We start from the raw sequence: 72,089 nt of genomic DNA, 5'->3' as shown, positions 1-72,089 counted from the left end.
TTCTTGAAACAGCATTATGATAAGACTCACACAGATTAGGTTAATGGAAGCTGCACTAACTGAATAGGTGTATAACTTATAGAGTGTTAAGGGAAATGATACGTGGCTTTCTGAAAACAAATTTCCCTAAGAATAATCAGAGCCCTGCTCCGCCTTTTTTTATTACTCCACTGTATGTGTGGTATGTAAGATGAAAGTGTACCAAAGACTTTATTCCTTCCTTCCTTCCTTCCTTCCTTCCTTCCTTCCTTCCTTCCTTCCTTCCTTCCTTCCTTCCCTTCTTCCTTCCTTCCTTCCAACAAATAACTGTTATCTTTGGTTGGTCTAGTCTCCTCCCCTGGTCTCCTAGAGGCAGAGCAAGCTGCTGAGAAACAAACAAATCTTGTTCCAGGCCTACCCTGTTGTGCTCTCTTGGGAAATTATCCATAACTTTTTTTGCTCTTCTGTATGTAATATTTCCTAAGCAATGGAGAGCTTTGCCATTGTTCAGCCTATCTATAACTCAACAAGGCCTTGAGGCTAATTCTGGGGTTTGGCTAATTGACCCACTTGGCTAAAGATCTATAGCCTCACCCTGCAGCCAACTCTCCACCAATACTTAAACTAGTTAGTTTCACCTCAAAATTCCTCTTATTCGTATTACTTCCAAAAACGTTAAGAATATGGTATGGTAGGAAAGGAAGACTAACATTTATCATACATTCCTGAAACCACAATGAAATTGGCAAGAGAAATCAGAGATCTATAATCTGGTACTTCTGTTTTTATTATGGAAAAAATTTAGGAATTTTTTTCTTTAATTTTGGTCTAATCTATTCTTTTCATTTCATGATCATGGAGCACCTAGTCTTTGTTATTTTATATGTATTAATAGTGCTACCTTGTTTGTCAATATGTTTTTTGCATATTTCAATTCTTTCTCTAGGTTTTATTATAAGTGAATTTAATAGGATTATTATGTGCTAATTTTCTCTTGAATATATCCATATTAAAAGATTGCTTGTATGTCAGCAGATTTTACTTCTAGGACAATGTATATGTGAAAATGTCTATTCACTTTTTTTTGTTCCTATATACTTGCCTCTGTTTCATTCCTATGAAGAATAGATAAAATATTTCAGTTTTTATTATAATAATTTTATTGGAAGTGATTTTATTCACTATCTTTAATTTGACATCTCTTTTTCATGCTTCCTTTGCATATTTTGGAATATTAATTTCAGTATGAGTAGAAAGTGATTTTCTCCTTTGCCCTGCACTCACTGTTCACTGACTACCCATTTCTTGGTGACCCTATAGAGAATCAAGTGCAGTCATTAGTCTATAACAGGAAGTTGTTTACGTCTTACACTGAGGCATGATATAACACAGGAAGGACATTTACCAGTGTGTTAAAATGTCATCTCTATAAGTTTTCTCTTCACCTTTAATAAAAATCATATTGGCACATTGTATTTATTGTGTGCTCTTTTTTTTTTTTAAAGAGAGAGTGAGAGAGGAGAGAGAGAGAGAGAGAGAGAGAGAGAGAGAGAGAGAGAGAGAGAGAGAATTTTTTAATATTTATTTATTTATTTTTAGTTCTCGGGGGACACAACATCTTTGTTGGTATGTGGTGCTGAGGATCGAACCCGGGCCGCACGCATGCCAGGCGAGCGCGCTACCGCTTGAGCCACATCCCCAGCCCTTATTGTGTGCTCTTCTACCTTGAATTTGGAAAAAAACTTTTTCATTGATTTTCTTCATGGTATTATTTTACATGGTTAACTTTTATTTTTATCAGACATTAATTATTCCATAGATTTTAATATTGTTTTTTTCTTTTATTTTATATATTCTCCTTAGACAATCCCATATAAACTTAATGCCATTATGAATATAAAATCATCAATTAAAATAAAATAGGACTGTAGAATTTAGATTTCGAAGTACCTTCTGATTATCCTCCCTTTCTAAATCTTTTATAGAGTTATTGACATCATAAACCTGAAAACTACTTTGATATTTCTTTCTCCTTTGCTCCTATATTGGGAAAAAGAAGTAACTTTTTGGTGGGGGAAAATTATATTTAATAAGTGGGAAGGTGAATTTTTTCAAGATATTTTATTCACTTCACGTTACTACAATGAAATGACTGAGATAATTAACTGATGATGAGAAGAGTTTTGTTTTGACTCAAGGTTCTGGGGATGGCATTCAACATTTTTGTGGTCCTATATGATTGTGCCTGTGATCAGGGCAGCACATCATGGTAGAAGTGTATGGTAGGGTAAACTACTTATGTCCCAATCCAGGGAACAAAGAAAGAAAAAAAAAAGATGCTTGGGCCCCACAGTCCTTGTCAAGGACACATCCCAAATGAACAGAAGACATCCCACCAGGCCTCACCATCTACCACCTCCCTACAGTGCCATCCTGTGGACCAAGTCTTCAAGACACTCAACATGCAAATTATAGGAAATATGAAATCTCCAGTTGTAAATTTAAATGTCAAGGAGTAGCACACTGTTGTTTAAGAATCATGCCTGATTATATTTACCATAGAATGACAAGAGAAGAAAAAGAAGAGAAATGACTGCCCCTTTTTTTTCATATTATCACATAGGTAACCATATGAAATTTATTTTACTCTCATGACTGTTCTCTAAGATGTGTAGAAGGAAAGATATATCTGGAGTCTGATAGTTCATCTTACTCAAATTAATAAGCATAATTGTTTCCTTGTTGGGTGTTCTTTGAAAACTTCCACTGGAAACTGTTCGAGATTTCTATCATAAATACTAATGATTATGTCAAAAGATGTCTGAAATTTATATTGTGGCTTTTATAAAAATATATATATTTCCCTACATTGAAGTTATTTAAAATTATTATTATTATTTATATTACTGAATCTTGTGTATTTCTTGGCCAGTCTGTTTTCTGTGTTCTACATATGATTTAAATGTCATTGTCTACAGCTTTTGGGGGGGAGATCATTAATATTATGAAGCTTAAGGATAAATATTACAAAAAAATAACTCCAGTCTGTGACTCAATTCCATCATGTATTTCAATGTTCTTATTCACGTTTTTAAATCCCCTAGAGTAAAATGTGCTTTGTGACTCGAGGTGAATTCTTCCTATACCTCCTTCTCACTTTCCACCTCACAAGAGTTTAATTGGACACTTTGTCAAAGAGGCCCACTGGGTAAAGTACTTACATTTGAAGAGATTGCTTTAAAGGCATCCAGAGGGAATAATTATTATAATAAATCTGGACTATTCAAAAAGAGTGAGTAGGAAGATATAAAATAGACAAATACAGCTTGCTCTTAAAGGGTATATGTATAGAAAGAACAGATGTATTCAACTTCCACTTCGCTTCCTGCAAAATTATTACTTGTTTCCTTGTATTTTTCAACTGGTGCATACAAGGTACTTGAACAACAACAACAAACTCAGATAAAAAAGCAGCAAAATAAGGCAAACCATACTTATTTTCTACTTCACTCGCTCTGTAGTCTTCATTCAGATTTGTTTCATACTGATTTATTATATGAATTGGCAGGGTACTTGCCAGTGTGACCTGTGGCTCTGAATACAAACAGTGTCTGAAGCAACTGTATTTCCTAATCACACTGGCAGTGTCGACTAACAGCTTTATAATGGAAAAGAAATTTAAGGCAAGGAACACCAGACACAAAGAAAAAATTGGAAGGCATCAGTAAAAACAATAAAGCCAAGATAAAACAGATAGGTATGGGATAATAAATCCCACAGATGCTGCTGTTTTACTGTAGATCATCCCAATTATTATAAGAATAACAAGAAACTGTGTCTCTGGATTCTAACTTTGTGGCTTCCCTCTGATAATTAGCTCTGGAAGAAACAGATTCAATTATTTTAATTAGACAAGTTGCTCTTGCCTGCTGGACTTGGAAACATATCAAAATCTAGTATAACTGATATAAGTTTTATGATCATGATAATAAAAGTTTTCAAAATTGCTTATACCCCAGAATATATAACAGACTATCTTAGACTGTTGCATGTCATAAAACAATGTAAAATAATTTCATTAAACTTCTGTATTATTCAGATATTTTCACTATCATGACTTGGTAAATTTTAAATTACCTAGAATGCTTTAATTAAAAATATTGTAGGGTTGAGGATATATAACTTAGTTGGTAGCGTGCTTCCCTCGCATGCACAAGGTCCTGGGTTTAATCCCAGCATCACACACACACACACACACACACACACACACACACATAATTGTAGCTGGGCATGGTTGCACACATGTAATACCAGAGGTTCAGGATACTTAGGGAGGGAGGATTGTAAGTTCAAAAGCCAGCTCAGCAACTTAGTGAGGCCCTAATTAACTTACACGACCCCATCTCTAAGTAAAATACAAAAAAAAAAAAAAAGAGCTAGGATGTGACTCAGTGGTTAAGTGCCCCTGAGTTCAATCCCAAGATATATGCATATATATATATATATATATATATATATATATATATATATATATATAACAAAATATATTAACATTGTTCATATTATCAATAAAACAATATAGTATTTATGATCTCTGAGTATACTATTATTGAACAACAACATAAGGTATATATCTCATGGTGCTGAGAATCACTCTCCTGTATCTCTTTAGATAATTGTTTCTGCTATCTTGCAAATGCAGAGAGATCTGCTGTCACTATTACCATGTTGTGGATACGTGACCTAAGTGTGAAATATTACACCTAAGCATAATAATTGTGCTATATTCCCTAATAATGATGCATTTGTCACTTATGAAGCTAATCCACACTTTTTAAACTATAATTTTAAGTATTCTACCTTTTCTGATTATCATGCCATGTTGATTTTATTTGTTTCAAAACCATAATTTTAAGTATTCTACCTCTTATGATCATCATGCCATATTGATTTTATTTGTTTCTGAGTCATTTAGACAGTTTGAATTCTATTTTTAATTAATTATAAAATATATAGAAAGGTAAAACTATGCCCATTTTTAAAGAATTGGTTTTTTTTATGTTCTGTTGGGTTGAGAAAAAAGTTAAAGTCACCTAAATGTTAATATTTGACAGAAGCTTATGCAAGAGAAAAATCCAATTTAGAAATGTGTAGTTGGGTCAGAATATTTCTATGACTTGTTTGTTTAATTTTGAGGAATAGAATCACTGAATGAAAACTAATTCCAGGTACACAGAATTTCATCTTTACATATAAGCAGATGAATCATCTGTATATTTGGAAAACTACTGCATCAAATAATAAGCTGTATACAACATTAATAATACCAAGTCTGTTTTGTCCAGCTTTTTTGTCAGTGAGACCACAATACCTGACAAGAACATTTTAAAGGAGGAAATATTTATTTTATACTCATGGTTTCAAGATATCAGTTCATAGGTGGTTGACTCTTCTCCTCAGAGTACAAGGTAAGGCAGGATTGATTGGCAGAAGAGTGGTAGAAAAAAGGGGCTCATGACATATTCACAAAGAAGCAAGATGTGAGAGTTTCCCCTACCACTGACAAAATATAAATCCTAAGGCAAACTCCCTTGGATTCACTTCCTGTAGTGACACGGTACCCTCTTTCAGTTACAGCCCAGTTAACCCCTGTCAGGGAATTAATGCACTGATTAGATTAAGGCTCTCATAACCCAATCATTTCACCTCTAAACTTCTTTCCATTGTCTCATACATGATCTTATAAATCATGACAATGTCATATTAGTGAATTCAAGAAGTTTTTAATTATTTGTTGTATTAACTTATCTTTAACTAAAAAATACCTAAATCTACTAGGATACTGAATAAGTAAATAATAAGCATACATTTAGATTTAAGAAGAGATTCATTTTTCCAAGATGAATGATTAGTTTTTATTTAAAAGTAACCATTTACCATTGCAGGATGAATGAGTAGTTTTTATTTAAAAGTAACCATTTACCATTGGAAAACTCAGTTTTCATCATTATTTGAAAAGCCAATTAAAGAGAAATGTGCTCAGAACTTCCAGTCTTTATGGTTTTTTTCCTATTGGAGAAGGGGAAGAAGTTATTATTAAAAAATCCTTCAGATACAGTGCCATATGTGAATAAGGACTGCTGGTGAGTTTTTCTGCTCACATGTACAGAGGTAGTCATCCTTTTTAGATTCCTCTTGCATCTAATGTGATTAATACAGAGAACAAGAGCATTGTGAATATTCATATGTCTCTTTTCTTATAGATGATTTAATTTCATTACAGCTATCTGGATATATTGTCAGTATATCTCTTAAATCTAAAATATATGTTTCAAAAATAACTGGAAAATTTGTTTAAACATTTTCAAATCAAACATAGTGATTTGAACCAGAGCATGTTAGAGTATTACCCACTCTCTGTAGTAAAGAATAAAAGTTTGCTGGAGTAAAGTACGTAAATCCTGACAAGGTGTTCTCACTCTCCTCCTGGGTCTTTCACATTTAATTGCCTTTTCCTAGAACATTTCACATACCCAACTCTTTCTGACCTGTAGTTAAACTAATTTAATTGTAGTTCCAATATCATTTTCTCCAAAAGTATGGTAGCATGTGAGATGACCTTTCTATTTATATTCAGTTCATATCCAACAACAAATGAATAATTTGCATCTTGTTCCTAATCATACAATATTGTTCTCTTAGCTATATCACCAATCTCTCAGGAGAAGCCTCTACTGCTGCTTCCTGAAACAAGACACAACTCTTTTCACCACCTGCCTATCCCCCACTATTGTATCACCCCTGCCACAAGAAAGGGAAGATAGTCCATGTATCTCTGGGGAAAAAAATTGACTTTACTGAAGATTATGAAGAAAGGGCAAAGAAGGTGATACTTATAACTTGGTTGCCATCATTTTACTTCAATATATTTTAGACCTTTTTTTCAAGCTTATGCTCTGGGCCATAGGCCCAGATTCTCTCCTCCCTGGGAAACATTTTCTACTTAGAATCTTCTTCTGTGAATTATGGCAACTATGAAACATGGAAACAAAGGAAGTGATCTGAATTTCAAATTTCACCTTATTAGACAATAAATGTTAAAACAAGTATAAAAAATAATTCAGTGGAAATTCTCCTCCTTTTTTTAAAAAAATTGTGGATATAAAGAAAATGTCTAGAATAGTTAAAGGAATAGCAGGTTTTCAGAATACCTGATGAATTTATTTATTTATTTATTTATTTATCTATCTATCTATTTATTTATTTATTTTTGCAGTGCTGCTGTCAAACTCAGAGTCTTGAAAATGCTAGGCGAGCACTCTACTGCTGAGCTATATACCCAGCTCTGAATTCACATATTAAAAATAAAATGAAGTGGACTTTATAATTAAAGAAGGAATCTAGATTTAAACAATGAGATGATTTAAATAGTTCAACTATGAAAATACTCAGTCTACATCATCATTTAAATGAATAATTTCCATCTTGAGTGCCTTTCACTTTGCCTTGATATTGAAATCAATAGATGTTTCTCAAAAGTGCACTATGAATGATTGTCTAAGTGGTTACAGATTAATATAGTTCTCTTTTTTTTTGCACAGAGTTCATTTAATTTAGCATGATAACATAATATATGAAGGAACAAGAACATTGGCTCAATGTGTCATCTTAAAATAGACACCAAATTTAAGGTACTACTTGCCTTAGATCTTTTGACACCTGACCCACACCCATGATAAGAGCAGAAGTCCATAATGAAAGCCCACTATTCTAACACAAGAACTTTGGAGGGAACATTTAGACCATAGAACTATTGCATATAAATTTTAGTTAGAAAACCTGATAATATAATTAAAAAACAAAATGATTTGTGCATAGGTTTCACCATGTCATCAAAGCCTAGACTGGCATATTGCAAACTCCAACAAAACATTCATATCTGGAAGGTTGACAGGCATCTTAATACTTAATACTTCATTTATCCAAAACAAATTACTAGCTCTTCCATGACTATCCTTCTTTAAGTCTTGGCCATCTGAGTTGGAAGCAAAATCAACCTTCTAGATATTCAGTCTGGAAGCTTTGTTGTCGTCCTTGACTCCTTTCTTCTTGACATATCACATCCAGTTCATCAACAAATTGCATCAGTTCTACCTCCAAAATGTATTTAGACTTGAGCTGCTTCTTACTGCCTCTATTAGTTGTACCTTGATCCAAGCCATTATTTTTGAACTTGCCTCCCTCTCAGCCTAAAGTCATTTCTTAACATACCAGTTGAAGATAATTTTTTGAAAAGTAGGTTCTAATTATTCTACATAGCTCAAAATTCTAAAGGACATTATTTCTTTCTCAGAGCAAAAATAAAATGCTTATAAATATGAAGCAAGCTCACAATAAGCCACCTAGCTCTACCACTTCTTGCTTTCCAACTATGCCCCTAACCAGCTTTTTACTGTCTCCTGTCTGGGTTTTAGTCACACATGTTAGCCACCCTGCAATCCAGGCTCATGGATGGAGTAGGCTGCAAGAATTTTCATCAGATAGGCACAGGAATCATGATCTCTCACTCCATTCAGGTCTTTACCTAAATACTTTCTCAGTGATACTTTCCAGAGTTACTGTAGTTTATATAAGAACGTTTTAAATGTTTTATCTTCCTTGTTGTCTTTTTTTCCCCAGAGTGTTAATCATCATTTGAAATACACTATTTATTTTATTTTTTTAAAAAAATATATTTCCCAACCACTAGAATTTATATTTCATAAAAGAATAGGTTTTGAATATTTATTCAATGCTTCATCCCCATTTCCAGGAGCACACAGAGTGAATACATTATGGAAGCAAACTACTGAAACTACAGAATACATAATGAACTAGTTCAATCATTGATGTTATTTCTACAAACGGTTATTAAGGTTTGCCCTAACATATCCTCTCGGCAGTTGAGGAAATTTAATATTAAAAAGATTTATAGTATTTCCTAAATTACAATCAAGACTTCATCAGTTCTTTAAACTTGTCACATACAGAAGATTCCTATTGTTGCTGGAGCAAATTACCCCAACTATACTGGCTTGAAACAACACACATTATTATCTTATACTTCTGGAGGAAGAAGAAATCTAAAATGGGCCTGAAGGAGCTAAGATCAAGTGTCAGCAGGGCTGACAGATGTCAATAGGCACATTAAATCTCTATATGTGACTTTACAGCTTCTGGAGGGGACTGTGTTCTTTGGTTTATGGACCCCCAAGGCCAGGAGTCTCTCTCGGATTCCCGGGTTATTTGTTGCCCATGCTCTCTGTGTTCTGTCTCTGTTCTCTCTACATATAGAACACAATAGTGATTACACTGGGTCAACATGAATAATCCAGGATAATCTCTTTAATTAAAGAGATTTAATTGTATCTAAAAAATTTCTTTGGCCAGAAAAATAACATATTCACAATTTGGGAATTAAGAAGAGCACACTTTTGAAAAGCTGGTATTGCATACTACCTACAACAGCGTAAAATATTCTATATCATATTGTGATTGAAATTTTAATGTGAACTACATGTGAATATTTCTTAAAAATTTAAAATTCTGCAACTTACTTCATTTAATAGATTTATTTTTTTAAAAATATAAACTTTTAATTAATACTATAAAATTATTTTGTTACTTTTAAATTTGTGATTTGTTCAATTTCTTATTTCTTTTCCTCCTGTTTTAATTATTTTAAGCCATTATACAAATTAATCATTGTTTGACGTAACAGTTTGAGTCAGATTCCTTTTTCACAGTATTTTCCTCATATGCATTTACATAGCCTTTTTATACTTTTTATATAAAGCTTATGAACATTTTAGGATCTATTATTTTCTTTAGTTACTGAATTTGAGGCAATTATTGTGCCTCAAATTGACCTTATTGAAATCTGGTCAGTAATAGACAAATGCTTATTATATATCCAAAGCCAATCACTCCTCAAATATGTGACCTGATCAAAAGAATTTGTGAATTATCTGACTCGTGTTCCATGTTATAATTTTTTTCCTCAAAATAGTCATAAATAAAATTATAGAAAATATATTAACATGCTTGGTATATACTGAAGTGGAAGAATAAATAAATCCACTATTCTTCTGACATTTATAAACAGAAATGCTGTGTGACCAATTTAGACAGCTAGACATCAGAGTTTGTGATGTAATCTATTAGTGATGTGTTGCCCTGATCCTACTAATAAAGGTGACTGTTAAAAAGTTAGAATATAAATCTTGAACATGCAATTATTCAATCGAAAATTTGATACTGTGGTTAACAAATATGTAAGGCAAAATGAAAGGCACATTAAGTGATATAGAAGTAAAATAGCTTTTACTCCTTGAATTGACTAAACAAATATTTTCTGTAAGGCAAACAATAAACTACTAACGTATATATTGATTTTTAAAACAACCCAGTGCCCAAAAGCACAAAATAGAGATGAATATTGTGGGGTTTTTTTAGTTGTAGATGAACACAATATCTTTATTTTATTTTTTTATGTGTTGCTGAGGATCAAACCCAGGGCCTCCCACATGCCAGGCAAGCACTCTACAGATGAGCTACAATCCCAGCCCGAATATTGTTTTTTTATAGAGCATGGTATGTGAAGAATTCTGAATATAGTCCATATTCCAGAGCAACATATGACTAAGATCCATGGAAAGGCTGACACCACTGAATGTCTTGTGCTACCTTAAATCTTCTTTCTTTGTTAAGTCATTTAATTTATTTATGATGCATCAAGAGTGAAAACAAAAGTTTCAATTCACAATTATGATTAATCATCAAGTATCAAAAAAAGGATTGTTCAAAATTATCACGGAAATTAATCACACTGTCTACTCCAGTGTTTTTTCACCTCTACTCCATTCCTGCCTCATGCTATTGCCATCACCAAATATTTAAAAGGAATCCTTGGCAACTAGATATTTCTTTTTTAGACAAATTAAAAACAACCTGTAGTCTTTCTTAAAATGTATTAGCTGATTTGTTAATAGTACTCAATAAAAATAATAACTTTTGGAATTTAATAAATGTGGACATCAGAAATTATTTCACTTTCATCAAGAAATTGAAGCATCCCTTTGGATATAAAGATGTATTTTTTTATCCTGAATATTTTAATGTTTTCTTAAACTAACATTCAACTATTGCAGATGATGTTTTATTGCTAGCTAGTATGTTAAATATGATTGTGTTGATAAATTTCCTTGTCATAATTCTGATCATTCATAACAACAGCTTTAATGTTATGGGACACTAATCAGATAATCACTCTCAGGTAGGTCATGGTGGAAGAAATGTGCAAAAAGATTGTTTACAGATACTCATTTATAGCCACAAAACCTGACATTTAAATTTAAGTCTTAGCAAAATATTTTGTTGAATATTCCGTACTTTACTTTGATCCATTTTTTTAAAAGTTAAATTGAGTTTTAAACTGATACATGAAAAAAAAAATCATAAATATTGATAACATACCATGGGACATTTTGATATATTGTTTATGCACATACAATCTTATATGCTCAATGAAGGCTGGGTTTTATTCTATGAATTTTATTTAAAAATAACTTTGAAGTATGAAATGTCATTAGTACTTTGTTATGTGCTTTATTATAATATAACCTAGTAGTATATTCTATTTACAAAGTAACTTAAAAGTGAACTGCTATTTAGCCTCTTCATCATACTTCCATATTCAAAATACACAATCCATAGAGAGAGGATGTCCATGGTTCTAACATCTATCTGCCTTTATTATGAGTAAGGGTAATTTCAACAGGAAGCACATATACATTACAGACTATAATATATATCTCAGTATATCCTATTATATATTACTTTATTAAATATCATATATATATTATATGTGAATATAAGGTATAACATGTATTATATAATACATATTATATAATATAGGCTAGCCTTCTTGCAAAACCAAACAGAGGGGATATGCCCAACTTCTGGCAAGGGGCTTTAAGAGGCAAAGGCATATCTTCTCATTCTGCATTGCAGGTATCATAATATGTCACCCTCACTAAGTGGGCCTGCAACCCAGCTACAGATGATCTGCTTCCCCAACATCACCAACTGCCATGCTTGCATTTTTCCACTTCACACAGCTGTGATGTAAAAGAGAAAGAAATTTATAACCTATTGCTCTTTTTCTGTGGTTTGTATTTGCTTACATAAGCAGCCTAATCTGTAGTATAACCAATAAAGAATTTGTTACAAAGATGCAGGAAAATTCTGACTTTGCCTTCTTGGAACAGGGAAAGGGCTGAGCACAGGCATAGCTATTGCTGCTGATGTTGTTGACCTTTGTTAAGTAGTGGTGGAAATGTCCCCAGGGATCCTTTGAAAGGCAGAACAAGAGAGCTTGATCTTCAAGCAAAACTTATTGGAAAAAAATGTGAGATATTTTCTGCTTGGTAAATTCTACCAGAACAGAACTTAGATTATTTAAGAGGTGGCTCTACTCTAAAGGGGCAGCAAGATCAAGAGCTAACTCTGTGTCCTCAAAGTCTTCTCATTCCCCTCAGCTAGACTTTGAAAGCCAGTTTGTCTGTGGATAATAAATTAAGGCTTATTGTTTATGATTTCCTTAATGCAAGTCCAGTTTGTACAGCTGAACTCTGCAACTGTGAAAGGCGAGCAGTGAAGAGGGCGAGGGAGGATGAAATCCAGCTTCAGCTCCATTTCACCTGCAGCAACATTGGCTGCACCTAGAGACAGGAGTATCATTAACTTCAAAGACACTCTCCAATAGTGAGATTAGAACTTCAGAGATTAAAACAGGCATACAATAAAATAAAACAAATCAATTGTTAATATTTGTTGTAGTTACTTGCACATTAACCTCATTAGAAGCTAGTAAACTGAATGCCTATTATGTTTTATTGGAATCCATATTACATAAAGAAATGGATTGACAACCCCTAATTACCTGAACTGCAAAAACCTATAAATATGTGACTCTTAGCAACTCTGGGTCACTGATAGATTTCATGGGAAACAAACAAACAAACAAAAACAACAACAACAACAACAAAAAACCCACCAAAATTGTTGATTAGGTCTCCAAGTTCTTTCCTATCTCTGGTGTGGACACAATAAGATAATGAGCAAAGAAGAACCTCCAAGAGAGTAGAACCCAGAATCCAGAACTCAGAACACAAAACTGATGTAGAAATGTGTCTGTGGGAATTCCTGTGATGTCAGTGCAGAGAATTTTCCCATTTATTTATCTGAAGTTGTGAAACAGTTTGTTTCCTTGTTTCCCCCCCTTTTTTTCCAGTTGGAGAATTATGGTAGTTATCATTCCCTATTCTCTATTATATTTTATATGAGAAAGAGTTTCGTTTAATATATGGCTTTAAAAACTACTAGAAATGATTGGTAACCACAAGACATTGTGAAATTTTACCTTGGTGTGGCAAATGGATGAATCTTTGTTTTCCACGGTCAGTTTAAATAGGTAAGTGTTAGAAGTATGGGAAAAATGACCAGACAGCAAATACCATGTCCTCCTCCTTTTTAAGGTGGGACCTAATTTCCTGTTTTGTTAACGGAATGTAAACAGAAATGTTGTCAAATTCTAGGTCATTTCTTCTGTCTTTCTTTTTCTCACTGGCAAGAACTCTTTTTTTTGCATTGTGGATCAAGGCTTGTAGGGTTGGAAGAGTGGAACATGAAAAGAATGATAATTCCTAACACAAACCACTGAAATACTCACCTAGAGTGTACAGTAGGAAGTAAAGTAAGCGACTGTATGTTGGTGGTCTTATTATTCAGAAAATTAATTAGATCTGTAAATAAAATATGACTCACTGAGTTTTAAACCTGGTGTGGAGGGGAAAAAGATATGTTGAATAAAAATTGTTCTATGGTGTTAATTACTTTGCACTCCAGCTCACGGAGTGCATCAAAAGATAATTTACACATAGCATGTGTCTGGAATGTTTGTTCAAGTGAATTCTTCAAGCATTTTCATCATTTATTAATTTTCATTCATTTTTTCCAAAGAAAAGAATTGTACCTAGTCAAAGTTTTATAATCTTCATAGAGTTTCTAAAATTTTAATAATATTCTTATACCTTCAACAAAACACAAACATGGGAGGAATATTAGTCTCACTGAACTGAAGTGAAATTAGCTTACAACAGTATGAATTCCAAAATAAAATTCCCCAAGCTCATGTTTTTCCCCTTTGTAAATACAAAACTCTGTTTCTGACCAAACATGGTTTGTACTTCAACTTGGCCTCACCATTAACCATCACTACCACTAAGCTCAGAGGTAGGTTTGGGGCTGTGTTGTAGGTGCATCTCATTAACTCCACTTGTCCTGCAGCTTACTTTCTGCAGTACTGGAGAGTGCCTCTCAGAAAGTGTGCTGGTCTATCATAGAGATCAGATACAGGATGCTTAGCAGCCTCGGGAGGAACAATCTTCATTGCGTAATTGACAAGCACCAGTATTTGACTTGTGTCATTTTATGCTATTTTGTATTAGGTGATTTTATAGCAAGTATAGATTAATATAAATCAATATACAATGATGTATTAATATATAAAATGTAAATATTAGTTATATTAAGTATTTAATATATATTAAATTAATAGCAAATATACATTAATATTAATAATATTAAATATTAATTACATTTAAGCCATTTCAAAGATGCTAAGAGTTGGTGGAAAGTAAACACAATAAATAATTATTCTCATTTCCTTTACTATGTCCTTTTTGTTGTTGTTGTTTTTTTTGATGGTGCTGATACTAGGGCCACATGCATACTAGGCGAGCATGCTACAATGAGTTACATTCCCAGCTGCCGATCTTATTTTTAGGTTTAATTTGATTAGCTTTAAGGTTAATATTTAAGATTAAATATTAAGCATAAAGACAGATAAATGTTATACATCCTTAAATATAGATGTCCCTACATAGGTACACTCTCATTACACTATGGTTGGTCTTTTGACTATGCCCTATATGCACCATATGTTCGGATCTTTTCTTTCCATTCATTTTTCTTTCAGTGTTACAAGCATCTGTCCATTATCTATTTATAGATAGAAGATATGAGAGGTCGTCACCTCAATGTCATATTAAAATGACTGCTTCAGTATAGGGTTACAGCTACTCAGTTTTGGAGGGGTGATTTTGGTGGGTATATGTTGCATTTTGGGACAGAGCGCTTGCCAAGCATGCATGAAGCCTTAGGCTGAGCATCACCACCAAAGAACAGAAAGGTATAAAAGAGGAAATGGCTATACCATAGCGAATCCCACCTTTATTTATGCCTATAAAGCACCAATTAAAAATAAACACAATAAATAAATAGAAGGAAGAAGAGTAGAGTATAGGAGGAGGAAGGAGGGTGGGAGGAGGGAGAAAGGGAAGGAAAGTGGAAACTCTCAGGTCTAGACCAGAGCAAATTGTATTCCTTGTATGTATGATTATGTCAAAATGAGCCCCACTATTGTATATATAATTATAATGCACTAATAAAAACAATTTAATTTTTTAAAATCTCTTGAAAATATAAAAAAGAGAATATGAGAATTATCATTATTTAAGTACTTAAAATTTCCACCAACTCTATAATATTTTTGAAATGGCTTAAACTACAATGAATGCTTATATTACAATTTTATTTAAAATTATTTATATTACTTGGAAGTTTTAGTTTTTATCATGTATAAATGCATGTTTTTCAAATTTAAAATAAAATCCAAGGTTTATTAAAAGGATATGTTCTTGAGGCTGGGGTTGTAGCTCAGCGGTAGAGCCCTTGCCTCACACGTGTGAGGCACTGGGTTTGAAGCTCAGCACCATCTAAAAATAAACACACAAAATAAAGGTATTGTGTTTGTGTACAACAACAAAAAAATTAAAAAGAGTATGTTCTTACCTTCATTTGTTTATTTTGCTTTTGTATTTCAATTTACAAGGTGTCTTGTCTGTCTCCTGCACATACCTTATAGAGATGATATAAAGCCAGACACAGGCAAATAGCATGAAGTATTAAGCATTCTTTAACAAGCTAGTATGGTTGTGTTATTTCAGAAACACAGAAAAATTATATAAGAGGGCACTGGGAATGGGAAGCTTTGGGTGTTTTTCAAGAATTGTAAAACAAGTGCTTTTGTAAGTGAAAGAAAGAAAGCAAAAGAATGACCAAAGACAGGATCATAAAATTGCACTATGTTCAGTTTATGCTAGTGATTTATTCCTTAATATGTATTTTGATATTTTTTCTATGTTCTGGACATTATTAAAGAAATGTGATAGAATGAAGAATGAGAAAATGAGAAATTTATTTTACATTGTGTTCAAAATTATTAATAAACTTTCCTTGTTAGCTATACCCCTTGCATGTGATAAGCATTTATGGACAGAGATACTGCTGCCACCACTACCCTTTCCTTCACTCCAGCAAAAGATGTCCATGTCCTAATCCACAGAATCTATGAAGATGTTACCATAGATAGCAAAGAACATCTTATATATGACTAAACTAATGACGTGGGGGTGAATTTTCCAGATAGGACCAATGCAATCACAAGGTTCCTTGTAAGAAAGTGGCAAAATCTCCAAAGTTAGAATATGCATGAGGAAGGTAGCAATGTTAAAGTGATGCACATTGAATGGAGGAAAGAAGGAAAATGAGCCCAAGAATGTAGATAGCCTTTACAAGTTGTAAAAGAAACAGGAAAACAGATTTTCATTTGCAGCTTCCAGAATGAGTCCACATCCCTTAATATCTTGATTTTGGCTCAGGGAGACTCATTTTGGATTTCTGACCTCCACAACTATAATAAAAAAATATTTTTGTTGTTTTAAGCTGCAAAGAATGTGGCAATTTGTCTCTGCTTATTTATTTATTTTTCCTGAGGACATATTACTTTGCTTAATCGTATAGATTCAGAGAGATACTACCCTGCATAGGGAAAGGAGAGATACAGTAGCATGAAGTAGCTTGGGACCCTCTTCATTGGAGGGCAATGGCTACATAACAGATACTTAAATGCTGATTCCTTAGAGAGTGGAATGCGGAAGGTACATCTAGATGCTGATCTCTGTCCCATTTTGTGATCACTGATCAATTTTCCAGGTTTGCTATACTGAAATTTTCCTTCTCTTTTGGGTGTTCTTTCTCTTTGATTAGAAAGATAAATAATGTGCAGTCTCAGCACACACATGGAAACAAATATAAAATTGTAAAATAACAATAACTTTCAAAAAGAAAACAATAATAAATAATAAGAAAATTCTGAACATAGTACACATTCCCAGTATTTTATAATTGATTCTATGGTATACAGTAAACAGAAGAGCAAAATGGAAAACTCATTTCAAAATGAAGGTCTGATTTAATTATATCTCATCCTAGTTTTCCATCTTCGTACTCCAAAAGCTGATAAAGATATTGAGATTTGATCCTAGGTCTCTGACCCAGAGACGAAGTAGACAATGGAGTCCTGAAGGCAGATTGATTCATAGTACAGTCAACTCTCTTCTCTCAATTTTCACATGCAGCTGAATTATGTTCAGGGCCAAGTGATGTATTTGGAAACAAACTAGGACAATGAACAATCTTCTTTGTGTCTTTTTGTGTAGGAAAACAAGCTTAAAGCCTTTTCTTTTTGCCTTCTTTCTTTGCCTTTTCTGCAGGCATTCATCAAAACCGAAATACGTAGCGTGGTGTTGTAAATGTGGTTTAAGTTATAAACATTATAAGTGGACTTAATTGCAGTTATACTTATGTATGGAACTATAAATGCATTTGGTTATTGTTAAAATTTCATCTCCTGCTTCAACTCCACTTAAACTTTTATTTATAGCTGGTCTACCTATCACAACCTCTTTTCATACCAAAGAAGAAAACCTTAGAAAGCAAAATACATTTTGTTAAAGTTATCATTTCTATTGAATGGCAATCAAATAACAGACTCTTACTTATATGACATTATATAGCATCACATGAGAAATTGCTATTTGTATTCAAATGCTATAAAATACATACATCTGTATAAAATTGCCTAGAATGAAGGTGGCACAAAAAAATCACATATATTCTTCTATTTCAAACCATGGAGTATAGATGTTAATATCTAAGGACAGCTATTCGAAGCGGTAGATGGCAGTATTGCAGCAGATTTTATGAATGTCATAGAACTACTGCTGGTCTGTATCCTACACCAAACAGCCTTCATTTCTTTCTACAGTTTTATAGGTCAATGCAGGAAGATATTGAAATGTTAATTTGAAGACTTTTTTATTGTAACTAGACAACTTTGATTTGCATTTTCTCTCTGTATAAAGAACTTTACCTGGAGAACTACAAGAGTGGGGAATGAAAGGTTTCTCTTCTTTTACATCTGGTTTGTATTGCTAAAGAGCAAGGTCAGGGAGTTGTGGAATAGGCACAGTGAATTGCTGTGGACTCATCCATTCTATTCTTTAGTTTATTGAGTTCTCAGTGGGCTTCCAAATGTGTGATTTATAATACCTATTCACTTTAAAATCTCTTGGATTTTCTACATATCCTTTGATGCTAGGGCTAAATGCAACTTATCTATTTTTATGTAACTTGTTCTCTGCCATCCCATAGGCATTTTAAAGAAGCATTTAAAAAATAACTAGATCTTGTGGGGAGAAGAAAGTAAAGTGTTCATGTTTTAAATAGCACCAAGGAGATGACTATAGGAGTTTCCAGAGGACAGTTGTAATTGTGAAGTTATAATGGAACAGACAAAAATATGCATTTGGAGAAAAGTAACAAAAAGGGGAACAAGTAATGAGTCATCCAGTTAAACTATTGTCTAATGTTTTGGAATGTAAGTGAAACTACAGAGCCAACCACACTAAATTTATGCTGTAGGTGCATCAGGAGTAGTGTTTGATACCAAAGCAGGAAGAGTTCTTACTCTATCCTCCAGTGGGTTTATTGCATTAGATTTTTCTTCCATGTGTATAAGGTCTCTAAAAAAAATAATAACAATAACAAAAACTTCTTAAGAAACAACTTAAAATTTGTACTTTGCTTTCTTTTTTGCATAAAAAGACCAAATTCAATTGAAGTTAAAAGCTGAAGAGGCACCAATTTAATCTCATCAAATTTTTGTAAACACTTTAGCTGTAAGCAGATGTCACACTGATGTATTATCAATGCTCCTTTTTGTATTTTCAAAATAGTATGTCAAAATTATGTAGCATACTATAAATAGCTACTAATGTGGGTACAAGCTGAGATGCTCTGTGAGACTGATAATGTGAGCAGGACAACATACAACATTTTTCTTTTAAAATGCCTAAATTGCACCAGATAAAACAAATTGATCAAGATCAAATTTCTCTTTGTGATTAGACATTTGCTTTTATTTCTTTTTGTCTTCAATTTTAATACTCAATCCTGAGCAAATAACAATGAAAGTTCATCTTTTATTGTTAATTTTAAAACTTTGTGATTTTTCAATACACTTTTATATGTGTTACATAGTTTTATCCTATAGACTATCCTTTACGAGTTTGTCACAGCTGTTGCAATTTCAATTGCTGTCTGTGAACACCTGAACCAGGTTTAATCAATTCAAAGAGCTGAAAGTCAAATAACAAGTAAATGGTATATACTATAAATGATAAATTGTGAAAATTAAACTTCAGAACTTGCTGCTACCTTGGACAACTTACAAATATGAAAATTAGTTATATGAAATTATTTCTTTTAAAGACACAATAATTATTTAAAATCTTTAATTTATTTTTAAAAGCTCAGATAAATGTGTAAAGTAGTTATTTTACTGTTTTCCTGAATGATGTCATATGAAGTAGAAATAATGCTTACTAAACAGGAGAATTTACTAACTAATTTGCTATTACTCATAAAGTGTTTCATGTCTAGTACTTGAAAATAGACTAGTTTTCAGTAATAATTTGTAAAAACTACATTTTCAAAAAATTCATAATATTATTTAAAAATTATAAAATAATTATAAAAATTAACAAAATGTCTTAAGGAACTTATTTTTAACAATATAAATATTTCTGAATCTGGATATAATATGTTAATAAATTACAACATGAAAAGAGCCCCTATTTAATAAAGTTCCTTTTACAGTATCAGAAACATGATATAAGATGCATGAGTGTACATGTGGTTAAATCTTTCCATAATCATTTGCAAGGTCAGATCATGAAGCCTGCTACAGGTTAAAAGATCAAAGAGAATAGAGGCTGAGCAGGTAGTTGAAGATTTGTTTCTCTCTGATGTAGAACCATGCCAGAAAAAGAACAGTGCAAAAAAGGACACACCGTGGTTAGATGTTAGGTGAGTTTTCCTGTCCGTGTTTGTTTCTTGCAGAAGTATAACCCTTTTTGAGAATGGTTGCTTTTGCAAGCATGGCATAAACAATCTGCCTTGAGCTTATTTCAGTAGTTGAACCATTCGACAGCCGAGAAAGCTAAGTTTGCACATAAGGGTCTGCCTGCCATCTTTCAAGGGAGTTTTTTGATACATTCTAAATAGTTAATCCTGCATTCCATTTTTCCTATGTTATCAGGCCAACAGCATTTCTAGCTATGGGGTACTATAGTTGATATCTTACATTGTATCTAGATGAACTCTATCAATATGCTTCAATATGCTTGCTTAAGTGTGGTGCTATATACCAAGAAGATATATTTGAGGGATCTGGTTAAAATATTTAATATATGAAAAATTGTTTGAAAGATATCATAAAGTTCATTAGGAAAAATAAAACTGTCCCTTCTTAAAAAAAAATCAGCATAAGAACCAGACTTTAAAAAGCACATTGTCGCTCTCCCTAATGGCTTTCTCGATCTTCCCCTTAGCTAAAAACTCGGGGCTGGTGCTGCAGCTCAGTGGTAGAACGCCTGCTTCATATGTGTGAGGTACTTGATTTTATCCTTGGCACCACATAAAAATGAATAAGTAAAGATATTGTGTCCATCTATATCTAGAAAAAATATATATAAAAATAAAATTAGCTAAAAACTCCATACTTTGATTTTTCTATTCATCAGTTTTCTTTCTTCCTATATGTTATTTTTATTTTTAATTCATGTATGATTAAACTATGTATGATGTTTTATTTTATCTTTCTTTTAACATTTTCTATTCATTACTATACAGGTGTTATTCAACAAATTATTATATTTATCACTCAGCATTATGTTTTTATGTTTCATACGTAAGATATTTTTCTATATCTTATAATACGTTATTATATAAATATACTCACTATACTTATTTTCTATCAATGGACATGTGAGCCATTCCTAGGTTTGTTTGTTTGTTTGTTTGTTTATTTATTTATTTATTTATTTATTTATTTATTTATTGTACCAGGGATTGAACCCAGGGCTCTTAACCATTGAGCAACAACATAGCCAGATTTTTTTTTTTTTTAAACAGGGTTTTGCTAAGTTGTTTAGGGCTTCACTAAATTGCTGACAATCTTGCCATTCCCTGCCTCAGCCTCCCAAGCCATTGGGATTACAAGTTGATGCCACTTGGCCCAGTTCATTCCTAACTCTAAACAATGCTGTCATGAAGATTTGTGTATGGGATGCCTGGTACAGGATTCCAGAACTTTCTAGAACTATATTTAGAAATGTAATTGCTAACTCATTTCATATATGCCTATTTAATTTTGGTAAATTGTTTCAATTGCTTTTCAACATGTTTGTAAAAGTTTTTATTTTGAGTAGTGTGTGGGTCTGATTGCCTTAATTATTCCCCAAATTCTTTCAGACATCATACTTTGCTAAGCCTGTGGGTGAAAAATTGAATCTCAATTTTGTTGTTTCTTTGTATTATGTTGTATACTGATGAATTTCAGTATCTATTTTTGAAATGCATCTTTTTTTGTATTTACTTTGTGAAGTGCTTATTTATATTCTGCATTCATTTTATTTTTGTGTTGTTTCTATTTATATTATGGCTTTATAAATGTTTTTTATATATTTTCATTTGCATGTAGATTTATAGACTGCTCAATAGTTCATAGATTAATATTTTCTATCTTGTTTAGCCAATTACTCTCATGTAGGGATCAAAATGATATTCTGTATTTTTCTAAATTATGACTTTACTTTTAACACAATCTGAGTGGAATAACTTTTTGATGGTAAGGAGTTAGATATAAAATTAGTAAGCTATTAAAAATTGTTAGTTTCCTGATGATTAAAAACAAACAAAAAAACACCTTCACTGCAGACATATGTAGAATTTCCATATACCAAGAATCTGTTTTCTGAGATTGCTGTTATATATCACTGCACTATTTTTCAACAATCTCAGTGCATTTTTTTCCTGTCATTTAATGGTATTTGCCAATGTTGATTCAATTATCTTTTGTCTAATAAAACAGTGGGTTGCACTTCCCTCCCCTTCTTCATAAGAGCTAAAAAAAATTGTGCATTTTGTTATCCTGTTTTAAAGTGTTTGGAAGTATTTACTAAAAAATCAACTGGACAAATTTTCTCGGTTGGCAAGTTCTGCTTTTCATTTTTAATTTGAGCTAAGTGTGTTTCTGATAAAATTTACAGTGTTTTAATAGAAACTAATATCCTTAATCAAGCGTTTTCCTTTCTACAATTTCAGTTACCTGCTGTCAACCACAAATCAAATATATTAAAGGTACAAATCCAGAAGAAAATAAGTTAAATATTTTCTATTGTGCACCTTTCTGAATAGTGTTATGAAATCATGTGCCATCCCACTTTGCCTCATCTGCCCATGAATTACTTAGTGGACATCTTGGTTATCAGAGTCACTGTTGCTATACTGCAGTAGTTGTGTGAAGGTAAACCTTATTTTACTCAATAATGGATCCCATGTGCAATCGTGGTGATACTGGCAATTTGGATTTGTCAAAGAGAATCTGTAAAGTGAGTCCTTGAATTGAAAAGTTGGAAGTACAGTAAGATATTTTAAGGGACAGAGACAATATTCATACAACTTTTAACATATTGTTATAGTTGTTGTTTTATTATTGGTTCTTATTGCTAATCTTTTACTATAGCTAATGTACAAATTAAAACTCATCATAAATAAGTATGTATAGGAAAAACAATGCCTGTACCCATGGCTTTAATTATTCACTGGGGTATTCAAACATAGTATGGGTAAGAGAGGACCATTCTATCAAGCCGAGAAAGTTCTTTCTAGTTTTGGATTATTGAGAATTTTTAATAATGAATGAATGAATGAATGTTAACTTTTGACAAGTTCTTTATTAATTGCCATGATTGTTTCTTTTCTAGTTTTGTTTCACTCTTTTAAAATGGAACTCTGCATTGACTGTTGAAAGATGAAGTAACCTTGCATTTCTGGAATAAACTAGAGCTGGAAATGATGTTCACAGTTCCTACATATTCCTTGATTTTGTGTGCTAATATTTTGTTCCATCCTTTTGCATTTGTGTTCATAGCAGATATTAATATCTGGGGTTTTCTTTAGTTGCTTATTGTAACATCTTTGCTGTTTTGGCCAATAATTTAAGCTTCATAAAATGATTTTAGAGGTGGCCTGTTTCTTATTTCCTGTTTCTTATTTCCAGATTGTTTGATAGAATTTACCAATTATTGAACCAAGCCATTAGTTTTGGAAAGCTTTTATATTATGAATTCAAATTCAAATACAAATATATGATTATTTAAATTATCCATTTCCTGACTGACCCTTTGCAGGTTTCCTCCCATGGAATTTTCATGTTTTGTATCTATGTTGTGGGAAGACAAAGGCTTTTAGAGTGTGGAATTATTTATTTCTAGATGAGATATTTGAGTCCTTTATGTTTTTTACAATTATAAAAGTTCATGTCCATGAATTTTCCCATTTCATTTATTATTTTGTATTTATTACTATTAAAACAATCATCAGTGCTTTATGTTTTCAATAACTGCACAATGCAATCTTGGGGTTTCATTTTTTTTCCCTTGAAAAGCATTTCTAGTTAAAAAATATATTAGCCTTCATTGGGCTGGGTTTGTGGTTAAAATGTCGAGCCCATACTTAGCACTGGTTAGGCCCTGGGTTCAATCCTCAGCACTACAAAAAAATAAATACATAAAATAAAGGTTTTGTGTCAACTACAACAAAAAAATATATTAAAAAAGATATTAGCCTTCATAAGGAAGTAATTTATATTTTTGGTGGTTCTACAGTACATTTGTTTTAATGTTTTATTTTGTCTTATTTCATTGCTGTCTATTCTCTAATATTTTATAACTCTAAAGTTCCTGGGTTTAGGTTGCCTCTAATTATTTTCATATTTAATAATATGAGTTGTTGAATCATTTTCTTAGCATCCTTTTTTTTTCTAACATAATAAGTAAGGCTATAACTATTCCTAATTGACTGCTAAGATGCATTCAGCAAATTTTGATTTATTGTATTTTATTTTAATTGAATGAAAGTATTTTATAAACTTCTTTATAGTTTATTTTTTTACTCACTGATTATTAATAGCTATTGCTTACTTGTAAACACATGCAAGTGTATTCTGCTCTGATGAGAGAAAATGAGTAACTAATTATAGTCCTTTGAATTTCATTGATCCTATCCCATTTTGTCAAAAGTTTTGGTAAATATTTTATGTCAGCATGTAATAATGAATAAGCATGAATAAGCAGTTGTGTTTTTTTTTTTTAAGGGATGCAGTTTTCCAAAAAATTCAACTAAATCGAATTTAGTAACTAAGTTAATTATACTTATGGTATCTTTCCTGAAGTTTTTTTCTGGACAGACAACACAAAACATTACATTACACAAAAATTATTTTATTTATTTATAAATAAATCCATTCATAAATCAACTGCCTAGAAGAGGTTGTGTTGACAATATTCCATTTCTCCTTCAATGTCACTTTTATGCTTAATGATTTTATTTCACATATATTCTATTATGAAAACATATATAAAATTTTGTTATAGGATATTTAAAATTAATAGTATTATCAAACCTACATCATAATTAGATAAGTTTATGAGAAAAGACAATGAAAGAAAGTAGCCATAATTAAAAATGTATCTGTAAAATAATATATATGTTTTAATGTCTTCTATGATTTTAGTTTAAACTATATAACAATAATAACACAATGCTAATATGTTATTTTACTGATGAATTGTCTTCTATTCTGATGCTAATACAATTAATTATTTTTCCAGTGTATTTTTTCTGGCTTAAATTCAGTAATTAAAAAAATAAGGTACAGTTTGGAAATTGAGCCTGGAATAAATGAGAAGGCTCAGAATTTATGACTAGTTTTGGATAATTTTGTTGTCAAATTAGTTTTAAAGCATGTGGCATAAGAGAGAACTGATTAATAGTAGTTCAAAAGTGTGTAATAAAATATGAATACATTCAAATGAATAAATTGACTAGGCATCAACTTAATGTTTTCTGCTGATTGATATTTTTAGTTGTTTAAGAAGGTCCTCACTAACAGCAATTTTTACAAACTATATGTTTTATAATTAGGCAAGAATTTCAAATAAGGAAGGAGAATTAAGTATTCTTACAACAAATCATTACAAATATTAGTTCTGTGGCCTTACAGTTTAATTGAGACTACCTTGACTTAATAATTATCAAGGGTCTCTTTTTGTACCATTAATAGATTAAACAGCCATTCAACTAGCTCTAGCAGTTCTTTGACCAAAGTCAATAATTTAAATTTTTCTTTGGATCACTTCCATTAAAAAACTCATCTGGTTTTCAAATATGTGTTCTTCTTTTCTGGAACCAATAATTTATTTCAAAAAGATATTTTGCTCATAAATTTTTCATTCTGTTTTATAATAACAGTAATAGATCTCTCAAATCTTCAATGAGGCTGGGTTCTAATCTATGCTGAAATCAGTAAAAGTTCTAAAAAATTAATGAGTTTCTGAGGATGGATATTCCAGATTTTCCATCAGTAAAGCTCAGCTTAGTTATGGGTTAGAGAAAACTTTCAGTTTAAAACATTGGGAAAAAAAATCCAGTTCAAGCAAAGTGATCTCTCTGAATTGAGATGATTGATCTGAGACTCCTGTGAGAAAAAGGCAGCTATAGTTCCTAAGTTGGACTACCACAGGGTAAAATCCTTTGGAGAAAAAAATGCTGAAAATCTAGAATTGATCCTTCTAAAAACTTCTGTTGAGTAGTGATCCTGTCTCATGTGCATGAGGGAAATACCCAAATTAAGGAAAGAAACACCCCAAAATGTAGAGGAACCTAGATGTGGAATCAACACATGCAGGGAATAGTGGCTGCTCTTACTAGAGTGAAAAACCTAATTCATAGGGTGTGATAAACAGTATTCAGAAAGTTATTGCCACATTATTGAATTATAGCAATAAGATAATTATAAAAAATAACCAAAATATAATTTCTACTCTTGTCCTGCTTTAAAAACCTAAAAAAATGATATATGAAAGATATATCAAAATTTCTTTATCATATCACACAGTGCAAAGCTGAATAATTGTGTGGGAATACAAATATCCAGGACCCAAAATATAGACTCCCACTGTGGACCATTGAATCAAAAATTACCAAAAAGCTAAGTAGTAAATAATATGACTCATATTGTTAAAATATACCAATAAGTGATGTCCTTGAAATGACAGTGAAATTGGAATTAGTAACAAGAGCATTAAAAATAGTTATTATTATATCTCTAGGAAACCAAAAGAATTACACAAGTGTAATAGAGACATAGATCCATAAAAGACTCAAATCAAACCTACGAAAATATAAGATAAAACATTTGAGTTTGAAAAAATGCAGTAATTTGAAACAGAGAGGTTAAACATTAATGTAGGAGCCATTAGTTAAATTGATGACATGAAAATAAATCAAAGATACAGAGGAAATGATTGAAATTAAGATACAATGGATCAGTAAGCAAAGGATCAACCTCAAATTGTTGGCCTAACCTATGAAGTAAATTTCTCAGGGCAGCAGGAGAGAAAGTGAGCCACAAAAATTATTGAGGAAATAAGGTCTTCAAATTTTTTGAATTGAAAAAAAAAAGAAAACTAAACACCAAAATCAACAATGTTTAAGAAACTCAAGCACAAGTAAATGAAGACAGAACAAAGACTGTTATACTCACAGTCCTCAAAATTAATGAAGAGAAAATTTTAAAAAGCATTAATAAAAATTGGCTTATTTTGCCTATAGGAAAAATTTACTAAAAAGTAAATTTTTAGTCATATATAATACAAGCCTGAATGACACAAGAAGTTTAAATTCCTGAAAGAAAACAATTGTTCACCTAAAATTATTTACCTAGCAAAAATACTTAAAGCTGTAGTTGATATAGTTTTCAATGCAGGGTGGCTGACAAAATTCAGCAATTGAAGGAAGTGCTTTAAATAGAAGAAACACAATTTTTGATAAAAATATGGTTCTACACAAAATAATGGAGAAAATAATACAGCATAAATGATAACGTCTTGGTGAACTATAAAATTATTTCTTTATTTTAAGTTACATTTAAAGACTTTAAGTTAAAATAGTGGACTGTTAAAGCAATGTCAAAGTATTCTGAAATGTACACATACACAATGCATGGGAAAACAAATACAAAGGCAAGAGCATGTGAAATCAAATATATTTGTCTCTTTAAATTTGCACAAATTATTTAATATCACCTGGAGGTAGACTATAGAATCTGTTGAGAGCCACAACCAAAGGGGCCCCAGCAAACTTCCAGCTGCCAGCAAACTTCCAGCTGCCGGCTGATGATTGACTCACAGCAGCCCCAGCAACATCTAGCTGATTGGCTCCTCTGCGGTGATGCTCATTGGGCTGTTTTCCTGCCCTTCAGACTGCCAGCTGATGATTGGCTCACAGCGGCCCCAGCAACATCTAGCTGATTGGCTCCTCTGCGGTGATGTTCATTGGGCTGTTTCCCTGCCCTTCAGACTGCCAGCTGATGATTGGCTCACAGAGGCCCCAGCAACATCTAGCTGATTGGCTCCTCCACGGAGCTGCTGATTGGGGGACTTCTTTGGCTCCGCCCACACAACCCAGCCAATCGGCCTCAAGAACAGGAGGATTGTGGGAGGTGGTGAGGTTTGTGTGGGGGTGAGAGGCTTGTGGAAAGCTGGTGGTGGCAGTTGGGCTCTGAGGGGTTTTTCCTGAGGAGCTGTTTTGTTTGGCGTTTGTAGTTCTAAAAATAAAGTTTGTTTCTTTTGACAAGTGGCTCCTGAATTGTGCCCAGCCAGACTGCGGCAAGAATCTTCAAGATATGTATTATTAATTATACAGCAAACACTAAAACCACACACACACACACACACACACACACACAAGCTAACAACAACAACAACAAACAAACATACAAAAAAACCCAGAAAATAATAGAAATGACAGAAAATCAGCTTAGGTATCCAGAGAGAAAAAATTATATATATATATATATATATATATATATATATATATATAGTGTATATACACACAAAAGCATAAAGAAAATAAAATCCTGTTATTGCAGCAAAATGGATGAAATTGGAAGACACTAAGTTAAGTGAAATAGATCTGACAAAGAAAAACAAATGTGGCATGTTTTGTCTCATATATGGAAAGTAGAAACTGAAAAAAAAATAGAATAATGACTGTTGGCAATTTGGAAGGATACAAAGGGGATCAGAGGGTGAAGATGGAAGAAGGGTGATTGAATATAATTAATGAATACTGTAGACATATGGAAATACCACAATGAATCTCATTAATATGTACAGTTAATATGAGTTAATGAAAATCAGCTAATTAAAGTCTATTTCCAAAAATGTATATTGATATACATGGAAATATTCCATATTCATAATGTAGCATACATAATGTATATATATATATATATATATATATATATATATATATATACATATATACATACATATCTATATAATCAATTTTTAGTAAAATATACACTAGAAAACAATAGAATACTAAAATATTACTACTTTGTACCAAAGGGAGAAAAAAGGCATTAAGAAAGGAAAGAAGGTTGTTATGTTTGAATCTAGATGCATTGAAGGCTTGGTCTCCAATGCAGCAATGTTCAGAGATGGACCCTTTAGGGAGGTGATAATATCATGAAAGTTCTCACCTCATAGATGGATTAATCCATTTAAGGATTCACAACTGGTATCATTATGTGGAGGTGGTAGAAATTATGGGGTTTGATCTTGGTTGGCAGAAGTAGGTCATGAGAGCAGGGTGTGCCCTGGTAGGTTGTGTCTTGTCTTTGGCTCTTTTCTCTCTGATTCCTGGCCCCCATGAGTGAAGCCAACTTTGTTCCTCCTTGTCCTTCTTTCATAATTCCCTGCCTTAGTACAGGCCCAGAAACAATGGGACCAGACAATCATCAACTAAAACTGCTGAAATCATGAGGTAAAATGAATCTTTCCTAAATCGTTTTTCCCAGGCATTCAGTCACAGAGACAAAAAGCTAATACAATAGTACAATGCATAGTAAGACAAATAAAAATGATATTAGATACTAGATACACAAATACTAGATTTAACTTCTAATAAATTAATAATCTCAATTTATATTTAATCACAATTTATATTTAAATTGTTTAAATGCATCTATTACTAGATAAAAAGTACAAAAATCCATCTTCATGCTCTTACAAAAATTCACTTTAGTTATAAAGGTGCTAAAAATTAAGATACATTGTTGAAAAAAAAAGGCCATACTAATAGGAATATAATTCAGGAGTAGTGGTGCACATCTGTAATCCCAGCTATTTGGGAGGCTGAGACAGGAAAATCACAAGTTTAGCCACAGCAACTTAGACTTTGGAATAAATAGAAAGGGCTGAGGATGTAGCTCAGTGCCACAGTGTCCCTAGGTTCAGTCCCCAGGACTATAAAAGTAAAGAGGGAAGGAAGGAAGGGAAGGAGGAAGAAAGGAAGGGAAGGAGGAAGGAAGGAAGAGAAGGAGGAAAGAAGGAAGGAAGAAGGAAGGAAGGGAGGGAGGGAGAGAGGGAGGAAGGGAAGGAGTGAGAGAGGGAGGGAGGGGGGAAGGAAAGGAGGAAGGGAGGGAAGAAGGGATTCAAGAAAGGAGGAAGTGATGGAGAAACATAGAATCACTATATTAATATTAGACAAAGTAGATTTTATGTAAAGAATATTACCAGAGTATCATCCTAAATGATAAAGTGTTCAATAGGAGTACATGAAATCTGAATTGTTCTGGAACTAATAACATAACTTCAAAATACATGATACAAATAGAACTGCAAGGAAAATAGACACACACTCAAGTATGCTCGCAGATTTCAACTGTCTCCTTTAAAAAATTAACAGAAAAAAAGAAACCCACAGAAAATTGGGATACTTGACGTTCACTAGCAACCAACATGCCCTAATTGACATATAACATTAACAAACATCAATCAGCTTTGCCCCTAAAATAGAGTGGGAAAAATGTAATTCAACTCTGAAAACTATTAATGCTAATATTCTTCTAGAATTTGTCATACAGGTATTTCCAACTTAAATAAATAAATACATCATGGAATACAATTAATACATTTTGAAAGATTAATATTTGAGAGGTTAAACTTAATCAATTTATACATAACTGAGCTGTTACTTTGTTTACATTTAAAAGTCTATAACAATTTTTAAATCTTGTATTAAGGAAAGGTCTTAAGTGTTGAATGTCATTGCAGTACATATACATTGCATTCTAATATACAGAGTTAGAGGAATTTTACCCATCCATTTAAATTCCTATCATTTTTAAAAGAAGAAAGAATTTATATCAAGCTACCTTTTTTGTTTTCCTGTTATCAGTTCTAATTTTCTGTAGATTACAAATGAAAGCTATCTTCTTCTTTTATCCAAATATGCTTCACTTCATGAGACATGTATTCCCATGCACGTTTATTTTTGCCCTTCTTTCATTATCCTAGTCATACAAACTGGAAACTTTTTTATAAATTCACAAAATCTGTAAATATTATGAATGCATGTTTGAATTGCCATCAATGAGAAAAGTAATATAATTAAATTCTTTAAAAATTAATTCTAGGGCTGGGGATGTGGCTCAAGCGGTAGCGCACTCGTCTGGCATGTGTGCGGCCCGGGTTCGATCCTCAGCACCACATACAAACAAAGATGTTGTGTCCGCGAGAACTAAAAAATAAATATTAAAAATTCTCTCTCTCTCTCTCTCTCTCTCTCTCTCTCTCTCTCTCTCTCTCTCTCTCTCCTCTCTATCTCTTTAAAAAAAAATTAATTCTACAAGACAAGAAAAGTGAAATGAAGAATTGTCTTAACATTTGAAAAATGTGATATGGATTGTCTTAACATTTGAACATATAATTCAAGTAAGAGTGAGAAACCAGGTTATATAAAAAGACAAGTTAGAATATTTCTTATAACAGAAAAAGGAAAAATATAATTTGTTTTCCCAGAATTTCTTACTCTTTGTTTGGTCTTTCTTTTTACTGAACAACAATTTTTTTCTGAATATTAAAGAATGAATTGGTCATTTAAATTTGTATGCTTAATCACTTAGTATACCAGCTACAGAATGATCTTATTATTTGAAGAGTAAAGTTAAGGGATCACTAAGATTGAAAATAGCTTTATCCTGAGGTGCCTACTCCTTCCCTTCTAGTATGTCAAAGTCCTAGATTGAAGTTTGGAAGAAAATATAGAGCTCTCAATCACATGGAAGCTTTCATAAACCAGTTAAAATGACAGACAGTTTCCATACAACCATTCACTCACAAGAGGAAAAATGGCACTGATTGGATTAGAAGAAGAAAGACAAATACATTTTTGTCCTTAAGGGTTAGAAGACAAATGCATCTTTCATTTCTGCCAGTGAGCACAACACTCAATCCAAAAGCATTATTTGTGCGAAGCAGTTTGTAGAAACCATTCCATTCCTCACTAGAACTAGTCATTGAAGCTTAGAAAAATTTGAGTTATGTTTTAGGCCCAGGATCAGTGACCACATGTTGAAAGCAATACTAAGTGTGTAAAAATGATTTATAGCCTTGAAAAAAATCAGGAGCATCATCTATCCCCAATTATCAATTATTCAAGTTTCAGAGTGAGTAGAAAAGTGAGACTTGGTTAGCCTGAAGCAGTGGGGAAAAATGAAATTCTAAAAATTATTTTCCCCTAATTAATAATAACATCAGCACAGATGAATGATGTCAATCCCCATAAACTTTATTTTTATGTATGATAATACATTGATCTGGTAGGAGGAGTATGTCTTTCTTTGAACGTCATTCAGTTTTTACACAGAGAATTTCTCAGAAGTTACTTTTGAAACCTAAAAAAGAAAATAAAAAATTAAAATGAAAGGATTAATGAAACTAGACTTCCAATGACTCCAGAATTATACCAGCAACTGGGATAAGATGACTTCAACAACATAGTACCTATAACATTGACAGAAAACACAAGATGCAATTATATACGTGTATATATAAACATTGACAGCTTGAAATTGTCTTCACGATTTCAAGGGTATGTTTGGTGTTGCTAACCTTTAAATATGTACAACATTTAAAAAAATCTTGATGATTCTTTGATAACCTTTTGAGAATCAACATCTATGTATAGCCATATGAATATCTGTAGGGTCTACCATATATGTAAAATAAATGCAGCACTAAAACTATTTTCTTTTTTTTATTGTTCAAGACAATACAATGATCTCGACATATCATACATTTGATTCAAATAGGGTATGAGTTCTCATTTTCCCATGTATACAGATTGCAGGATCACATTGGTTATACATCCATGTGTATACATACAGCAATCCTAGTGTCAGTTGTATTCTGCTACCCTCCCTATCCTCCCTCCCCTCCCCTCCCATCCCTATTCTCTACCCATTCTACTGTGACACTCTCTCTCTCTCTCTCTCTCTCTCTCTCTCTCTCTCTCTCTCTCTCTCTCTCTTTTTCCCCTTCCCTTCCCCCTCACACCATCAAACCCATGAGGGTCTCCTTCCATCTTCCATGCAATTCCCCTTCTCCCTCCCTTTCCCTCCCTCTTCTTTTCCTTATTTCGTGGTAATCTTCTTCTCATGCTCTTCCTTCCTACTCTGTTTTGAGTCACCTCCCTTATTTTCAAATCTAATCATCTAGTTGATCTAAGTGACAGAAAAAAATGAAGTGAACTCATTAAGTAGCAAAGGAAAGAAAAAATTATGACATGTGAACAGTGACAAGCACACTTACAGACACTGGGAAACAAGCTCTTGATATGATGAACTTGCATTTTCACCAGTTTAACTGGTTAAAAATGTATAATAATACACATTTATTTCCACAAAAGAAAATAAACTTATTTCAATGATTTAACCCCCCAAAATATATAAAATAATGATTTCTGTCATATAGCAATATAATAAATCTTTACTAATTTATAACTGTCTTACATTAAATCATCATTTTTCAAATAATATATTTCTTTCAATATGGTCTTAGTATTTCTAATATTTTCATAAGGTAGTCTATAATATTCAAAAATGCATTTTGTCACTTTACAAATATTAAACTGAAAAGAATTATCACCTTCAGCTAACTCTCTTCTCAGACTGAAATAGAAGTTTTTAAAACAAATATAAATGCTGTAATAATTCCCAGAGATGATTATTTAAAATTTGAAAATTAAAAAAAAAATTGAAAATTGAGATTATTGAGGAAGGTTCAGTTTTTTTTTAAAATTTATTGAAAATTGTAGATATTGTAGCACTAATATCTTGTAGTCATTTCTTTCACTGCTGTGAATAAAAACGTGACAAGAACAATGTTAGAGGAGGAAACCTCTAGTAGCAGAGGTTTCAATCCACAGACAGCAGGCTCCATTCCTCTGGGATCAAGATGAGGCTGAACATCATGACAGAAAAGTGTGGTAGAGGGAATTAATTCACATGATGATCAGAAGGCAGAAGGAGAGAGGCTACCTCAACTCTCCCAATATATACCCCAAAGGAACACCTCCAATGCCCACCTCCTCCAGCCACATTTTACCTGCCTTCAGTTACTGCTCAATTAATCCCATCAGGGGATTAATTCACTGATTGAGTAAAGACTCTTATAAGATGATCATTTCTTCTCTGAACTGCCGCAGCCCGGCTGGGCAGTTGTATTCAGGGGGGTGACAAACAACTTGTGTAGATGATACAGCAGGAGTGGGAGCCATTTATTGTAGGACAACAGAGGTATTTATACATTCCACACAGCTTATCTTAATTAACATAAACTCCCATACAGCAGTCAACCAATAAGGAATCTCCACACTTAATGGCTTCACAAAAATTATTCACAAACCACTCCCTCTGGCAAAATGCTAGGCGCCATCCAGACTTGTTTACAGACTCTAACATTGACTCTAACACTGAACCTTCTTTCATTGTGTTACATTTCATTGAGCTTTTGGGTGACATCTCAAATCCAAATCACAGCACTACTAATTTTGAAAAACAGTGTGACCATTTATGAATATCATTAAATAGTCTTGTGAAGATATTTTATCAAATATATTAAATCTTTGTCAGATTTTGATGTGAAAAATCAAAGATTTTCTTCCAATTATTATATTCTGCTACAAAATAAAAAAAAACTATTCAATTAAGAACAGGAATTTCATCAAAATAATATTCCTACAAATTTTAATTTCAAAATTTCGAATATTTCTAAGTTAAATATTGTTGACTTTTATTACTCTTAATTTTTTGAAGACAAATTCTAATGTTTCCTGATTTCAAGATCATTTTATAAATCACAATTATTAGAAGTATTAAAATCTAATGGTATCTTACACTGAATATTTTGTCAGGACTGTCAACTGAATTTGAATAAAATGTGCTTATTTTTAAAAATTATGGGAACATAGTATGATTATCATGTAGTCTTTCAAAGGATTAACAATTCAAAGTTTCATTATTTAGTGACAGCAGAGAGAAAAAGTGCTTACTATCAGGCTAACATTTTTTTTATTTAATACCAATGTTGCTGAGTTATGCTGAATGTTTATGTTTTGGATAACTGTAGCTTCTCTTAATATTGTTCAGAATAACTTAAGTGCAATTACAAATTATATGAGCACTGCAATCAAGTATATTTCTTTTCCACAGGTTAACAAATATATTTTTTCCATAAACCTGGAAACAACTAAAATTTTTGCCTTTTTAGCTCAAAATAAATATTTTTTCTTCTTTGGTGGATTTTTAATTTTTTTTTAATTGAGAGATAAATTTCATCATAAATAACATCTCATGTTTTTGGCAGAAAGAATGTATAAAAGCTCTCATTTTTCCTTTATTTGAAAAGTATTTACTAGAATTAATCTACTGTCACTTTGAAATATCTGATGACATCATATGAAAATTCCATTAATTTTTTGTAAAGTTTTTCCTTCCCTTGTGGGTCCAATACAATATTAGCTATCAATTCACTTTTTCGTACATGTACAAAAATGCATGGAATAAAAAAATGAACAAATACAAATTATAAGAGCAGTCATTTGATCTTAAAAAACAAAAAAAGCCTCATGCTTCAATGAATGATACATAAATGCAATTTATGCAGTTTGCCTGATATCTCAAAATAAGAACTAATTTTTGTAACTTTTAAGTTTCTTCAGAATATTGTGCTTATAATTTTCACATTAGCAGTGATATTGTTATAGCCTTTATAATCAATAGAAAAGTCAATAAATATTGTATGTTTCATATATATACTCAATTTTATGAAATTAGAGTTATAATTTCATATTATTTGCTTTTATTTAGTTTGTACTTCTAAATGATTTTATTAGAAAAAGTGTTTTTTTAATGATCTACCCCTTCAAAGGTAAAAGTATTAATATATACCACATGGCAAATGACAAAGCTTTGGAATTTACAGTACTCTCTATCCTCATTAGCAATACTACACAGACTTTATTTCAAGTATGTTTTCCATGATTGCCTAATTTATAATTCCCAAGCTGTTCTGTGAAATCTTAAAAATTGTGGCCTGGAGATTTCATGCATCTTGTAAATCCCAACACAAGTAATTATTCAGTGTTAGGGAACCAAGGGCCAGGAAGCGGACAGTATCACTGAATTTTTGCTGGATAGTGCTCTCCAATGACCATTGCTGGTCTAGTTGACCCATGCCTGCACACTTGAGTTTCTGAAAAAACATTCTGCTAAATGATGATTGCTACAGTTTGAACTGTCATTGTCCTCCAAAGGCTCATAGGTTAAAGGCTTTATCCCCAGGTGGCACTCTTTGAGGTACTACAGTATTTAAGAAGTGGATGCTAGTGAAGCACCTTTGTCTTTCTTTCTTTTGTTTCACTGCCACAATATGAATGGTTTTGCTTTCCACCTGCTTCCACCATGATCTGCTTCCTTGCCCAGGCCCAAAGCACTGGTGCCAACTAATCATGGTCTGAAACCTCCCAAAAATGTGAGCCAAAATAATTATTTTTCTGTAAGCTGATTATTATAGGTATTTATTTTAGTGATGGAATGCTAACTAACACATTGGCCTTAATGGGATGAACTTATTACTTAAGATCTGAAACAGTTCAGCAGATAGTTGCTGGTATTGCTAGTGATCTTTCATATTTAGCCACACGTTCCAGTGAACACTCTGTTGATTCATAAGCATCTCACACACTGCTAGAGTAAACTATGAGACAAGTGGGGAGGATAAAGTGGATTCCTGCCAATCTATGTAAATGCAGCTATGAATTTTAATACAACTATTTTAGTGAAACCATTAATAATATTTTATCTCAAAATGAAGTCACATACAAATCTTGGATTAGTCCATTCAGGCTGCTATAGAGGACACACTGAAGCCAGAATCAGGCAGTCAGTACAGATAGGTAAATTGAGTCCGGTTAGATCAAGGAAGCCAATTTAGGTGAGTCTAGGAAGTTGCAGACTTCCCCCTGTGGGACTGAAATGCCTTCAGATCCCTTCCTCCACTCTATCAAGATAACCTGCCCCTGCTCCAACCTGTTGGTAAGATATCCTCCCCAGGAATTACCCCTCCCCATAGGGAGTTATAAAGTTGTTAATTAATGTGTTCTGGGCTGTTCCATCTGGGCCTTTCCCCGTCTGTCCATCTGCTTCTAACCTTTTGAACATCCCACGGAGCATCTCCTGGGCCTAGTTACATATGAAGGAATAAGAGAGATAAAGGAAAGAGAACAGGAGAACAAAGGAAACCTAGGTCATATATAAAGGCGAAAGACCCTCACTTCTGGGGATACCAGGATACCAGCTATGGCCCCATTCTCCCTCCAGGGAGAAGTCTATTTTACCTTTTAAAATAAACCCTGCTTTATATGCTTGCCTCAGTGTGCTTCTTTAATGTTATACTTCAACATATGTGGGAGCAGAACTCATCACCGATAACAAGCGGTAGCAACACCACAGAGTGGGAGGTTTGTGAACATCAGAAATGTTTTTCTCACAGTTCTGAAGCCTGGAAGTCCTAGATCAAGGTGCTGGCAGATTGGGTATATGGTGAGGACCTGCTTTGTGGCTCATAGACAATGTTTGTTTTCCTTCTTTTTCTTTATCTCCTCCTTCTCCTCCTCCTCTTCCTCCTTCTTCTTTTTGCTTTATTTTCAAAAGGTAAAATAGGCAAGGTAACTCTTTGAGGCATCTCCTATGAAGGCACTAATCCCATTCTTGAGGAGGAAACCATCATAATTTAATAATGTCTCAAAGACTCTATCTCCAAATACATAGTCTTATAGTCAGCTTTTTCACTGCTGTGATTAAGAGAAATTAGTACTGAGATGTGGGGTCTTTGTTGTGACTAAACTGATCATCTGGTTCAAAAGCTATCTGGACTTGGAAGGTAGGAATAAAACTGAGGCTAAGAAAGTTGTGATTGTTAAAGACATTGCTTCCATTTAAGAAATGCTAATGACTTTGCCCAGAGACAATAAGAGAGATGACTTGAAGGTAACTCAGGAATTAGCAAGATTATATTCATCTCTGGCTCAAGGGAGTAAAAGTAAAAATTACCTTGAGAAGAGACCAGTGGGGTACCCTGTTTGCACAAGGGGTCCTAGGAAGTTTTTTCAACATGCTCAGCCACCCAGGCGCTTAGGCATTTCTGCATCCACAGTCTCTGTAGTTTTGGTTACTGTTCAAAATGGTGGCAGACCTAGGTATCAATCACGTTGTGCTGGTTCTGCAGGAATGCAGGATGCTGGAGTTAGGGTGTCATGGAGGCTTCCACAAATTTTCAAAGGAAGGCCTGTGAGGCCAGGCAATGAGCACCAGGTTTGGAGTCCCTGCAGGCACCCCCACCAAGGGCAATGCATAGATATGAAGAGGAAGCCAAAGCTTCAGTGGAGACCCTTGTGATTAAGAAGTGCCAGGAATGCGGAACATCATTCTAAGAAAGCTGAAGGAATTGAGCAGAGATAAGCCAACAGAAAGGTCACTTGGGTTTCAAGAAACAAGGTCACAGGGTTGGATCTAACCAAGCCCTTTGGAGAGAACATCATCATGACATGAGCATCAGATGCTGGACATGGAGCTATAGAACTTGTTTATCCAGTTGGATTTCAATCTTGTTTTTTCCCATCTCTTCTTTATATGCCCCTATTTTTCTTAATGTACCTGTACCCTTATATATTGGACAGTTGTAAACCGCTTTTGATTTTACTGGAGTTTATGATGTGAGCTTGAACTCTGGACTTGAACTTTTGGGAAATCTTGGTACTATTGGGACCATGAGGACTCTTCTTAGAGATAGACAAAATGTATTTTGCATTGTGAGACAGTCATGATCTTTTGGAGGCCAGGGGTGGAATGTTGTGTTTTGGAAATGAGGTGTCCCCCAAAAGCTCATGTGTGAGGCAATGCAAGAAGGATTAAAGAGAAATAATTGGATTATCAGAATGTTAACACAATCGGTGCATTAATACCTAACTGAAGGTTGGGAGGGTGTGTAGAGGAGGTGGGCATTGGGGACGTGGCCTAGGGACATACATTTTGTATATGAAGAGTGGAGTCCCTCTCTACTTGCTGATCATCATGTAAGCTGCTTCCCTCTACCAAAATCTTAGTGCTGTTCAGCCTTACCTTAATATTCCTAGGTGATGTTGAGCCTTACATTGAGCCCTGAGGAATGGAGCCATCTGCCTATGAACTGAGACCTCTAAAACTGTGACTCTCTAAATAAATTTTTCTTCCTCTAAAATTGCTCTGGTCAGTCTTTTAGTCATAGCAACAAAAAAGCTAAGACTCATAGGATATTAAGATTTGGCATTTGAATTTTAGGGAAAACATAAGCATCCAGTTTTTAGTATATTTCAAACTGAATAGGAAGCTGCTAAAGGAGTCACAAACAGGACTCTCCCAGGGGGAAAAAAAAACAGAGTATATGAAAATCATATGTGCATGGAGAGGGCATATATGTGGGTGGATTTTCAGTTTAATGAAAATCATTATCATAAAATAAGAGTTTATTTTGTTTTCTCCTAACAAATCAGCCCTGCATGTTTTAGTTATATTTTTTATTGCTGTGACCAGAACTGCTGATTAGGTTAAAGTGTTCATAATAAAACCACTTATCCTCTAAAAATTCTTGCATTGTCTCACATATTAATTTTTTGGGAAACACCTCATATCAAAATCACCACATTCTACCCCGGCCCACCAAAATCTCATCCCCATTTCACAATAAAAATCAATTAGTCTATTTCCAAGAGTCCCCATAGTCTTAAGGGTTTCTTCAGTGTCCAAAAGTCAAAGTTCAAAAATCTCATCTAAGACTCAAGGCAGATTCTTAGCTATGAGAATAAAGCTCAAAAACAAATCACATATATCCAATATATAGTGGTGATGAGTAAATATTTCCATTCCATAAGGAAGAAATCAGGGCATACAATGAAAGGGGAGGGATCAAAGAAAGAGTGAAATCTAGCTGGGAAAACAAGTCCTGTAACTCCACATCCATTATCTGGGGCACACAGGATTATGATTGTTCCTCTGAAGAACTTGTGTAATTCTGCCCAGATGGCTTTGATGGTTGCAGCTCACGTGGTCTGTGTCTTTACTTGGTTCTGCTAGCTTCCTGCAACTTTCCTCAGAAGACATTCTATGTTACTGGCATCTAATTATCTGAGGGGTCTCTATTGCAATTTTGGCTTTCTTCTCACTTCTTCACATATAATATTCTCAGGGGCATACCACAGGGACTCTGACCCTGCAACATTTTACCTGGCCTTGCAATCATTCCTTTGAAGTCTCTGTGGAAACATCCATGACCTCCTTATTTTATCATTCAGTAATCCTTCAGAACTAGCAAAGTGTGGTTGATGCAAAGGTCTGCCACCATCTCAATCCTCTTGGGATCATAGCTGCGGAAGACACTTGAGTGTTTGTGCAGCTGAGAAAGGTGAAACAACTTTATAGGCACATATGTGCAAGCAGGCTATATCAATGGTCTCTTATTAAATGATTTTTTACTTTTACACACTTGATCTTGAAATGGGTATGGTCTTGCTAATTCTTGAAATAACTTCAAGTCATGTTTTTGATTGTTTCTGAGTAAAATACTTTGAGTCTCTTTAGTGGATATAATTTCTTTAACAACCACAACTTTCTTAGCTTCAGTTGTACTTGCATTTTTCTGTTCAAACCTGAAGATTTAAAAAAAAAAAAGTTTTGCTTTCTGCTCTGGATTATTATAGTAAATATGTTCAGTAGCCACCATCTTTATTCATGTCACTGCCTAAATGCTGTGCTGCATTGAAATTTTCTCTGCCACATTAGTTAGTACATCACCTTTACATTTAGCCTTACACAAAGTTTTAAGACATGGGCAAAATGTTGACTTCTTTGCCAGAACATAGCATAAATGGCCTAAAGCCAATTTCTGATAGAGTTCTCACCCTTTGAAGCCTCATGAGTACAATCTTTACTGTCCATAGTCCTATAGGCATTCCTGTCTTCTAAGCTCCCACCATAATTTCCTATTAAGCTTTGACTACAGTATTTGAAAACTTTTCCAGCTAAACTTTTCAAAGTTTCTTCCATTCACAAATTAGGTCCAAAGGCTTCTGAACCACATGGTCAGGCTATTCACAATAATAATTCTATTTCTTGGTACCATTTTCTGTTTTAGTTAGCTTTTTCATCTCTGTGACAAAAATACCTGACAAAAACAACACAGAGAAGGAAATGTTTATTTTGGCTCATGGTTTCAGAGGTTCAGTTCATAATTGGTCAACTCCATAGCTTTGGGCCTGAGGTGAGGCAGATTATCATGGCAAAATAACACGCCAGAGGAAGGCAGATCAAGACATGGAAATCAGGAAACAGATAGAGACCTCTGCTTAAAGATACTGTGGATTGCAGATGAGCTCCCCGTCATTAAGCTGACCTGCAGTGTTAGCAAAGCCAAACCTCGGAAACATTCTTTGCCAAAGGCAGGGATATTATCAGCCTTTTTTTCTTGGCTCTCATGCTAAAACATAGCAGATATCTCAGGAAAATTGGTGTCCTGGATACAGCAGCATAATGCAGAATGTTCTTAGCATTGCAACAGCAGTATATCTGCTGCAAAATGTTTCTAGCTCTGCAACATTTTAATGCACAAAGAAGCCTCTGATAACTTATAAGCATTGAACAATTACAATGCCCCTATAGTTTAACTTCCTGATTATAGACCCTATATTATAAACTTTTGAAGCTGGTTCTGGGTCACTGTTCCTCCATCAGAGTGCAGTGCTCCACCTGATACCACCTTTTCATGAAATTATCTGTGTCTTCTTTGTTTCTGTGATTTTTCTTCATCTCTCATCACTCTTACTTGAGAATCCTTTGTTGATGATGCATATGTTGTGGCAAGGTACAAACTATAAAATTCCAAGGCAACCTGCAGTGACCTACTTCCTCCAGCCATATCCTACTTGCTTACAGTTGTGGCCCAATTAATCTACTATAGTGGGTTAATCCATCAATTATGTTAAAGTTCTCATAATTCAATCATTTCACCTTCTTGCATTTTTTTTCACAAGTGTTTTGGGGACACCTCATATCTAAACCATAATATTTCATATCAGAATATATAAAGTCAATTTATTTTTTATTACCTATGTTGTATATGATAAAATTTCATCTAAAAACCTTGCATCAATTTATATTTACTTAAATAGTGTCTAAAATTCCATTTTTCAATAATACTTACTGACAACTATGGGTATTTCCCATTATTTTATAGGGAAGATGTTATTTTTTAAAATATCTTGGCATATTAAACATTTGTTCACATTCAGAAAAGTGGATATAATGAGCATGTACATTTCTAAGCTCACACTAATTCATAATAAAAAGCTACTTCTCTCCATTCACTACCTATATGGATAAATGGGTAATTGCTAGAATTTTTAAGTATTTTGTTTCCTTGTGCATCATAAATATAATTTTGTGCATTATAAATATATGGTTATAAAGTATATCTGTTACATTTGATTTTATTCTCTGTTTATTCTCAGTTTATGCTGCAAGACAATAAAAACAAAAACAAAAAGCAAATAAGCAACAACCAAAAAACCCCACAGATTGTGCATCTTATAAACAACAGAAACTTATTTTTATAGTTCTGTATGCTGGAAGTTCATAATCAAGTTTCCAGCATGGTGGGTTTTGATGAAGGTCCTTTTCCTGGTTTACAGTACCTTCTTCTGCCTCCTACTCTCTATGGATTTGTATGGATAAAAGAAATATTCTGGGTTTTCATTAATCCCATTCATAGTCATGCCCTAACAACTTCCCAAAGACTCCACTTTCTATTACTATCAGACAGACAGACAGAATTTCAGAATATATATCTTGGGGAGCACAAGTATTTAGTCCATAACACTTATATTTATAAGAAGTTGATTATGTTTTTACAAATTAAATAAAGACTATGTCCAGCAAACAAAACATGTGGAATCAGAAAATATGGCCACTAATCCAATTTGTTTCAGTGTTTAGCATGGACAATTTCAAACAAGAAACTGTTTTAGGGTAAATTAATAAGTCAATTATACTAAATATGAGGAAAATACAAATTCAAACTTTTATACTTATGAACACTTATTTTTCCATTACAACATAAACTTTTTATGTACATATTTTATTTAATGATAATGACACTCCAAAGTAGATTATTATATGCTGACAGTGTCTTTCAACATCTTGTTGCTAAATTAAGATGAAAATAGCTTAAATAGAAGTTGACTTTTTCTTTTTAAATATTCAATTTTGGAAAATTTAATAAGTGAATGATGATCTCATTTGTTGGCTATTTCAGTAGTCATTTTAAATTATTGGTCTTGCTCTTTAATCCTTTTTTCAAAAAAATATTTAGACAAAAAGTGTAAAATATATAAATCAACTCTACTTTGAATAAAAGACCATAGGAAAAATATAATCCTATCCATTGTCTTTAAATGATATAAATTAACAATAATTTTTCCAACTATCGCCTCATTATTTGTGATTAGCTTTGAATATTTTGGGAAGCATTACAGAGGTTTTGAATACAGTACTAAATCCCATCCATACTGATTATAAATCTTCTCCAAATATTTTTATAGCATTATACATACAATAATATGAACATAATAAAGTTTAAGCATTTTTAAAACAATGATGGGTTTTTAAGCTTTATTGATATTTTCATTTTGATGAGCATCTTATAAATGCAAGACATACTTACTAATGTTGCTGATCTTCTGTTTTAAACTAATCTCAAACGAGTAGCTTTAAGTATAGTTCACAATGGAGTATCATCCAAGTTGTGATAAGATACAACTTTTGCTTTAAGTTTCTTTGTTCTTACTGTATGAGTTGTCAAAACCATTGCATTATTTTGATAGAGCAGGCTGCCGTGAGAAAACACTACAGACTAGGTGACTTAAACAACAGAAATTGATTTTCTCACATTTCTAGAGCCTGAACATCCAAGATCAGGATGTTGGCAGAGTTGCTTTCTACGGGTCTATTCTTGGTTGGCACATGGCCACTATCACACAGTGTCCTCATGTGGCCTTTTCTCTCCATAAGCATACTTAAGATCTCTTGCTCTTAGTGCTTTATGGCTTTACTCTTAGAACTCATATGACCTTAATTATTCCTGTAAAGACTTTCTTTCCAAATGTAGTCACATTAGGTATAAGGCTTCAATATATGAATTTGGGGCAGGAGTCGGACACATCAATTCTGAAAACGAAAACAATATGAATGATCATCACGAGGATCTGTATTTTTGTAGGTTGGTGTAATTTTTATTCATGTTACTCATCTGTAATGTAATGTCAACCTTCTTTTTCCAGTATTTTATGATCAAGTAGATTAGCAGCTGATTTTGCAATTATGATTCCAAAAATTTAGAAATAAACATATCAAACTTACTTTTATTTTATTTAACTCTTTTAAAACATTTTAGTGAGATTAAGACAATAGCATATTATAATTTTTTTTAAATTCAGCATTTAGTATTGGGATATCTTCTTTTTCATATGTCAATTACCTACATTTTCTATTTTTTTAAATGAAAGTTTATGCTTAATGACTTTGTTATTTTAGATGAATAACTGCCTAATAATCTGTTAATTACACAGATTTTCTTTTTAGGATCTCTTTGTAATACTTATCAATGTGTTTTGACTCATTCTTTCTAAAACAGAGATTGATTTTTAATAAAAACTGAAGGGGCAGGAAAAAGTCAATTGTCTATTTGGTGAAGTTTTTTTTAAAAATTATCCATGTAATTATTAAAGAAATAGGCAAAGACATACATATTGTTTGTTTTATGAACTTTCCACAAGGTTCTAAACTTACAGTAATATTCTATACCTTTAAGATAAATGATTAAACATAAAATGGTAAAAATAAAAATATAAAAACTAAAGTTCAGATATCACTATTCCTTCACATTACAAAATAATTTTGCTTGCTTTGAAAATAACTGAACAAATGATTTTAATATATAATTAAATCTTTTATTTAAATGTGATGTTATATACAATATGTAAACCTAATATTTTAGTGTACATAAAGCATACTGTCAAAAGTAAAATGATTATATAAACCATGAAGAGAAATAATTTGATTTGATTTTTGAGGTGACTTTGAGTTACCTTTATCTGTATTCATTCCTCTATTTCTGAGACTTCTAACTAGAGCATGCCAGTCAAGTTTAATACAACAAAGCACAGTCATCAAGTTGATGTTAGATACGGATGTGATAATCATCCCAGCATTCTTTTTATAGCATCTATCCCCTCCCATTCATCTGCTTTTCTATTGTACCCATAAAATATCACCATAAACTTAGTGGCTTTTAAAAACAAAAATTGACATTGTCAAAAAACTTGCATGGGCCTAATGCTCTAGAAAAATCCTTTTCTTTGCCTTTTTCTGCATTTAGAGGCCTTTCTCATCTTGCACATATGCTTCTGCATTTCAGAATTGGCAAGGATGCATCAAATCCTGTTTGTGCTGCCATTTCTCTCTGACCACAGGTGGGAAAGATCCTCCTTCACTTTAAGGACTCTGGTGATTACATCACCTCTCCAGCATGACCTCCATCTTCCTCCTTTTAGTCACATCCATAAAAAAGTTTGTTTTGGAAACTAAGGTAAAACGTTCATAAGTTCTGAGAATTATAGCAGTTATTATCCTGCTTGACAAACTTCCTTTGTCCCCCATATATATTGTCAGGAGTGTCCTATTAGTTAATTGCAATTCTGCCTATTAATAGTTGCTAACTGAACCAAATTTAAGTAACTGATTTAATCTAAGTCAAGAAGTGCCTTTGTTTAAGTCAGGTTTGTTTTTGCTGTGACCAAAACCTGAAAAGAACAATTTTAGAGGAGGCAAAGTTTATTTGGTGCTTGTAGTTTCAAACGTCTCAGTCCATAGATGGCCAACTCTATTTCTCTGGGTCCAAGGCAAGGTAGAACATCTAGTGAGAAGTGTGTGGTAGAGGAAAGCAGCTCAGAACATGACAATATAAAGCAGCAGAGTCTTGGCTTACCAGGAATAAAATACATACCCAAAGAGTCATAACCCAGATACTCACCTCCCAGCCACACTCCACCTGTCTAGAGTTTCCACCCAAATAATCTCTAACAGCGAATTATTGATTAAGTCAACGATCTCATGACCTAATAATTTCAACTCTGACCTTTCTTGCATTGTCTCCCACATGAACTTTTGGGGGATAACCCATATCCAAATTATAATAACCTTCATGAAACTTCACTTTGGAACTGGATACTAGTCATTATTTCCATTACTTCCAGTTCCCACTGCCATAACAGCTCTATATTACTTTGACCCATACTGACTGATTCTGATTGAATTCTTAACAATATATTGTGACAGATTTTATGGGTTAGGAGAAATTGTACTTATCTCCCTAAGTTTCAGGATCTGGTTGGTAAAAAGGGTCATAAAAGTTTTCTCCTTCAGGATAACTTGGCTTCCTCTTATAAACATTATCTGAATTTCTCCTATGGATAATAGACATTTCTCTGAGAAAAGTGACATATCCTCTACATTTAAACCAGCTGGGGTTCCAAGTAAATTGCTTCCTGGAACAGAAAGCATGTGGAGGTCAGCACAGTGGGCCTGTTTTATAGAATTGTTTCCTTAAATTTATTTCCCCACTATTCACATGTGTTTGTTTCCTATGAGCATCAATAATGCCCTAAGATTAAGAAATAAAATGCATAGATTGGAATAACTTGGTATTATTTATCTTCAGTTGGCCTACCCTGAAGTCTAGCTCAATAGTTGCTTTTTCTGTGCCTAAGTTATGAAATTTCACCTTGCAGTCTAGGAACCAAAATTATTACCTTTTAAAAATTACTTGCTTTAATTAGTTATACATGACAGTAGAATGCATTTATGCATCTTGATATATCATACATAGATGGGATATAATTTCTCATTATTCTGAGTGTATATGTTGCAGAATTATATTGGTCATGTAGTCACATATAATACATACAGTAATAATGTCTGTTTAATTCTACTATCATTCGTATCCGCACATCCCCTCCCCTTTCCTCCCATTATTTCCTGCTACCTAATCTAAGGTAACATTAACACTATTACTCCCTAGTGCCCCCTGATTGTGAATTAGCATCTGCATATTAGAGAAAACATTTTGCCTTTGGCTTTTGGGGATTGTCTTATTTTTCTGAGCATGATATTCTCCAACTCCAATCATTTACTGGCAAATACCATAATTTTACTCTTATTTAAAGCTGAGTAATATTCTATTGAGTATATATACCATATTTTCTTTATCCATTCATCTATTGAGGGACACCTAGGTTCCATAGCCTAGCTATTGTGAATTGAACTGCTATAAACATTAATGTGGCTGAGTCACTATAGTATGCTGATTTTAAGTCCTTTGGGTATAAACCAAGGAATGGGATAGCTGGTCAAATGGTGATACCATTGCCAATTTTCTGAGGAATCTCCATACTTATTTCCATAGTGGTTGCAACAATTTGCAGTCCCACTAGCAATGTATGAGTGTACCTTTTGCATCACATCCTTGCCAACATTTATTGTTGCCTGTATTCTTGATGATTGACATTCTGACAGGAGTGAGATGAAATCTTAGAGTAGTTTTGATTTGCATTTCTCTAATTGCTAGAGATGTTGAACACTTTTTCATATATTTGTTGATCAATTGTATTTACTCTGTGAAGTGTTTGTTCAGTTCCTTAGTCCATTTATTGATTGGGTTATTTGGTGTTTTGGTGTTAAGTTTTTTGAGTTCTTTATATATCTTAAAGATTAGTGCTTTATCAGAGATGCATGTGGTAAAATTTTCTCCCAATCTGTAGGCTTTTTCCTCACTTTAGTAATTGTTTTCTTTGCTGAGAAGAAGCTTTTTAATTTGAATCCATCCCATTTATCAATTCTCGGTTTTACTTCTTGTGCTTTAAGTGTCTTGTTAAGGAAGTCATATCCTAGGACAATGTGGTAAAGATTTGGGCCTATTTTTTCTTCTGCTAGGCTCAAGGTCTCTGCTATAGTGAAATTTATTTGAAAAAATAAGAAAGTCAGAATAGCTAAAGCAATCTGTACCAAGAAAAGTAAAGCAGGATGCATCACAATACCAGACCATAAACTATACTACAGACCTATAGTAATAAAAAAAAAGCATGGTATTGACACCAAAATAGATTTTTAGATCAATGACACAGAATAGAGAACACAGAGACAAACCCAAATAAATATGGTTATGTCATACTAGACAAAGGTGCCAAAAACATTCACTGGAGAAAAGATAGCTTATTCAACAAATGGTGCTGGCAAAACTGGAAATCCATGTGTAGCAAAATGAAATTAAACCTCTATTATCTTATTTCTTATAATTAAGTCAATGTGTATTTCTATTTCTGTATTCAAGAGTGTTAACTAATATGCAATTAATTGGAATTACTTAGAGATTTAGATTGAAAATATTGCTTAGCCAAATAACTACTTTCATTTAAATTTTATGTATACTGTATGTTAAATGATTAGACCCATTCTTTTTTTTATTGGTTGTTCAAAACATTACAAATCTCTCGACATATCATATTTCATACATTAGATTCAAGTGGGTTATGAACTCCCATTTTTACCCCAAATACAGATTGCAGAATCACATCGGTTACACATCCACATTTTTACATAATGCCCTATTAGTAACTGTTGTATTCTGCTACCTTTCCTATCCTCTACTATCCCCCCTCCCCTCCTCTCCCATCTTCTCTCTCTACCCCATTAGACCCACTCTTTTGTTGCCTGAATCAGCAGAATTTCTTCATGCCTTTGAAGTTTTTTAACAAATGTTAGCCAAATTAAAATAAAACAATATTCTGAAATTTTCTCTAAAAATGCATTTTAAATCCAAGAAATTACTTATTCTAAGTGTTACATTTTTATTTTTAACTTCAGAAAATCCCTTAAAATTTACTTACTAACTCAACTCTTGAAATACGATCTTGTAAAATTAGAAGTTTTTAATAGTTTTGCATAAATTCTTAGCTGAAGAAAGTGGGCATTGTACATCGGATGAACTCATGAGTTTTAAATGACAGGATGGATAGTTGAGTGCATCAGAAACCCTTTCTGATGGAGCCATTCCTTTCTCATTTTTGATTCTATTGAAGGTAAGATGGGAGTAGACGCCTTTCAAATACCACCCTACTGGATACCTCCACATGTTTTAATTTAAGCTTAATTAACCTAGAACAATAGAAAGGCTTAAAAGTTTACACCAATGAATTTCTAAGGTCTGAAATGTCCAGATCCTCAGAAAAAAATGTAACAGTAAATAATTGTTTGGATACTTTGAAATAACAATCTTTTTCTTTTATATTTTAGAATTATTTTAAATTGCATATAGAACCTGTATAGCTTTCAGTGATAATAAAAATGAATGACTAGGAAGAAACAGATGAATGCCTACAGCAATAATGCATGTTAATTAAATTATTTCCTAAGTAATTTACAAATATAAATTCATATAAATTAGAGGAAATTTCCTTCTTTGTAACATCTAAAACTGAAAATCCATTTTAAATTCTTACTGTTCTCTTTTTCCCAAACTCTTTGTATAAGGGATTCAAAGAATGAAAGAAAAGGATAGGTAGTCAATAGCACAATACATTCAAACTCCCTAAATTGTAAAAAAATCTCCTGTCTTCTCACACCACCTTTATGGTTGTCATTCCAGACCTTGAAACTGCATTAATATGTAGGGAGAATTCTTCTCTGTCAGATTAAAATGGGTGACTCTTCTTCATGCTCAGCTTACATTTCTAATTATTCAACTCTATATTCTTATGAAAATATATTTTAAAAGAAAGTTTTCAGTTGGGAAATTTTCCCTATTTCTTTATAAAATTATTGAAGTTTGTGCTGACAGGTATGATGGCACACACCTGTAATTGAATCAACTTGGGAATCTGAGGCAGGAGGATCGTAAATTCAAGAGCAGCCTCAGCAACTTAGCAAGTTCCTTAAGCAAGACCCTTAACCATACCCTGTCTCAAAATGAGACAATTTAAAAAAAAAAGGCTGAGCAAGTGGCTCAGTTGTTGAGTATCCCTGTGTTTAATTACCAGTATCAAAATGAATAAATAAATAAACAAATAAATAAATAAATAAAACCCCAAATTTATGTTAATTTAATCACTTGAGATTTTAAATAAACTGTCTATGCATTCCCTTACATATGCCTTAGGGCATATTAAATTTGGAGCTTCCTAAGAAACATAAATCTAACAAAGGCAGGTATTGCTTCTTTATATCATGTCTACCTAGTAATTTATGTGATGTTTTATCATTTTTTGAAATGTAATTGTTAAACTAAGGAAGAAAGAATACTATTCTCTTGGAACAAATTCCTCTTTCCCACTAGAATCTCTAGAATCCTCATAGTCCAGTGGAAATTTTTTAATTGTATTTTAATTTCAAGCCATGTTCCAGTTGCAGTGTCTATAAATATTCTGGTGCTACCAAGCTCTCCAGTCAGAAGAGATGATTTATATCCCACTACTGTCCATTTCCAGAAACAGAGTTCTCATGAGTGTAAGGCAGTACTCTGATTTCTTTCCATATATCCATTTTCTGAGCCACTGTGTAAACATCAAGCACAATGATACTAGACCAAAATTATTATGGAAGCAGGAGAGCAGTGTTTTCTGTTTTGCTACCCAGGAGATAAAAATATTCACCAATTTTCTCACAATAGCTTACTTTCTGATTTCTAGTATGTGTTTATAGATATTTCCTTGAATTTAACACTAAGCAAGAAATAGTTCTACCACTCACATAGTGGTTGCTATTCAGCCAAAACCCCTTGAAACTTAACAGAAAACTGCTGTTGAACTTCTCTCTGTATGATGTCACTTGTGATGTGTGCAGACTTTGCTAAATATAGTTCAAGAAATACCTCTGCCTTTGAGATTTGATATTGAGATTGATATGAAAATCCAGGTATTAGACTGACTGGCCAATGTTTTATTAATTTTCATTCCACTATAAAATTTTGCAGAAGTAGGAATAGATTCACTCTATTAAATTTGCACATCCACACAAAATCAAAATAAACATCCTTTATAGAGAATTTCAGGATACATCATTTCATAATACATAAAATTAGATTGTGAGCAAAAGCAAGATTTTATCCATTCTTTACTATATGTTTTCAACTTCTACAGGAAAGGCTGTGATTAACCCATTAATTAATGATAGAAGAGAAAATAACACAATTCAGAGTCTTTCCCCAGCTAAAAACTTAACAAGCATGTGTCTTCTACAGCTAACCTTCTCTTTCTCCTTGTGAGTTACATGCAAAATGTTAGGTTTATATCTTTATTTATCAGTAACTCTCTTACTTCTCTGGCAAATCTAAGAGCAATTGCTTTTGTATAATATAAATATTATCTGTATTAATTTTTGTTTTCTCCTGTGATCAAAAGACCCAACAAGAACACTTAAGAGGAAGAAATGTTTATTTGGGGGTTCATGTTTTCAGAGGTCTTAATTGATTAATAGCCAACTCCATTTTTTAGAGTTTCAGTGGTCTTAATCCATAGACAGCTGACTCCATTCTTTGGGACCTGAGGTGAGGTGGAACATCATGGCAGAAGAGTGTGGTGGAGGACAGTGGCTTGAGAATGGCATCAAGAAGCAGACAGAGGGGACACACCTCCTCCAGCCACACTCTACCTACCCAGAGTTACCATCCAGTTGATCCCTATTAGGGGATTACTGCACTGATTATTTTAAGGCTGTCATAACCCAATAATTTCACCTTTAAAGGTGAAATTTTCTCATACATGAACTTTTGGGGCACACCTAAAACCTAAACACTAACATTATCCCATACTTTTTTGAAGAAGTCCCATTTGTTCAAAGGTAGCATTAGTTAGTTTAGACTAGACAATATTGCAACAAAGTTTATTCATCCAGTTATATATCAGATATGAACTAATGGAATAGTTTCTGCTCTAAGCATTTAATCAAGGATACTGATTGTTGGGGACATTCCCTATTGGGAGATAATTCTTAATGGATGACTTGTATTCCTGCATGTTTTCTGAAGAGGCATTGATAACTTTTATTTTGGATTATATTTTCAAGAATCTTTGGTGAAACAGATTGACTATTTTAGTCCGGTGAGACAGAACATTCAATTCATAACAAGTTACATGTAAAACATTTATACCTTAATGATAGGGGAAATAGAAGTCTAGTCTTTATTGTATTTTCCAGTCACCCAAGTTTCAAGAACGCGGCACAAGGGTAGTGGAGTCCTACCCGAGCATGAGCAATTTGCAAAATAGCTGAGAGATGCAGAAAGCAGAGAAACCTGGGTTTTATGCCCTGAGAAGCTAAATGATCCTGGGCTAAAAGGTAGAGGGTCATGTTGCTCTAGAGGGAGACTGGAACTGAACCTGGACAATTCTAGTCAGTCTCTCCCTATTTCAAGATGTTGAAATGCCAGCATGTCTATAGTTATTCTTGAGAACTACAAATGAGGAAGGGAATTGTCTTGATATAAGGAAAGCCAGAGAACCACCATTATCTTTGAGCAGTGAACAGTCTTAGAACAGAGAAAGCATTCTTCTTTGGGTCAGACAGCAGATTTAAATTTTGATCAGGATAGTAAAAATATTGTCTCCAACTGGAGCAAAATTTAAGCAGATATTCTAGGATTTCCTTCAAAATATTAGGTCTCCTAAGCTATGGTGTCTGCACTGGTGATAAAACTCATGTGTATAGTATTCATTTTGGACATTTCTCATTGCTCCCATAGTACTAAGGAGAAGGTGAACCTATGCAGACATAGAGTTATTTTTCCTTCATGTATTGTGAAGAAAAAGTCATTTGTTTCTGACCCAGGAGTTTCATGTGCTTTGCCAGAAAATAAAATTATGGCAAGCTAATTTGTTAGTTTGAAAATAAATAAAATTACTGCTGCTCACAATTCCTTCTTCCCTGCTATCTGGGACATGGACCCCCATAACAGCTGCTTAGAGGACTTCAGCAGATTCCAGACATCAGATCTAACCCTTCATTCATCAACTACAAGTAATACTTTGAAGGCCAATCCATGGGAACTTGTTTCATTAGGGGCACAAATTTATCCTTCCCATGTCCAGTTCTCAAAGAAAAGATAATTGTGCTTTGGTGAATGCTAACAGTTCATAACTCTAGGCTTTCTTTATCATGTAGTCTGCAGATCAACTCAACCAACAAACTTGGAGATTTTCTTCAGTTGATTATAGAAAATTAATTTTAAAAACTTTAATTTTATGACTTATATTTATTTATAGTTTGTCCAATTTGGGAATACTAGGGCATTTTTTTTCTAGAATTATATTTACATACAAATCCCAAAACTGAACTTTTTTTTCATGATTATAGTGACTTGCCTCTTGATCCATTACTTCATTGTTCTCCATGCAAAAATATTACATATATTCTTCAAAATTTTGTATATTTCAATAGATTCTGATTTGGACTATTATTTTCTCCATATTAGGCTATTTACTTGTCTGTGTTTAACTTCCATGATTACTTATTGGTTTTATAAATGAGAATTGGGAAGAGAGCTATTAACATGCTCTCCTTCTTTCCAGATGTTTCCAAATAATATTTGCATTTTTAAATCACCATACAAGTCTAAGTAACTATCAACTTTTTCCAGCATATTTTAACCATGTGTATAGTTGCTGATTTTGGATCCTAAGTAGGTTTCATTCCATATTAATTTCTGAAGCAGGGGTAGAGGGAACCTAGATGACTGTATAGGATAAGTGGTATGGTAACTGCTTTGGGCTTATGAAAAGGAGAATGAGAACCTGCACAGAACATGCACAGCCCAACTAAAGCCCATCCATGGACATTATGAAAAGACAGAGTCTGACTGAAATTTAAAGTTGACTTAGACACAGATATGCATAATGCGTATTTGCACTAAATTATATGTTTTAAGTTATAAATAGCTGCTAACACTAATTTATGAATTAAAATGTTTCAAAATATTGAAACCAAATACATCCAGTAACTACTAAATTGAAATTTGTTTTTCTTAAGAATATAAGTAAAACAGTAGTAAGTAAATAAGTAAAACAGTAGCTTATTATTTTTTTATGAATATATATATATATATATATATATATATATATATATTTCTAAGATAATATAATAATTGGTAAAATATATAGATATATTCAAGGCAAGACTTTTTGTGTCAAGAGTGGTGACAGAATTATTGAGCTGTCCAGAAACAGAAGCAATGCCTCTTCTGGGAACTTTCTGTGCAAGGGTGCCTTGATTACCTACTTGCTACGGTAACACCCTGTTCAAAAGTGGTTCCTGACTGCCACACAATTATAAGTTCTTGTCCTCAAGTTCAGACATCAGCTGCATGTGGGTAAAGAATTATGGACATAAACTCATAATTGTAATTGGTCTGCTAGTATCTGACCTTGTTTCTGTTTGCTTTGAAGAAACTTTCTCACAATAAATCCTTTTGATGTTAAAACCTGTATAATAAATGTGCTGAGCTGCTTTTGGGTCACTGGGTTTAGTGATGCACCCAGCCCCAGCTTTCTCTATTTGTGTGTCTGTCTTTTCTTCATCTCCTCATTGCCCATTGTCTGGTACCTAAATTAAAGGCCATGCCGGTCATGGTATTTTTGTATGTAATTCTGCATGATCTTATAATTGCAAAGAACACTAATACTTACTTTTGATAGCAGAAATCAATCTGAATTTTGTGTATTTAAGAGGAATATCTCTATCATTCTATAGGATTATTTATAGGTTAATAATAAAGGTGGAAATTCAGAAAAAGATTGTTTTAGTACTTTAATTAAGCAATCTTTACAATTGATTTACATAATTGTTATAAAGAAAGTCAGTTCTTGGAATTTAAATAATACTAGTTATAATCATATGAGGGGGCAACATGGCTGTCCTGGATGATCAATGAGTAGATGAACTATGATAATCTCACTAGTTTCTGGAAGGTTAGCAGGCCATTTGGATTAGAGCAATTTAGAATGGATATTTTGTGGTCTACAGGGCGATATGTTTCAAGAGGCTGTCCTAGGCTTTATCAATGGCTCATCTTTACTCCACATTGCCTCACCCTCTGAGAGGTTCACCTGGGCTTCTTCACATGGAGATTCTCCGTGATAAAGTGCCCGAACTCATGTGCAAATCCTTTCAAACATTTATTGTGTTACATCCGTTAGTGTATCATTAGCCAGAGCAAGTCCATGGCCAAATATGGATTTAAGGAGTCAAGAAATAAAAAATAAAATCTAAATTTGTATGAATTTTGGATGAATGCATTGGTAAGTGTTCTTACAGGATGTGTGTGTATGTGTGTGTGTGTGTGAGAGAGAGAGAGAGAGAGAGAGAGAGAGGGAGACAGAGAGAGAGAGAGAGAGAGGGAGAGAGAGAAAGAGAGAGAGAGAGAGAGAGAGGGAGAGAGAGAAAGAGAGAGAGACTTATAAGAAATTTGCTTTTGGAATTATGGAGACTGAGAAGTCCTAAGTCCGCCATAATCAAGTAGGACACTTAAAAGGGCTGATGGTGCAGATCCAGTCTGAGTCTGAAGGCCTGAGAACAATCGCTGATGACGTAAATTCTGTTCCAAAAGTCTGCAAGAATAAACCCAAGAACAGCTGCTATTTTATTTCAAGTCTGAAGGCAGGAAATGTCCACTGTCCCAACTTGAGGTACTGAGACAGGAGGAATTTTGTTTTAATCAGCCTTCTGTTCTATTTAGGTCATCAGCACACAGGCAAGACACACTCACATTAAGATGGACAATCTACCTTAGTCCTCCTACAGATTCAAATGTCAATTTCACCTAGAAAAAAACTGCACAGACTCACCTAGAATAATATTTGACCAAATATTTGAGCACCTGCTTGTCCATTTAATTTGACACAAGAAATTAACCATCCCAATGGGTGAAGCAATGGAATCACATTAAAAAGTGGTCTTCCCATATGTGTTGCTTTTTAAAATTTTTGTGGCTCTGGGTGATCAAACCCAAGGCCTTACGAATGATAGGCAAGTGCTTTACCAGTGAGCTATACCCCAAGCCATCATTTATTTTATTTTTTTACATAAGTATAGATACCATTTTCTTCCCCCAAATTGAGCTCCCTGAATTCAAGCTTGTATTGATTTTCTTATCACTAAATAGTACTCTTATTTGAAAACATCCAAAAATATATAGTTGAAGGCAAATGACTTTAGAGCCATAATCTCACAAATTCTAATTTTGAAAGCTATTTGACCTTTTCAAGCCCCAAGTGCATCTTCAATATAATACTAAGAGCCAATTTCTTATATAATATCCAAGTAGCCTAACAGAGTGAAACTTCTAAAAGTGCTTCTTATGTCTCCCTGGTATAGTTTCATAGGGGGAAAATACAGTGAACTATGTGGCAAACTTATAGAATAAAACACAATGGCGGCAACTACAATTTTGGTTGTTTTAAACTATTTCTTAAAAGAATGCATTTTTAATAACAGTTAAATTACATGCTGAGATGCAATATTAAAAGAACATTTTCCAGTTTTATAAGTCCTACCCAAAATATTTGTATTCATCCACACACCGATTCCAAGACTACCTTCAGGGTATAAAAGAGTGTCAGAAAGATGGTCCAGCTCAGTGAAAATATCCTGAGTGTACATGGAATGATAGTTTCCATAGTTCCGTATTGCTCTCTGAGTTCATTTCATAGTTCTTCAAAACAATATTTTGTAGTTTCAAAGCTTGAACACCAAATGAGACATATTATTTAGGTCCATGAAATTATACACAAGCAAAATCCTAGTTGTTTTGCATAATCAGTTATTTCAACTTTACAACATGAAAAGTTTCTCTACTAATCATTCCCTGTACAGTTAAGAAGACTGATTTATTGGGCTGATGGGGAAGCACACTTGAATAAACAGCATGTGTACACAGTGCATTCCCATAATACCATGCTCACCTTAGGATGCCTTTTCCCTCTGGGAGGGAAGTCATTCTGTTCCATAGCCATTTTCCTCTCATGCTCAATCTGAGGGACCCTGTGCTTTTTAAGTTCCATTTAAGTTCCGTTTGAAACCACTATTTAGAAACTGGGAATGGATAATATATGCAATTCAATTCACATTTAATTCTATAAATGATATTCTTTGAAAAGCATCAAATGCTTTTAATTCTTTGTGATATTCAGATGTGACAGTGGGGCAGGAGATCCACACAACACACACACACACACACACACACACACACACACACATACACGTTTTTTATTCTCCCAAATTTGCCTAGAAAATAAGCATTGAAAAAAAAATTCACTGTGACCATATTGTCAAAGAATATGTTAACACAGTACTATATAACATGGACAAGTGCTTCTCAAACAGTAATATATGTATGGATCTTGTTTAAGGTACAGAATCTGATGTAACATGTCTGAACAGGAAATAAATGTCAGCCTTTTTAACAACATCTCAGCTCAAGACAATGTTTCTAGTCATATATATATATATATAAATATATATGTATATATGCATACATAAATATATTTATATATGTATATATATATACACACACACATATACACACACACATATGTACACACACATATATATGCATTTTTATGCATTATATACACTTCATTATACATTATATACAAAATGATATTTAGTTCATGAATTCTTAAAATTATTCAATAACCTTAGTATTTTTATTTAAACAATTAATCACATTCTTAGAAATAAAATTTAAAAAACAAGAAAGCTTTGTCCACTATTGAAATCATCTTGAAGTGACAGAAAGAGGATGATGGAATTTAGCATTTTGTAATTAAATAACCACAGTCATAAACTTTACTAGAAGGAATGAAGTGACAATTTTATATTTAGTACCTAAAACCATTTTTTTCCTACAGGTCGAAGTTTATTTTTCTTAACATCTCTACATTAGAAAATTTTATAATTTTCTGTGTGGAAGGTAAACATAATATTTGCAGTCTACCACATAAAATGTGAAATCTATGATATGTACACAGATAAAGACAAGTTATAATTAAAAAAACACCTAAAGGATAATCTCTATTTGTTCAAAACTATGCTAAAAACTCTATATGTATACTCCTTTGAATTGTCAAAATAGCTATGAAATCAGCATCATATATAACCATTGTGTAAATGGAGAAACTCAGACTTAGCAAATGCAACTTATTTACTTACTGTAACACATCTAGTAAGAGTAAGTATGAACCTGAGATTAGCAGCAATAACAATGTGTACGTACAGTTTCAGTGGATATTAGTCAGTGTGAACACTCATTTTTTTTCTTACATTCCATCATTGAACAATTAATCCCACATATTTTCAAGTTTTCTGTCAGCAGCTTAGTGCTACCAAATTTTCCATTAATCATTTTTAGTGTTAGGATATACTCATATACACATAAATTTTAAAATCTCTGTAGTCTGAAAAGAAATATAGTTTATTTCTCATCAGTGAAAATCTATTTTCCTCCCAAACTGCAGAACTTACATTGATATGATTATAAAAAAACGTACCTCATAATTATTGAATGTTAGTTTTTATTGTGATGATTTTACTGTTTCAAATTTAATAGTTTAACAATAAAAATAGAAAATCAATCTAGTATGTTTTATTTAATTTTTTTCAATTATAAGGCAAAAAAGAAAAGAAAAAGAAAAAACTGACAAGAACAATGCAGAAGAGGAAAAGTTTATTTTGACTCACACTTTTGAGGGTTCAGTCCATGATGGATTGACTCCATAGCTCAGAACCAGAAGTGAGATAGAACATCAGGGCTGGAGGGCATGGCAGAGGAAAACAGCACAGACAGGGCGATCAGGAAGCAGAAAGAGGACTCCTCCACTCACCAGAGATTATATACAGTCCTCAACATTATTCCCTAAATAACCCTTCAGCCACACTGTACCTGCCTACTATTACCACCCAGTAAATATACTAGTGGATTAATCCACTATTAGTTTACAACTCTCATAATCCAACCATTTCACCTCTGAACATTCTTGAATTGTCTCACATATGAGTTTTGGGGGACACCATATCCAAACCATAACATATAAATTATGATAAAGACACTTTTACAGATACTTTATCTGGGTTTTATAACAGCTTTGAAGAGGTAGCTTTTATTGTCATTATCTTATAAAAATATAAGTCAAAGATTACCAAAGACTTCCTTAGTAAGAATTGAAAGGGGGGCTGGGGATGTGGCTCAAGCGGTAGCACGCTTGCCTGGCATGCGTGCCACCCGGGTTCGATCCTCAGCACCACATACCAACAAAGATGTTGTGTCTGCTGAGAAGTAAAAAAATAAATATTAAAAATTCTCTCTCTCTCTCTCTCTCTCTCTCTCTCTCTCTCTCTCTCTCTCTCCCTCTCTCTCTCCTCTCTCACTCTCTCTTTAAAAAAAATAAATAAAAAAAAAAAAGAATTGAAAGGGGCCAGGCATGGTGGCATATGCTTGTAATCTCAGCAGCTCAGGAGGGTGAGGCAAGCAGATTGGAAATTCAAAGCCAGCCTCAGCAATTTAGAGAGGCCCTAAGCCACTTATCAGAACCCTGTCTCTAAATAAAACATAAAAAGAACTGGGGATGTGACTTAGTAGTTAAGTGTCCCTAGGTTTAATCCCTGGTAAAAGAAATAAAATGAGAAAGAGAATGAATTAAGAAGGGACTGATAGAAAGTCATTTAAACTTGGAAAAGAAACTTCCAAAAACTTAAGTTGCATCAAAACACATTGAACTATATTCATTTTCTTAATATTAAACGTATCTATAACCATGTATGATTTGATACAAGCCGTGAATTATCTGAAAAAGCATCAAGAAATAATTCCCATTTATAACAGTTACAAAAGAAGAAAAATTGCCCAAGAATGAAAAAGATATAACAAGAGAGGTGAAAGAGCTTACGTGAAAATGCATGACTTAGTGGGACCTATGACAGTCCCACTATGTGTGTAGCTACAGCTAGAATAACCCATCTGGAATGAGGGAGGCTGGTGATAAATTTATACAATTAAAAATCCCTGCAGATTCAATATAGGAATGACTGTGATCATTGACTTTCATTTTTCTTCTCTGAGTCAAGCTCCCTGCACATTCTCATTCTTTACTCCCATGACTATGGTGAGAATGAAATAGCTACTCTTCCCTGACACAGATCTTCACCTATGTGTGTAGCTACAGCTAGAATAACCAATGTGCTCTCAGCATTCTGTCTTCTGTAGCCAGGGAGTGAACAGCCATGGAACTTCTATGAGAACTTCTGTGAAGTATTTACCTTAATGTGACAACAATACAGATACATTCGACCTGCAGTGATCTGGTTGGGGATGTGTTCCATTGTTCCAAATTGTGTTTCAGGGTGTCTTAGAATTTTTTGATGAGTCTTCCAACTGTATCGTCTGAACAGCTGCTTCAAAATGTCTGGCCAATTGAAAATCAGCTTTGTGATCAATATTCCTAAATGTGATTGGTACATGACATTGGCAGGTTGATCCTATTCTTCCATGTTTTACTGATTTTGTATTAACGTCATACTTTGCATGATTGGTAATGATGATAATGAAATGGCACCAAACAAAACAATAGCTCATAAAGCCAGGTTGCAGTAGTTTTGAGTTTTTGAGATTCGGTGACATGATTAATGTAGACATATGATTTAAATGGAAGTCCAATAGCATATTTGTATCACAAAAGTTACTTTTACCTCAAAAGACACTGTAGCACTCTAGATTTGATTTCCTTTTTCAGAGCTAAACATATTTCTATGAGATGAAAAAAATACTCATTGATTATATTATGATTGTAATTATAATATGAAAATTACATTTTAGTGTTTCAATTTTGTCTTGATTCTTGGTGATATCAGACTTATTTTGTGTGATCATTCAAAGCATAAGACTGAATCTGCATATTAATTCAAAGTTTTTGTGATGTTCTTGTACAACTGACTTATTGTTTTTTGTTATGTAAATGATCCAGATGGCAACAAAATTTTGTGAGACAAACAATACACCATAATTTGCACAAAATCATACATGATTATATCCATCTTTGAAAATGGAAAAGTGAAGGTAGTACAATGTACTGTAAGTAGAATTTGTACCTTTTCAAACATATTACCTTTCCAAGTTTGAATTACTATTTTACAATTGTTTCTTATTCCTTATTAACTGTGTTTTGGGACCAAGATCTTGGATCCAGACTATAATTGGCAATATAGTGATAAAAAGAGCTGTCTTTCAAGGTTGTTTTAATGTATAGAAAAATAATAATGTTTAAATTGTCTGATTAAAACCTCACACTGTTTTGATTCAAGTTATGTTTATTATTAGAGTCTTGTCAATATAATGACACTATACTAAAGAAAACATCTTTCCATAAGTATGAATGAGATTTTCTTACAATCAAAATGATTTAAAGCCTTCTAGTTTTAGATAGAAAATAATTTTTCTCTAGACCACTTTTCTAGAAAGTTGAAACACTGCTTAAAAATGACCTTAGTCATAATCTAACCATTGCCCTAATTTTCAGAATACAGTGTACACACTGTAATTCTAAGGTTTTCTGCTTTTTCTCTTTCTTTCAGGTATCTCCTTGCCCTTTAACCAGAATGCTGCTAACCTTGATCTTTGACAATTCTGGCTGGAGAAGCCTCCTTTAGTCTGAAAGCTTGCTCATAGAACACTCTTGATTCTCATTTGTGATCTACATCACGAACAGCCTCCCGAAGAGCCTCCTCTACCACATATAATGGAGGTCTAACAGGCCATGTTTAATGTTATCATACTGAATCCTTAAAATATTTTCTTTGGATTTATATGGCTGATATGTATACCTATTTACCATATCATAAGAGGAACATATTCAATTCAAATATGGCAACAATAAATTCACTTATGTTTCAAAAGAAATGCTCAAATCACAGTCCATAAGAGCTGTTGTTTATATGAGTGCTTACATAGAACAGAAAAATAAAGCTGTTTGGTAAGGGTCACCGTAAAGTGTTCTTGAACCTGTTTTCTGATGTTTTACTGTCTTATCTATTAGTCCTCTAGGAAAAATTACCTAGAGTAGTTGGTAAGGTAGCTCTGTCTTTGTCTATATAGGACTGCTTTCAAGTGTTTGTTTCACCTGAGATAATATCTATAACATTTTATAGATTGCTGCTTCTTGGCTATCACTAGAAAAAAATAACAAGGATATTTACTGTGAAAAAAATGACACAACTAAATCATTGGATGAAATGAAGTACACACTTTGCAGTGGAAATATAAACAAGCCAGTAGTGTTTAAATTGTAAATTTAGATTCTATTGCAGGTGCTTAAAGAAACAAAACTGTTAATATTTACATTTGGTAGTACTTGTGATTGTTCTGATTCTTAGGAGTCATGGACAAGTCTTCAAATAATTCAAATGGATGCAAACTAAATTAACATTTGTAAATTTTGAGTTAGCTTGACAAGATTGGGTAAATGTAAATGTCAGCTACATTGGTAACTTTTGGAACAGAAAGGTAAGCTAATTGATCAAAAGTTTGCCATTTCATTTACATGCAAATAAAATGGTAGCAGCATATTTGTCTTTAGGGGAAAAGTTCTTAATAAATATCTATTTAATTAACCTATTAAGTAGCTCAACATATACCACTATGTCTTAGGAACTATTGTATGCATAGGAAAAAAGGGATAAGTTCATATCAAAGAGATGTGAGTTATAAATAGTTAAAAGATGTGAGCATGTTCTGAGAGATAAGCCATATGCTTTTATTGTAAATCAAAAATTCAAAAACCTTAAGCCTTCTTATATCTTTAAATACATACACATACATGCACTTACACAGAGAACTATATACACAAAACATATTTTATATACTTCTTGCAAAAGTTGCAACTCCTACATGGGTCAAAAGCAATAAAATGAAACCTAACAAATTATTGAGGGCTGACTTAGGTAAGCACAAATAAAGGGTATGCATGAAGATCATATGTAGAAGTTATCTGGAGCACATGATTTCTTAGATTCATTTCTTTCAAGAAGGTTAGGGGGCCATGGTGATGCACATCTGTAATCCCAGCAACTCAGGAAGCTGAGGCAGGAGGATTGCAAGTGTGAGGCCAGCCTCAGCAATTTTGCAAGTAACTAACCCTAAATAAATTATTGAGACCCTGTCTCAAAATTGAAAGTAGAAAAGGGCTGATATTATGCTTTTTCTATAACATAATATCAGAGAGAGACTGGATAATGTATAAACACAATAACTTATTTCTCACAATGCTGGAGGCTTGAAGTCCAAGATAAGTCACCAAGAGATTCTGTGTTTGGTGAAGGCGGCTCTCTGCTTTCCAGACAGCATCTCATTGTATGGTTGGAGAGCGGGAGTAACGAGAGAGAAGAAAGGGCACAAACTCACCCTTTTGTAATAAATCAAATCATGCAATGGCTGTATTATATCTGTGTACAAAAGAAGATCCCTCATGGTCGAGCCACCATTTAAAGATATCACTTCCTAATAGTCTTATAATGACATGAATTTAACATGAGCCTTAGAGGAAACAAGCATTCTAACCATAGCAAAAGTGTAGTATTTTTAAATCTGGTTTAGGAACCACAGAAACATCTGTGACTATACATACATGTCCGTTTGAACACTCACATTTATCTGATCTGAATCCTCCTGTGTTTCTTCTTTTTATCTGACTATGTATTAGTGACAACCAACTTTAAGAGCATGCCAAAAAAAAGTCTTTATTCTGAATATTACTCCCACCAGCCTCTACTCTCCCAAGTATTTCAATATTCTCTGTGACTTTACTAAACAGTCCCAAGTCTATTATGTTTTCCTTAACATTTTCAAAACGAGTGCAGCATTTGTTTAATTATGGTATCCTGACTGATTTAAAAAGAAATGTTCTACTTTACATGCTTAAAACTAAACCCATCCTCATCAACATCCCTTAAAAAGCATTTTGCCTAATGTTATTTTGGCTCAAGACATTGTCTTTCATTTAGTTTACTAAGCTAGAATCTTTGCAACATGTTCTATTGTGGTTTTCTTCCTCTTACTCTCAATGTGTGAATGTCTTTCAGATCAGCTTGGAATCCTTAACAACTCCTAGCTTTCTATTTCTTATCATCTGCTTTTAATCCATTGCTTTCTTATTTCTTATTCTCTTCTTTCAAGCAGTGCCTCTCACCACAATAAAGACTTTGGGAATGTTTGTTCAAATCTTTAACCTTGGACCATGCCATCCACAATTCGTACAAAATTTTGGCTTGACACTTTCTGGCTTCATTAGACCCATCCCCTACCCAGCCAATGAATACACAATTAGTCTGGAAAAATTATTAAGCGTCTATGCCCTTTAATGAAATTTAATTAATGAAATTTACTTGTTAATTAAATTTGGAGCCTATCCTATGAGAGACTGTTCTTGCGCCCTAGTAAGCCTCTCCTCTCCTACACTTAAAATGCAACCAATTATTAACAACGGTTGCTTGTTCCTCTGCTCAGCTCAAGATGGACTAATGCTTTTAGTCTTACTCATTTCATGTTCATATGTGGTCCTCTCCTAAGGTAGAGGAAGGATGATTTGTGACTAACAATGATTTTATTGAAATCTTAGCTATCATCATCCCCAGATGCAAAATTATTTTTCCAAAGACAGTTATTCAAATACAAATGGAGAAACTCTTTGATCAGAGATCAGGATGGAAAACTCCCATATCTAATAGCAGGGCAGTTGCCCCTTTCTATATGCTACTTCCTATGATTTGAGTGTTTGTATCTCCCTGTATTAATATGTTGAAATCTAATCCTCAATGTAATGGTGTTCAGAGGTGGCACCTTGGAGAGGTGACTAGGTCATGAAAACACAGCCCTCATGGAGGGGAGAGAGACCCTTACAATGTACTAGTTCCTTTTCACCGTGTGACAACTCGGTGAGAAGGCACCATTTACGAGAAAGTGGGCCCTTGCAAGACACTGAATGTGATGTCATCTTTTTTGACTTTAGACTTCCTGTGCTCCAGAACCGTGAGCAATACATTTCTGTTATTTTAAATGATCCAGTTAAAGATGTTTTATTGTAGAAAACTGAATGAACTGAAATACTACTTTAAAAAGAAAAAGTCCTCAGTGTGGTAGTGGTCTTACTGTCTTTTCTCTTGCCGATTATCATCTTACAAAACATTCTAAGCTTCAGATAAATAGGGATGATTTTTGCATGTTTCTAAGAGTGGTGAGGGAAAAAATTATCATATAGCCAATAAAGGATGGTTTTCAGCCATCATTAAAGCTCTCTTGGCCTCTGCTAAGTTAAATCTCAGATTGTTTTGTGCTGGTCATTGCTGTCAACCATAGTAGAATTGGATGCTAAAATCCATGTTGGTGCCATGGCTTCTATTCCTCTCTGTTGCCTCTTCCAGCTGACTACCACTTCCTAAAGACATCTTTTTGTTCCTGATCTTCTGACTGCTTTAATGACCCTTCTTGGGTACACAGCTCTCTGTGAGGTGACTTTAAGGCCATTTTGTATACTTGTGTCTTGACTATTACTCATCAATTACTATTGCCATGGCACATTTAGCATTGGTCATTCTGTGAAGTGCATCACCCCAAGCAACAGTTTAGGAGGTGAACACAATGCGTTGAGTTTTTTATCACCCCTGTTTATTCTATTAAGACTTTTAGTTTAGGCTAGAGCAGAGTCTTGATCATGGTTCTTAGAAACTAGGTGTTTGTAAATTCCTGCATCTTTTCTGCCAAACCTCTACTATAGCATAAACTTTAGTCTATCAGTCTTTCAGACTCCTGGCATGATGTTTAAATTCATTTATAAAGAGCTGAGCTTTCATGGTAAAATTGTACCTGCTTTAAGATAAGTAGCTCTTCAAAATAAAAAATAAGATTTTTAGAATTCTGCTGTCCTCCACAAGCCAATGAATGTCACTGATTGATAGGTTTGAGGGACAGTGGAAAATATGAGTATTTTAAATCATATCCTGGGGCTGGGGATGTGGCTCAAGTGGTAGCGCGCTCGCCTGGCATGCGTGCAGCCCGGGTTGGATCCTCAGCACCACATACAAAGATGTTGTGTCCACCAATAACTAAAAAATAAATATTAAAAAATTCTCTCTCTCTCTCTCTCTCTCTCTCTCTCTCTCTCTCTCTCTCTCTGTCTCTCTCTCTCTAAAAAAATAAATAAAAAATTAAATCATATCCTTCTCAGATATTATTATATTAATTTTGGAATAGAATACTTTTGCCTATAAATAATAGGTTATTTGTCTCAAAGTAACTTAAAGAATGATAAAATATACATACATACATAAAGAAAGCCTAGAGGAAACTAACCTGTAATGTTCAACCGTGCCTTCTAGGACGCGAGCTCTTTCTATCTTACTTCCCTTTTGTTAGTTCAGAAAGATGCCTGTTTTCTTTCCAATTGTTCCATCCCCAAACACAAACACATTCTGAAGAAAATGAGCATCCTTTGCATTCATATAATCTGTTTTCACAGTAAGAGACCTTTTCCTCCAGCTTCTAAGTCTACTACTACCAGCCTTGTATTTTTGCCATATAGGGTGATAGTTCATACCTGCATCAATCCTTAGAAGATATTAAAGCATACCCCAAGATCAATTATGCCATTTATTTCTCCTTTCCCTGAGGTTTAATGGAGGAAGCAGGGAAGTATCTATATCTACAATAAATTGGAATCTATTTGGAAGGAGAATGCCAGACATGTTTATTACTTGAATAAACAAAAATGTTTGCAACAATCTTAGCACAATCTTATATACTTGCAAGAAATTGTAAAATGTCTTTCTTCCCTTCAAAATTTACCTGTAGAGACTAGACAATTTCAAGTGTTTTCAAGTAGAAATGCAAGATGAGAATATTTGCATTTAAAGGATTTTCAAAGGGACTAGGGTTGTAAGGTCAGTGGTAGAGCCCTTGCCTAGCATGTGTGAGGCATTGGGTTCAATTCTCAGCACCACATATAAACAAATAAAGATTTATTGACAACTAAAAATAATAAAAATTTATTTTTTAAAAAAACAAGGATTTGCAAAAATGTGGGAAAATATGGTGATAATGATATATCTGTGTGTATGTGGGGAAGCTAAACACAAGAATTTCCAGAAAACTCCAGTAGTGGTTTAAAGAAGTGAAGTGGTTCACACAAAGAGTGAAGAGATAAAAGAGGTTACTTTCCTGACTTTGTCTTTCCTCAGAAGAAATGGAGTATCTACTTGAAGTTGCATCCTGAGAGGCAAGCATCCATAGAAGAGTGGGTCAGGGTGTTCCTGTGAGAGAGGAACTGAGAACAGCTGAAAAACAAGAAAAGTGTAAGTTCCAGAAGTGCAAACATGAGATGCAAAGACAGTTTCAACAATCATATGCACACAGATAGGGAGAAAGCAAAAATTAGACTTAGATTGAAGGTCATCCATTACAGGCCAGTTTAATGGAGTCTGAGAGATGTGTGACATTGATAAGAAAACCAACCTGGTTAAGATCACATACATTTTGGTTTCATTTTCTAATCTGCATTTGAGGATGGTGAGGAGCCTATACTTTGTGATTGGCCTGATGTGGGTTTTTATCTTGCCTCTAGTCACTAAAATCTGGAGTATCCTGTGTTATCTTGGGGCACGTGTCCAGCACAGGCTTGTCCTTGGGCCCTGCCTCCTGCCTGCTCATATGTCATTGCATAATGGTTTAAGCACTGCCTGAGTTTAGTCTCAGCTTTACTGCTTAGTGGCTCATACCATGAGCAAGATGTTAGACTTATTGGTGTCTAAATTTTCTTATGTGTAAAATGAGAATAATGATGGTACCCAAACCATAATGTGTGTATTACACAAGAGATATAGTTTTACTTATATTTGCTTATCCTTAATGAATTTTTAGAAGTTTATCTCCTGATTAGTATGGAAAGGTAATCACACATTTCAGTATCCATTTAAATCTGACAGTTACACAAAATGAAAGACTACTACCCTAAACTAATTTAGCTATATTGGACTTGCAAATAATTATATTTTGATTCATGGGTATTATATAAAACTGCACTAAATTACTATGGATATGTGATCATATGAGTTTTTATAAGGTTTGACCAGAGAATATTAGCTTCACACACACACACACACACACACACACACACACACACACACTCGGAAATGTACTCAGTGTTCAATGACTTTGACTTGGATTAAATGGAAAGCTTAAATAATTATTGAATTTCTGAGATCTTTAATAATCTTGGTTATAATAATTTAAATGCATAAACACTGACATTCAACACTTAAAATGTGCTACATGCTAGCAACAATACTATACCAAAAATTTATGAATATTTTTCAATATTTTATTATAGAATTTATATATTTATTTTTATTGTATACTAATAAAAATAAAGATTAATAATAATGACAATAATAATAAAAAGGATAGATGAAGTTCGACATACCAACCACCTACATTGGGACAACTTTCCTTGGTTGCCTTTTGTGTGGTCCTTCTGATTTCACTGTGTGTCATGCCAATCACATTTGCAACTGTGATGATAAAAAATCTAGTTTCTATATACTCTTAGCAACATGTACTGTAAACATATTGTAATTTTATTTTGCCAATAATTGAAACAAAATCTTTCAATTCTCTGAGCTTTCATTATTAATTGTTTGAATTTGATTTTCGAGTATATTTTGACATGTTTTTGGATAACTTGGGTTTTAATTCTGTGAAATATCCCTTCATATGTCCGTTTTGTTTGTTTGTTTGTTTGTTTTGTTGAAGATAGTGCTATGCTGAAATAGGGGTATTTTTTTTTCTTATTAATGTATGTTCTTTGAAGTTTAATATAGTCCATGTTATAAAGCATTTCAATAACAGTTTTTCTTTCCTTCCCAACAATACTTATGTATGCAAAATAGAAATGTTCTTTGATAGTTTCATGTAAAAGTTTTGTAACTTTATCTTTGAATCATTTTATACAAATGAACTGGGATTTTGTATATGCTGTGAGGTATATATATAGTTTCACTTTTTTACATATGAAGCAATAATTGTTTAATAGTAGTTACTGCCTTTTGAAATATTTTTCATAAAACAACATTATTTTCAAAATATCTGATTCATTTTTGTAATACTCATTAACTTGAGATAATTAAACATTTTATAATTACCTGAAATACATTTTCTAGAATAAGCCAAATTTCCATGCATTTTTATCCTGGTCCTTGACTTGTTCTTTAAAACCACTGAACCATTTGTCTGTAGTTACTTGAACACCATGGATTATGTTCACTAATAGTTTTAATGTCTATCCTGTTATTTGATAAACTATGACTACACTGATAATTTATAATAGTCTCAGCTATTTGGATATTTTCCCTGTATTTGTTGTCTACTATCATCCAATTGCAATTTTTGAAAAAATTATGGAATCTATGATTTTTTTAGAAAGAACTGTCATTTTCATGCAACTAAATGTTTACAAAAACATGCTATGCATCTTTCTGTATTCATTTAGGTATTTTTCTATGTCCTTCAAAAAATACCGTATTTTCTAAAATTTAGAATGATTTCTGCTTGAAAATTTTAGTTAAGTTTCTCATATCAGATTAAACTGATTAATAGGTTCTATTCCAAACTATCAAACTTTGTGCATTCACTTAAGTAACAGTTTTACTTTCCTTACTAATCTCCTTTATTGTAGGTATTCAGACTAATCAATCAATGCCATACTACACCAATTTTGATTCCTGATACACCCCAAATGAGCCATTCTACATTAACATTTTTCATTCATTACTAAACTCATCTTACCAATATTTAGATTAAGATGCATGAATTAACTGCTATTTGTACGACAAATGTATAACTGACCTTTCTTCCTTGAATTTTGTTCAGTTTTTGACATCAAGAATATTGTATGTTGTATAAAAAATTCGAAATTAAACTTTTTTGTTTCTATTATCTAAAAGAATTTATAGAAGCTTATAATTATTTATTGTCATTTTGTAAAAGTGGAAACATCTATTCTTGGTTTTATTTCAAGGAAGAAAATAACTACTAATTTATTCTGTAGAAAATTTTAAGTACTTTTCAAATGTTCAATACCTTCTTGAATAGAAAATGCCTTTAATTTGGTATGTTGTATTTTTCTGGGATTTTATCAATTGTTTAAGTTTTTGATGTCACAGACATAAAGTTATTCAGCATATCTAAATCTTTAAGTATTATGAAAACAGGATATCTTATATAGCCATTTCATTCAAATAATATCTTCTTTTTTTCAGCAACTATTAAGAAGTTTGTATAATTTATTAGTTTTATTTCATGGAATCAATTTTTCTCAGTGAAATTTTAGCTAAAAAAATTTGACCAATTCATTAATTTCGTTTTCATTAATATTTTATTAGTTAATTAATTAATTTTAATTAGGTATATATGACAGTGAAATTCAGAATGATGTTGGACTTGGGTTTAGCAGAGATTGCTTTTACAATGTTGAGGTATGTTCCTAGTATCCCTAGTTTTTCTAGTGTTTTGAACATGAAAGTGTGCTGTATTTTGTCAAATGCCTCCTCTGCATCAATTGATATAATCATATGATTCTTATCTTTAAGTCTCTTGGTGTGAGAATTATATTTGTTGATTTCCACTTGTTGAACCAAACTTGCATAACTGGAATGAACCCCACTTAATCATGGTGCATTATTTTTTTAAATATATTTTTGTATGGATTTGCCAGAATTTTATTGAGAATTTTTGCATCAATGTTCATCAGGGATTTTGGTCTGAAATTTTATTTTCTTGATGGGTCTCTGCTGGGTTTTGGATCAGGATGATAATTGCTTTATAGAATGAGTTTGGAAGTGTTTCTTCCTTTTCAATTTCATGGAAAAATTTGAAGAGTATTAGTATTAATTCTTCTTTGTAGGTCTTGTAGAACTTAGCTGTGAATTATTCTGTTCCAGTGCTTTTTTTTGTAGGCTTTTGATGTTGTCTTCTATTTCTTTCCTTGAAATTGATCTGTTTTAATTGTGTATGTTTTCTTAACTCAGTTTGGGTTGATCATATGCCTCTAGCAATTTGTCTGTTGAGGTTTTCTATTTTACTGACGTATAAATTTTTAAAATAGTTTCTGATTGTCTTCTGTATTTCAATAGTCTGTGGTGACATTTCCTTTTTCATTTTCTCCCTCCTTCTTTTTGTTATGGTGGATAAGAGTTTGTCAATTTTATTTATTTTTTCAAAGAACTAGCTTTTTGTTTTGTTAATTTTTTGAATCATTTCTTTACTTTCAATTTCATTGATTACATCCCTAAATTTAATTATTTCTTGTCCTCTACTACTTTGGGTTTGTTCTTTTTCTAGGGCGTTGAAATGTAATTTCAGGTTGCTTATTGTTGACAATTTCTTCTTGTAATGAATAAGCTTAATGCAATGAACTTTTTTCTTACCACTGCCTTCATAGTATTCCATAGATTTTTATAAGTTGTATTGGATTTCCCATTTACCTCTAACAACTTTTTATCTCCTCCCTGATATCTTCTGTTATACATGTGTCATTCAGTAGCATATTATTTAGTCTCCAGGTGTTGGAATAGTTTATCTTTCTAATTTTATCATTGATTTCTAATTTCATTCCATTATGTCAGATTGAATGCAGAGTAGTATCTCTATTTTTTTGTATTTGCTAGTTGATGGATGGGAAATTCTATATATGTCTGTTAAGTCCAAATTATTGATTGTGTTATTGAGTTCTATAGTTTCTTTGTTTAGGTATTGTTTGAAAAATCTATCCAGTGATGAAATAGTTTTATTAAAGTCACCAGTATTATTTTGTAATGGTCTATTTTGTTCTTGTATTTGAGAAGGGTTTGT

The sequence above is a fragment of the Spermophilus citellus genome, assembly GCF_964194105.1.
Source record: "Spermophilus citellus genome assembly, chromosome: 7".
NCBI lineage: Eukaryota > Metazoa > Chordata > Mammalia > Rodentia > Sciuridae > Spermophilus > Spermophilus citellus.
Note: the sequence above shows the minus strand (reverse complement) of the source record.